This window comes from Rattus norvegicus, chromosome 7 (assembly GCF_036323735.1).
Source record: "Rattus norvegicus strain BN/NHsdMcwi chromosome 7, GRCr8, whole genome shotgun sequence".
Taxonomy (NCBI): Eukaryota; Metazoa; Chordata; class Mammalia; order Rodentia; family Muridae; genus Rattus; species Rattus norvegicus.
Genome location: NC_086025.1, coordinates 21727669 through 21799757, shown reverse-complemented (window position 1 = coordinate 21799757; position 72089 = coordinate 21727669). Strand labels below are relative to the sequence as shown.

Below are 72089 nucleotides of genomic sequence, written 5' to 3'. Positions count from 1 at the left end.
GTTTCTGTCTCAAAAGCTTTAAAAAATGTCTTAACAAAACCTTCTGTTAATGAGCTTATTTCAGGTATCGTACCAAGCATGGTACAAAAGCCTGGGACTTTTCTAGGAGGAGTCTCGGGTCAGAAGAGACTCTAGTAATTATTAGCTAGTTCGGAGACCACCATCAGTCTTTCTTGTGACTGACATCTAAGGGTCTCTGAGCTGCTAGGGCCCAAATAGGTACAACATGACAGTTTTGTGTGTCTGTGTGTGACATAAGTTGTTAAAAAACAACTGCATACTTATTGTATGTTTTGTTTGGAGCCTGAGGCATAAGGACACTGAACCCCTGGCTCATCTACTACCCGCTGCTGAATTATAAGTCTTCTGGACACATTATGAGATTTTTGTTTGTTTGTATTGCTTAGTTTTGTTTTTATCTCTGATCTTGCATGCAAACTTTCTAGATGATAATGTCATTTTACAAAGCACTGGGGGTCGTTTTAAACAGTTAGCTTTGGTCGATAATTACCTTTTCATGAGGTATACATGATGTCTGATAGATGTTTACACAGCTGAATGAGCGAATCAATCTCATTAGTGAATTTATCTGCTTTCGTACCTATTACTACTTTTCTATTGTGAAAACATCCATGGATCACAATTGTCTGTGCAGATCACCGCAGTGTACTTCTCCTGTCTGACAGAATGTCTCCTCATTCATCAGACTTTCTCAGCCTCTGATAACTACTTTGAGAAGCTCAACTTTTTTGCGTGTGTGTGGGTGGACAGCATCATAGTCCTGTATTGTCTGAAACTTACTCTGTAGATGAGGTTCTCCTTGAACTCACGTAGCTCGCCTTGTGTAGTGGTCTTCTGAGTGCTGGGATTAAAAGTGTGGGCCACCACGCCCCGTCTTCTACTCCTTTGATAGCACAAATAAGTGATGTCGGGTGGCCTTTGTCTCTCTGTGCAGGCTTGTTTCATTTAGCACAGTGTCTTCCAGGTTCACCCATGTCGCTGCAATGTAGGACTTTCTACTGTGTATTCTACTGTGTATGAACCCTATGCTTCCTCTGTTTTCTAATCCCTCTGTTCATGGAAACAGTCTGGTTCCATATCTCGGCTCTTGTAATTGATACTTCAGTGAACACAGGGTCACACACATCTCTCCTGTGTGCTGATTTCAACTCTTTGAACTTGAAATACACATATAGGTGGGATTGCTGGATCATTGGGTGATTCATACTTTTCCAAGTAATAACTTATTATTCCCAGTTTAGATCAGGAACCTTAAGGCAGGGAGAGAGGGAAAAAGAGAGAGAGAGAGAGAGAGAGAGAGAGAGAGAGAGAAGGAAGAGGAGAAAGAGGAGAAGGAGGAGGAGGAGGAGGAGCAGGAGGAGCAGGAGGAGGAGGAGGAGGAGGAGGGACTGTAGTTAGGTCTTGAGGCCAGTGCAGTTAGTAAGTAAGAAGAACAAGCATCAGCAAGTTCCTCCTAGTGACAGGCCCAAGTCTAAGAGTTTGAGCGCATCACCTCCATTTCTTTTTCTTTTTTCTTTTTTATTAGATATCTTTTATTTACATTTTATTTTTTTTTTATTAACTTGAGTATTTCTTAATTACATTTCAAATGTTGTTCCCTTTCCCGGTTTCCGGGCAAACATCCCCCTAATCCCCCCTCCCCTTCTTTATGGGTGTTCCCCTCTCCACCCTCCCCCCATTGCCACCCTCCCCCCAACAATCACATTCACTGGGGGTTCAGTCTTAGCAGGACCAAGGGCTTCCCCTTCCACTGGTGATCTTACTAGAATATTCCTTGCTACCTATGAGGTCAGAGTCCAGGGTCAGTCCATGTATAGTCTTTAGGTAGTGGCTTAGTCCCTGGAAACTCTAGTTGCTTGGCATTGTTGTACGTATGGGGTCTCGAGCCCCTTCAAGCTCTTCCAGTTCTTTCTCTGATTCCTTCAACGGGGGTCCTATTCTCAGTTCAGTGGTTTACTGCTGGCATTCGCCTCTGTATTTGCTGTATTCTGGCTGTGTCTCTCAGGAGCGATCTACATCCGGCTCCTGTCGGTCTGCACTTCTTTGCTTCATCCATCTTGTCTAATTGGGTGGCTGTATATGTATGGGCCACATGTGGGGCAGGCTCTGAATGGGTGTTCCTTCTGTCTCTGTTTTAATCTTTGCCTCTCTATTCCCTGCCAAGGGTATTCTTGTTCCCCCTTTTAAAGAAGGAGTGAAGCATTCACGTTTTGATCATCCATCTTGAGTTTCATGTGTTCTAGGCATCTAGGGTAATTCAAGCATTTGGGCTAATAGCCACTTATCAATGAGTGCATACCATGTGTGTTTTTCTGTGATTGGGTTACCTCACTCAGGATGATATTTTCCAGTTCCAACCATTTGTCTATGAATTTCATAAAGTCATTGTTTTTGATAGCTGAGTAATATTCCATTGTGTAGATGTACCACATTTTCTGTATCCATTCCTCTGTTGAAGGGCATCTGGGTTCTTTCCAGCTTCTGGCTATTATAAATAAGGCTGCTATGAACATAGTGGAGTCTTTTTTATATGTTGGGGCATCTTGTGGGTATATGCCCAAGAGAGGTATAGCTGGATCCTCAGGTAGTTCAATGTCCAATTTTTTGAGGAACCTCCAGACTGATTTCCAGAATGCTTTTACCAGTCTGCAATCCCACCAACAATGGAGGAGTGTTCCTCTTTCTCCACATCCTCGCCAGCATTTGTTGTCACCTGAGTTTTTGATCTTAGCCATTCTCACTGGTGTGAGGTGAAATCTCAGGGTTGTTTTGATTTGCATTTCCCTTATGACTAAAGATGTTGAACATTTCTTTAGGTGTTTTCAGCCATTTGGCATTCCTCAGCTGTGAATTCTTTGTTTAGTTCTGAACCCCATTTGGAGAGAAACTTGAAGCAATCCCACTAAAATCAGGGACTAAACAAAGCTGCCCACTCTCTCCCTATTTATTCAATATAGTTCTTGAAGTTCTAGCCAGAGCAATCAGACAACAAAAGGAAATCAAGGGGATACAGATTGGTAAAGAAGAAGTCAAAATATCACTATTTGCAGATGATATGATAGTATATTTAAGTGATCCCAAAAGTTCCACCAGAGAACTACTAAAGCTCATAAACAACTTCAGCAAAGTGACTGGGTATAAAATTAACTCAAATAAATCAGTAGCCTTCCTCTACACAAAAGAGAAACAAGCCGAGAAAGAAATTAGGGAAATGACAGCCTTCATAATAGACCCAAACAATATAAAGTACCTCGGTGTGACTTTAACCAAGCAAGTAAAAGATCTGTACAATAAGAACTTCAAGACTCTGAAGAAAGAAATTGAAGAAGACCTCAGAAGATGGAAAGATCTCCCATGCTCATGGATTGGCAGGATTAATATAGTAAAAATGGCCATTTTACCAAAAGCGATCTACAGATTCAATGCAATCCCCATCAAAATACCAATCCAATTCTTCAAAGAGTTAGACAGAACAATTCGCAAATTCATCTAGAATAACAAAAAACCCAGGATAGCTAAAACTATTCTCAACAATAAAAGGACTTCAGGGGGAATCACTATCCCTGAACTCAAGCAGTATTACAGAGCAATAGTGATAAAAACTGCATGGTATTGGTACAGAGACAGACAGATAGACCAATGGAGCAGGATTGAAGACCCAGAAATGAACCCACACACCTATGGGTACTTGATTTTTGACAGAGGAGCCAAAACCATTCAATGGAAAAAAGATAACATTTTCAGCAAATGGTGCTGGTTCAACTGGAGGTCAACATGTAGAAGAATGCAGATCGATCCATGCTTATCACCCTGTACAAAGCTTAAGTCCAAGTGGATCAAGGACCTCCACATCAAACCAGATACACTCAAACTAATAGAAGAAAAACTAGGGCAGCATCTCGAACACATGGGCACTGGAAAAAATTTCCTGAACAAAACACCAATGGCTTATGCTCTAAGATCAAGAATCGACGAATGGGATCTCATAAAACTGTAAAGCTTCTGTAAGGCAAAGGACACTGTGGTTAGAACAAAACGGCAACCAACAGATTGGGAAAAGATCTTTACCAATCCTACAACAGATAGAGGGCTTATATCCAAAATATACAAAGAACTCAAGAAGTTAGACCGCAGGGAGACAAATAACCCTATTAAAAAATGGAGATCACCTTCATTTCTGAGAACAGTCCTATAAGTGGCCTTGCCAGGGATCTCCTCTGGACAGATGGGAAAAGGAAACCTGAAGAGATTAGAACAAGTGAACAAAGACAACAGGGACTGGATGGAGTTGAACCCTAAGAGTCATTTTATAGGATTTGTCTGTGTTGCACTGTTGTGTGTGTGTGTGTGTGTGTGTGTGTGTGTGTGTGTGTGTGTGCGTGTGTGTGATGTATGAGGTTGCATGTGAGGTGTATATGTGTGACATGTATGTGTTTGTGTGTCTGGTGTTTATATGCTGTATATGTGGTTGTGTGTGTGGTTTTGTGTATGTGTGGTGTGTATGTGGTTTTGTGTGTGTGTGTGTGTGTGTGCACGCGCGCACGCGCGTGTGTGGAGGGCAGAGGTTTTGTTGGTGTCTCTTCTATCCTATTTTTGGAGACAGGTCTCTTACTGAGCCTGGGGCTCACTGATTAAGGAGTCTAGACCAGCCAGCTAGCTCAGGGATCTGCATGTCTTTGCCTCCCAGCACTGAGATTGGGAGCAGGCACCATGCTTGGCTTCTGGGTATTGAGAATCTGAAATCAGACTCTCCTTCTTGCCCGGCAGGCTCTTTCTCTGACTGAGCCATCTCCTGAGTCCAGGATTTATTATAACCAGTACCTAAGCAGTGTGACTCAGCACAGGAACCTTGTTCATAGAATTGCATTGCTCCCCTAACTGCCTCTGATCACCTTGATGTGCAAACTGTTAGCACCCCCTAGGAGACCTTAGCGACTCTGGAGCAGTTTGTGGACTATCCCATCCCCTGATATGCCTGCTTCTTGAAGGTGAGAAAAAACACCACTCTACCCAAACCACAGGCTCTTTCTCAGCCTCAGTTTCCCCTAGTGTTAGGGTAGCATTATCTTTTCCCCTTCTTCCCTGGCCTACTGTAGAGGTCAAAAGCAGACTGCCAATGGAAAGGAATTATAAATTGAATAGTGTACCCCAAAGATCAACACCAAGCAGTGAACAGAGCTAAAACTTGAAAGGCAGTTTGACAAACAGATGATGTCTCTTATCTGCAGGCCTGGCTGAGTGGGGACTCAGGGTGCGATGTGCTGTGTAGAAAAACCAGACAGAAGAACTGCCTTTTTTTTTTTCTTGCAAGCAGTTCCTGGAAATCTCGAGCTTTATCAAGGAATTTGGTTGCTCCAGTTCTCTGCCTATTGAAAATAGCCGCGCCTTAATGAGGCCCAGACGTTGACACAGTCACCCACCTTCCCCCACTGCGTGGATGCATTTCATACCAAATTTCACCTAAGGAATTTTAGACTTTAAAGATAATAATCAAAACCACCACTTGCTTCCCTTTGGGATTCTTGCTGATCTGGGAGATCAAAGATGCTCCACTCACACGGTGAACACAGACAGAAAGTTGGGTTTCTTGCCTAGAAGGTGTGAATGAAGGGGACAGCGGCCACGCCACACGAGTGCATTTCCCTCAGGTAGATCTGCTCAAAGCTTGCCCATTGATCGCTTTCTGACGCCTTTCTAGCCTCACGCTATCAGCGAAGTCGGCTGGCCTGCTGATACTATTAGCTTCTGTTTCACGTACAATTAGACGGCCGCCTTCGCTGGTTAATTCTTGGCATACCTAAAAAATAGTTCTCTGTGTCTAGGTGAAGTCGGGATGTTTAAATTCCAAACAACGAGCCATTCCCAAGAGCCTCTCTCATGGAGGTTCGTAAGGATGGGAATCTGGCCCAAAGGAAGGGCGCCTGCCATGGTGGCCCCTCATTTCATCTGGGCGAGGCAGCCTGACTTGATTCCGCGAGGAGCTGAGAAATAACACAACTCTCGACTTTCGAGAGAGCCAGCCGCTCCGTTCTTTTCCAGTCACTTGGGGAGACCAGGCTGTTTTCATTACACGCTCCTGGAATGCATGGGATCTGCTACAGGTCACCAGGGATTTCACAAACCCCCAAAGCAGGAATGGCAGAAATTTGACTTTTAGAACCTCGACCATTCTGCTATTTGCTCTGTGCTTGTCCAGCCTTCCTTAAAGAAACGGCTGATCGAAGCCTGCGAATTCTTTAAGAAGGCCAGGGAGGACATTGTCTTACGCATGCGCTCCCTGACTCCCTTGGCAAAAGTATCTTGTCAGGGAGGGCATTCACTCTGAGATGGGGGAGGGGGTGTGTCAAGCTTGGCACCCTGACTTTTCCATGTACTAGCAGAGAAGACTCAGAAAGTGACTGAATTCCTTGAGTTCTGTTTTCTGGCTCTGAAAAAAAATGGCAGTTGACGTCTGTGAGGTGCTGGTGGTGAACTTGCAGGCCTAGGAGATGCTGTGGAAAAATCTGTGGATTTCTCTAGAAAGGCGTCTCCTCTGCATAGGAAGATGACACTGTCAGACTTCATCTGGGATCCCCTGGAACTGGAGTCACAAGTGAATGTGAACTGCCTGATGTGTGTGCTTGGAACTGAAGGGTGCTCTGTGAGCTTGATGTAGGTAGAAGATTTGAACCACCCGAATCAGTTTAAGCGGCTTGTAGTGTAGGGAGCTCTTGGCTGTCTGCAGCTACCGTGTGTGTCAGGGGCTTTGCTGACAAGTGTGGACCGGGATAACCCAACTCTGAATCAAGGCTTGGAAGGCTAGTGGGGAAAAATGATTACAGTTAATTACCAAGCAGCACCTCATCCTGTGGGTCAGGTAAGCCCTGAACTTTCAAGGTTTGGAGCGTGAGTTATCTCATCCTGCAATAAACATGTTTTGAGTGAATACTACTACTACTACTACTACTACTACTACTACTGCCACCAGAACATTAAATACTTTGGAAAGAAGTAAGCTTAAGTCTGAGCTCTTACCTATTAGGAGCTCACCAAGTCTTTACACTGGTTCCGTGAAGTATCGAGCTTTATCTCCTCTGTGTATAGACAAGGAAGCCAAGGCCCGGAGAAGTCAATTTATTTGCTTGAGACGCTATAGCTTGTACATAGATTAGCTTAGCTTAGACCTCAGGGTCTCTTCCCTTGAGGAAATGAACTCAACTGGTGGCTAGTTGCTTAAACAGCGGATCTCCATGAGAAGGTCCAACACCAAATTCATATGTTGAAGTCTTCATCCCCATAACTGGAAGAAGGGTCTCTAAGTGAATGGGCCTTGAGTGCAGAGCTCTCAGGGATGAGGTCATACCTTTGTAAATAGTACATTCGTGTGCTTCTGGGGGCTGAAGGTCACTGAAGTGTGGTGAGCTGAGGGTTTCCTTGCTCCCTTAGAAACTAGGATATGAAAAGGGGGACTCTTTGGTGGTGAGACTGAGTTCCAGACTAGACAAGTCTCACCTTGGCAAGATGAAAAAAATTGCTTTTCTGGAAAATACTTTAAGATCAAAAGAAATTGTATCCAGGTAGACTCCCGCCACAAATAATAACTCAAGTTGTACAGCTCTATAGACCAGGCTGAGTTTATTACTAAAATCTTCACTCTGGCCAGCCAACCCACTCAGAGAATCCAGGATAGTGTACACAAGAGCTCTCTATTTTAACTGCAAGTCCTGTGCCTTAACACCAGCTCTACAATTATTTAACCCATTCTCTAGCTTCCCCTGGCCACAGATCCCTTTCTATCACCTGCCCAGATGGGATGTCTTCTGGTGACATTCTCTTCTCTTCAGCTCCTCTCTCCTCTCTCCCTGGCTTTAGATGTTCTTAAAGAACATTTGCAGGACATTCATATAATCTATACTGATGTCATGCAGCACTGATTCTTCATACTGATTCTTCTGCTTCACCCACATTCCTCCTTCCACTTTATTTGCCCTCAGAACTACAGCTGGCCTTCACAATCATGTATTTAACTGGGGATCGGGGAGCCACAGTGATGGTAGTGATGCTCATGGTCTTCATCGTCAGTAGTGGTGATGATGGTAGTAGAACAATGGTAGAGGTGATGGTTGGTGTGGGTTCTAATCATGGCAGTGATAATGATGCTGGTGGTAGTGGTAGTGGTGGTGGTGGTGGTGGTGATGGTGGTGGTGGTGGTGGTGATGGTGAGGGTGATGGTGATGGTGGTGGTGGTGATGGTGGTGGTGATGGTGATGGTGGTGATGGTGGTGGTGGTGATGGTGGTGGTGATGGTGGTGGTTGTGGTGATGATGGTGGTGGTGGTGATGGTGGTGGTGGTAGTGATGGTGGTGGTGGTGGTGGTGATGGTGGTGGTGGTGGTGGTGGTAATGGTGTTGGTAATGGTGTGATGGTTGTGGTGATGATGGTGGTGGTAATGATGGTGATGATGATGATGGTAAAGACGGTGATGGTGATGGTGGTAATTGTTGATGCCACCATAGTTGGTTTATGCAGCACTGGGAATTGAACCCGAGGCTCTGTGCATGCTAGGCCAGCATTCTGCTAACTGAGCTACATCCCCAGCCACTAGCAGCCATTTTGAAAAAGCCATTTAATGCTTGGTCTTCCCTTACCACCTCATTCTGGTCTTTTGCATTTACAGACAAAAGCCAAGTAGAATTGATTAAAGCATCCTTTCTCATGGCCCAAACACATACACTTTACAAGCGGTATGTGAGACGTGTAAGTGGTGACCAGTGCTTAAAGCTTTGTCTTCAGGTCCTATGAGAGACATATGACCATCTATTTTCGTTGCCTTGGAATTGCACTGCCATTTATTGACTCTTTTCCCTCTGAATTCCCTTTCTACGGACTGGCTACCTGAGAATTCAAGGAAATATAAGACTTCAAGGGCCAGGCCCGGTGAGAGGGAAAAGAGAAGTCCAGCTGGGAACTGAAGGCACCTAAGCATCTCCCCACATCTGGGGATTCGGATACTTTATTAACCTACTAGCAAACTCCACTAATGGCTGCCATCCTGACAGCCACAGAATGGGCGATTTCTCACTTAGAAGAAGAACAAAATCTCAGTCTTAGCCTCCTGGTTTATGCGTGCACATGCTGAAGGGTGCTGTGTTGGCAAATATGAGTGGGGGCAGGGCAGTGAGAGATGCCAGGGCTCAGCACTGTGTCTCCTTGTTTAGAATTCTTTCTCCAAGATGCGATACGATCTCCTGGTTCTATTAATCTCTGTCATCCTGAGATAGGGAGTGACGCTTTCCTCAGCCGAGCTAATTGTGTGACTCCTCTCCTGTTCCCTGTTTTTGCTTGTTGAGGATGTATTGGTGGAAAGGTGAGCTGCTGTGCTGGGTTGATAACAGCAGGCTGATCACTAGTTACTGAGCACCAGGCGTCATCCTGGTTGCTTCATGTGTCACCTCCTCTACACGTCCTCCTCTAACAGGTACTCTGGTTACATCCACGTGTGTGCAAAGGAAAGCAAGGCAGAGGAGCCTAAAGAAACTGGTGATGTCACGGGGCACACTTGTAGCATGGGTGAGGGTTAAAGCTAAGAAAGAGACTCTAGGGTTTATGCAGTTGCCTTTCAAACAGTCCCAGCAAGTTGTTGTATAGTTCAGGGGCCAGAGCCTTGGCTTTAATGGTGGCTCTGTTATAGACAGCAGTAGGAGCATGTCATCTCCTTGGGACTTGGACTCTTGAACTGTCAGGTGACAGTGTTGGACCAGAATTCCAGAGATCCTCCAAGGCACCATCTAGGGACAAGTGGTAGTGATTCTAGGATGATGTCTATGATCAGAGCTGGGAGACACTCTTATTTTTTCTTTATGGTCCTCATGCCTTAGAAGGGGCAATTGACTTTGAGACTAGGACCCTACATTCTTTGGTGGCTAAGGTTGAACGAACATGGAGTTGGGAGTTCTGGAGCCTCTGTGGCAGGGCTCTGATTTTGGGCCCATCATTTGTTTTCTTCAAATTGCTTTGTGTCTCTGAGTCTTGTTCCTGATCCATGGGATGCAGATGACAAGGCCTTCCATCTAGTGTACCCACAAGTCTCTTAGCTGCAGGGCTGAGTACACCGAGGTCTGTCTTCCTGGGAGGAGTACCATGCTTTACTTATCTCTGCCTGGCATGGATTTGGGGTTGAATTCCTTTTAAGAGGACAGAAAAGCAAGAGCCCAGATTTCCCTGCTGTTAAGTGAGTGGCCCAGACTATAGCAGGCAGCCTGGGTGCAATTAAAATAATCTGGGACCCCAGAGAGAGCCCTAGCAAGAGAGGATCTGAGGCCAGCATTAATCAGGGGAGGATTTGGACCTGTTTGTCTCTGAGGTTTGATAAGGGCACAAGAGAGAGAAGTGTTTAATAGAGAGAAAGATAAAGGGAGGGAGGGAAAGGAATAGAGAAATAGAAAGAGGAGGGAGGGAGAGAGGAAGGCAGGAAGAGAGAGAGAGAGAAAGAGAGAGAGAGAGAGAGAGAGAGAGAGAGAGAGAGAGAGAGAGAGAGAGAGAGAGAGAAGCATTATATTACTAGCAGGCGGATGTGAGACACAGATTTGAAAGTCTGGCAAGCCCTGGTACAGCTTAATCTCACAACCCAGGCCCCATAAAACAAAGGAGGTGTAGGGACATGAGAGCCAGTGGGATTCCACCTCCTCCTTTTCTTCTGTGAAAGGGTATAACCTGCACCAACTTCTCCCTATCCTAGCTGCATCTCTGGATTCTTGAGGTCCTCAGGGAAACACAGGAATTGTCGTACCAATGTCATTGGTGTGCTTTGGTCCAGAAGCCCAGTGGCCTTCACTGGCCATGTGTTTTCAGCATGTATCTACCCGAGAATGCACCTGTCAGCCTTAGCAGGGAGAACAAAAGCTTGAGTTTGACAGGAGAAGGATAGCTAAGGAGCAGCCCTGGCCCATCTGCCAAGTGGCATTCCTGAGCAAGCAGAGGTGCAGCCTGGAAGACACGCGCACACACACAATACTTGAAAGAAGTCTTTCATCCAGGCAAGAGGGGATCAACACATCTGTATGGCATTGATCTCTCCTTTCTGGATGGGGTTCCAGCCTGGGGTTGGGCGGGGAGAGTTGAGCCTCAAACATCTGATGTAGGCTGAGCTGCAGACAGGCAGCTTGGGATGGGAGGAATGCAAGGTGAAATACTGAACTTAGTTTGGCTTTTCTTTCACTTTTCGAACATTTAATTTTGGTTATGAATTGAGGTATTTATTATTTGTGTGGCATATGCATGTGCTTGTGTGTGCGCAAGTACATGTTTGTGTGTGTGTATGTGTGTGTGTGTGTGTGTTCATGTATGTGAAGGTCAAAGGTTGATGTGGCTGTCTCCCTCCATTGCGCCCCACTTAATTTTTTGAGACGAAGTCTCTTACTAACCTGGAGCTCACTGTTTCAGCTAGACAGACTGGCCAGTGAGCTCTAATCATCCTCCTATCTTGGCTTCTCTCAATGCTGGCATAATATGCATATGCAAATGGTGTCTTTTGTATTTTGTTTCTATTTTATTGGGACCAATCTCAGACCCTTTTGCTTATGTGGTAAGTACTTTAGTGACTGAACCCTCTCCCCAGTCTCCAGTTCTTCTCTCTTTCCAAAACCACTTTTTAATCCTATATTTACCACTGGTGGGGGTGGATCATGTAACATTCCTACTTTACATATACATCGCTAGTCTTTTCTTGAAAGGGAAAACACACGCTGACATGGATAGCTCGTGACCTCCCAAGTGTGCGACAACCTCAGGATGCTGGCTCCTGGGATGTTTATTTTGGTTACTGGTTAGTGTACTGAACGTGGACTAGGGTCCCTTGACTCACAGCTGAAATGCATCAAAATTTTAAGGCACGGCATCTCTCCTGGGAACACAAAGCTTGTAGCTATTAAAGAACAAAAATTGCTTTATGAAAGAAGAAATAATCACCTCACACAAGGGCAGAGCCAAGGATATCCATGTCCTCAGAAGAAACGGTTTAGTCAATATGTTCTGGAATTCGTTGGGCCGTTTTAACTGAGGGCTACCGCAGAACTTACCTATGGAGTTGGGTGGCCTGTTATGGTCTACCAGATGTCCTGACTAAAATCCCAGTGTAACAAGTCAGTTCTTTGGTGAAGGCCAAAATCAGATAAGACAAAGCATGGGTTTCCTCACCCAAGATTCACAAGATCTGACCCTGGCTACCCTGGGATAAAGTGAGTTTAGGGATGGTCCTCAGTTCCTTGGAGTATTTTTTAAAAAATAACAATGGTTGAACTATAATCGACACACTACGAACTTCACCCCTGTGAATGTCCATTCCATTGGTTTTTCAGTATATGTTTAGAGTCAAGTATTCATTACCACTGATTCCAGGTAAGTTTTGCTAATCCAAATAAACCCTCGATTCCCATTAGCATCCATTCTCCATTGAGGAAACCACTACTGGGGTTTATGTCTCCGTCAATTTTCTTATTGTAGATGTGTCCTATAAATGACAATATACCATATCTTGTGGCTGAATTATCTCACTTATTAGCATGGTGATTTGAAGGTTTATCCATATTATATCGTTCTATAGCTTGGATCCTAGATTTTCCCTAAATGTTTGTGCATTGAAGGCTTTGCTTCCAATTCCATCTATTCTGTTCTCTTGAGAGACGCTTAAATCTTAAGAGGTGGGGTCTTGGGGTAAGTCTTCTGGCCATTGAGGATGTGCCGTTGGAACAGGTATTAGGGCCTTACTCCCTTGCCCTTCTTGTCTCATTCATCCCCAGACCTAGTCATTGAATGCTTTTAAATTCCTAAATTTCACTTCAGCACTCATTTCCACAAACTAGATATTGTCTCGCTGAGTTTCATATTCATGTTTGTATATTGGAGATCTATTATTATGCCCTTCATTAGGTCCTTTCTTAATGTTTGTCAAGTTTAGAGATTAAAAATTTAAGTAAATATTATAATTTTCTGTAGGGACATGACTCAGGGAAAGATGGAAACTGTTTCTGATAGGATGTGTATTGGCTCTCTTTTGTATAAAAATCGTTTAGCACCCATGCCTTATCATGGTGGGGAAATTCAGGCAGTTGTGAGTGTATTACTGGCATGCATCAGGCATCCAGGCTCAGGGAGAAGCTGGGACAGAAAGCAGATTCCTGGTTGTGTCTAATCCAAGAAGGCAGGGACACATGGGGTAAGGACCACACCACAGTGCTCTTCCAGAGTCGTGATGCTGCCTCCTCAGACATGTAGAGCAGAGGATGTTGGGACCCACTAGGGTCAGTAGCTTCTTTTCTCAAGTGATTATTGCATGAGTGGGAAAAACTTTTGGAGAAAAAAATAAACCCACCTTATACTAACTGTATATAACCATTTGGGGGAATGGAACAGAAGTTCCCTCTCATTTACTGAACTCTTGTCTGCAAGCCCCCAAACTCAGCTTGACTTGACTTAATCAGATTTATTAATCCAAGCAACTGGAAAGCCCAGGACTACCCTTGGAACTTTGCTGATGCCATGAGAACTGAATTTCTCTCCATCTTTCTCTACCTTCCAACATGATGACTTCATTCCCAGTTTCTTCATCAAGACATCTGGCATTTCAGGCCTTCTTCTCATACAAGTCCTAAAGACTCAGTTTCTCCTCCATCCAAACAAAGGAGTGGCTCTCACTGGATCCTATGACTCACTCTGGACAACTGGTTGTATCCAGAATTATAGAATGGTCTGAATCTGCAATGGCCTCAACACCACTGAAGATGCATATAAATTAGGATGGGTCTCTCTGGGGAGGAGATTCAGGGTACCACTTAAGGACAGAGGGACAGAGAGCAGGCATCTAAGAAGACAGATGTTCACTTTTCCTCCCCTGCCCATAGGACTGTATGAGCATTAAGAACCGAATTTGCCACTAACACCTTTGATGTCTTTGCCATCCAATACCATGGTTACTCCTCACCGCATGTGTCTGGACCACATGGAGCAACTGAAATATAAATGGAGAAGTAAATTACCCTTGGGTTTTGAAGACCTGTTGAGAAAAATGCAGAATATCTCATTGGGAATTTCGTTCTAGTGATTACACGTTCAATAATAATTTGAATGTATTTAGTTAAATTAAAATAGCATTAAAATTAAGCTCACCTACTCTTTTTTAAATTTTTGTGGCATATATATGAAAAAACTTGAAAGTTTGTGGCTCTCATTGTGTTTCCATTGTTTATAATTGGCTGAGATACCATTAACTTTGTTTTGAGCGGCCATTTTGGATGGCAATTCTCTTGATATGAAGAGCAGTGTGTTCTTTATTGTTTCTTTAGTAGCAGGCCTTGTACACCCTGCACCTAAGAGGTATTGTTGATGAATCAGTACTGTCTGGTTTAATGCGTTCTTGTTTTCAATAGGATGAACGCAAAGTTCCTCAACTTGGCTTGCTTCTGGGGAAAACTAGAGAGACATTTCTAAAGCCAGAGGGACTGGATATCAGGTAGGGAGAATTGCTTAGCTTGTGCCAAGACCCCGAGTTTGATTCCTTACATATAAGTTTTTTTTTAATGACGGACCTTCAAATATTAAACACAAACAAAATTCTTCACCACACACACGTATTTTGGGAATTCAGCATTACTGAATTTGGTGGTGTGAAGTCAGGCTATGAGGAGGAGAGAACCATTGGAATAGATGATCCTAAAGAATGTAAACTGAGGGGATGAAGGCCGCCATCCCTTCTCAGAGGACCCCAGATTTCTCAGAATAATCCAGGTGGGAGCTTCCTATTTCAGTGACCCTGGAGCCTGCAAATCTGCCTGCCAAGTAAGACTGGGACACTTTGGCCACTTCCTCCCAAGCCCTGATCTGAATTCTGATCCTCTTACAAACAAAAATATACCATAAAAGGCAATTCAGCTACATAGTAGAGTAAATTTACAGTGAGAAGAATCTTGTGAAGCAGTGGTTTTCAGGGAGAAACCACTTTGAATTCTACATCCATATTCTTCATGCTGGAGAACCAGGAAGGCCAGTGATGTCATTCCCTCTGAGCTGGCAGTCCTGAGAACTGGGGGCGTGGTTTAGAGGAAAGGGAATGCCAATGAAAACCTTCAGTTTAAAGGCCCAAGGCCCTAACCTTTGAGTACAGATGATTGATTTCTGAGCTGGTGAACACACACACACACACACACACACACACACACACACACACACACACTCAGGAGATCAGAGTGATACCACAAATATCTATACATACATATGTAGGCACACAGAAGCAAACACACACGCACACGCACACACACTCAGAGAGAGAGAGAGAGAGAGAGAAAGAGAGAGAGAGAGAGAGAGAGAGAGAGAGAGAGAGAGAGAGAGAGAGAGACATATGCATACACCCAGGCATGTACACAAACATGATGTGGCAGGGTACTGGATGTTGGGTTTTGGCTATCCACTCTGGTGAAAGCAATCTTTACCTAGTCCACACACACATGGGAATGCTCATGAACACATGGGGACCATAGTTCAACCTCAGATGTTGTTCCTCAGGTGCCCCTCATCTTTGAGAAAGGTTCTTCCACTGGCCCGGAATTTACTAAGTAACCGAGGTCGAATCTACCTGCTTTCTTCCTGCCCTGCCCCCAGCCCCAAGTACTGGGATTATAAATGTATGTCACCAACTGCTCTGCCCAGGACCAAAGTCAGGTCCCGTGATTTATCAACTAAGCCTTCTTCCCAGCCCTGTATCCTGGTTTTCTTTTTGGGTTTTCGTTTTGTTATTTTTTTGTTTTTGTTTTTCAACTCAGTCTTTTAGAGAGGGAAGAACTTTGACCAGAACCACATTGATTTCTCCATTGAAGGGACGGGGAAGGTTGTGCGCCATGGGCTCTGATAGGCTCACAGGATCAGAAGAAAGACAACCTAAGAAACAAGAGTCACTTGGTTCTGTTGTAGTGAAGAGATGCTATGACTGAGGCACCTTATACGAGAAAACATTTAATTAGGGTCCTGCTTAGTTTCAGAGGCTGAATTCATGACCGTTATGGTGGGGAGTTGGGTGGGAAGGTAGGCAGGCATGGCACTGCAGCAGCAGGATCCACAGTGTGTGGAGGAGAGAGAGAGAGAGAGAGAGAGAGAGAGAGAGAGAGAGAGAGAGAGAGAGAGAGACTGTGAGACTGTGTCTGTTGTGGGCTTCTGAAGCCTCAAAGCCCAGCCCCAGTTACATACCTTCTCCAATAAAGCCATACCTTCTAATCCTCCCTAAACTGTCCAGCAACTGGGAACCAAACATTCAAACCTCGGAGCCAGTGGGGACCATTCTCATTCAGACCTCCACACACTGTAACCTTCAGCCGTGAGCCAAGCTAAGCCCCTCCTTCCCCGAATTGCTTTTGTGAGGTATTTTGTCACAGCAGTGAGACAAGTCAGGGATATGGGAAGAAGGAGGCAGAAGAGATTGATAGTTCAAGATTGCCAAATGGCAAACAGAATGCAGGGTATCGTACGCATAAATCTACAGGGTATTCAGCCCCGACTGTTCATGCGGTGCTCTGGGTAAGGTCTCTTCATTGCACTGCTCAGCCATGTTCAACAATACCAGAAACTGGGGCATATGGCAGTCACATACGTAACAGCCAGCTCTTAGGAGCATCCCTTCAGGGATGGAAACTAGGGATCTGAGGAACGTCAACCACTCACGTTTCCATAGCTAACACGGCTGAGATGGAGCATTTCCTCCTGGTCCTTCACTACCACCACCCATCCTCTCTATTTTAAATATTTGGAGATGAGATACATAGAGGTGAAGAGCGAGAAGGTCTGCTTTCATAAACAATGGGCCACGAAAGAGGAGTCAGAGGAGGATGGAAAGATTGCACACTCCGTCTCTTCCCGGAGTGTTTCTCGAGGGAGGTGTACTGACAGCTTTGGGCTGGGCCAGCCTTTTCTCTGTGAGAGTCTTTTGTGCCTTGCAAGGCACTTTGCAGTCTCCTTAAAATCCAGGAGTTCCCCCTTCTGTTTATGATTCAGCCAATGCTGTCAAGTGTACCCTGATGTCTCAGGGGAGTAGTCCCATCTGTCCTTCCCAAGACTCACCACAGATCAAGATGCCTTCCTGAGACCTCCTAGCTCTCGGGTTATAGTCAGTAATTCTGGTCAGACGCGACCGAGTGAGAGAATGAATGAGTGAAAAACAGAAGTCAAGACAATGGCAGGGGAGTTCATCTGCATAGACTATTCCTGTGGCCTTGGGGTACTTATTTATACGGCTGGGACCACTCCAGATGATATTCAGCGGGGACTGTGATGGATGGCTCAGAGGTGAGATGAAAGGGCCCAAACCCAGTCTGCTCTGCAGTTTACCAGTCTGCTCTAACCAGACTCCTTCCTGGCACTTCCAAGACTGTAAATGAGGACTGTGCACTCAATGGCAGTCTCCAATGGGAGCACAGGGAGGGAGGGAGGGAGGGAGGGGCACACGCCTCGCTGTAGTAAAGTGGGGTACTATCATCCTCCGCGCTGCTAATGCAAACCAGCTGCTGGCTGGCCCCGACTTTCGATAGAGCAGGCAGAATTCTTGGACACTGAGTTATTCTTAGAAACATGTGCTTGGTCCCCTGGCAGGGCTTACTATGAACTGGCTATTGCCAGCCCCCTGTCAGGATGCTGTGCCAGCAGACTGGGGGAGTGATTGTTCTTACTTATAAAAAAAAATAACTTTGGGATTTTAATTTCAAATTACCCACAGAGATGGAGCCTGGATATGGGGAAGGGTAGGAAGAGCAGAGAAATTGGGATGACGGAAGGAGGTGGGGCAGAGGAACAGTGGCTGTTCAGACTTTCATTCTACTCCTGTGTTTGGAGTCTCTCCTTCCCAGGGGTGGGTTCTCATCATAGCACAGTTGTGCGGTACCTGAAAGGACACAGGTGACCTCATGCCGATCTTGGTGTGGGCACTTCTGCGTGTTCCTAGCTTCCCTTTAGGGAGCACTTTGTGTACCAGACTCCTTTCTCTTGGGGACTTTGTTCAACGAGCACAGGACACCATGTGGTGGGTATTAGAGTAAATCTCGGAAGGGTAATCTGATAGGACTCCAGCAATATCAAACAGCACAGGCAAAGTAGACCAGCTCAGTCCTACCTTCATATCTGTGTCAAATACCAACTATGTGCCAAGGCTAAGCTAGACGTTAAGACTATGACGCTAAATAAAATGACTGGATCCCGGACCCGTGTCTTGCTCTTGTGCCGTCTGCAGGAGAGCCAAGTGGATAACGAGGAAGGGCGGTAACAGGATTTGTCAGGCAGAAGATAAGACCCTCTGTGACCTCTGTCGTGATAGGACAAGCGCAGCTTTGATCTCAAGGAAATACTTGGGTCTAACATGGGCATCTATATGGAAGGCCATGGAAAAAGAGTACTCAGGCAATGGGGCCAGGATGTCCAATGACATGTTCAGCAATCTCAAGTGGCTTGGGATGCGCTGAGGGTGTGGAAGATGAAGTCACTGAAAGACAAGGAGGCTCTGAGCAGGGTGGGTCTTATAGGACAAAATATGGAAGCTTGAGTTTTGCTCGGGGGACCAAAACCCTCCGTGCACCCACTAGTCACTTGTTTACTGACCATGCGTTTATTGAGCATCTGCTCTGCCCGGTATTTGTACTATAGTGGAACAGAGATTCCTCTGTGAAAAAAGTCATTAAAGGAGTCACCATAGCAGATGAGCTGAAAGATGACCCCAGGAAGATCAAGGGTTAATGTCTAGGAGTTCAGGGGCATAGATAATCTCAAGAGGGGTCTTCTCCACTTGGCAAATGTGAAAATGAATTAACGGTCATTTCCTCTGCAAAGAGAGTGAATGAACTCACAATTGTATCAAGGCAGTTGCTTCTGTGCAGCTTGGCTTCCAAGACTCTTACCCAGGTCCTTGCTCCAGTCAATGGAGAGTGTGTGGGTCTAGTGAGGTCCGTTTGCATATGGATGCAGACTTGTTTATGTCAATTTCACCTGTTGGTTATCTGGTGAGATATTTTTGAAATAGAACATGGTGTCTTTCAGAAGGGACTAGGGGAGAGAGAGAGAGAGAGAGAAAGAGAGAGAGAGAGAGAGAGAGAGCAGGGTGGGGTGTGGGGGTGAGGGGTGGGGAACAGTTTCTGGGAACACCAGGTTGAAGAGATCAAAGAGAACTGAGACAGAACTTACTTTGGAATTAGGTGTGGATGGGACAATGAAAGACTGCGGAAAATCATAAAATCCTAGCAGCATTCTGCACTTAGGTAGCTTTATGGGGCCTTTGAAGGTCTCGCTCGACTTCCAAGAACGTCCTGCTGGAAACTGTGGATGAGGTATTCTAGGTGTGGTTTACATAAAACGATGACAAGGAGCTGCAGTCAGCTGACCCTCTCTCAGAGGAAGGCCTTGGCGCCACATCAAACAATGGAGGGATGTATGTGCAGTGATATGCTTTAGGTCAAAAATTAAACAGGTCTGAAGTGTGTGTGTGTGTGTGTGTGTGTGTGTGTGTGTGTGTGTGTGTGTGTGTGTGGTTTCTCAGCTTCCAGAAATTTTTTTTTTTGGCTGAAGTAGAACATACATCAAGGACTGTGGTCAAGGGTAGAAAGGCTTGTGTTTTTTGTGACATGAACACCTAGTGTCACCAGGAACCCCCCATCAGGGAGGAGGACTTTGCCAGCTCCCCAAACCTTTTCCAAGGTTCACTCTAACCATTACACTTTCCCTTCACATGCAGCTCCTGCTTTGGCTTCTGTGGCATTGATTGCTTTTGCCATGAGTTGAATACAGTTAAGTATTACACACACACACACACACACACACACACACACACACACACATACACACACAAACACATTCACACACACATACACACATACACACACATACACACATACACACACAAATATATATACACACACACATACACACACATACACACACACAAACACATTCACACACACACACACACACACACACACACACGGATACTTTGGATTTGACTAATTTTTTTAAAACTTACCTCTTTGCTTGTCATCACGTTTGTAGAATCCATCTGCACTGCTTTGAGTTGCAATCATTTTCTCAATCTCACTGTGGTTCAGAACTCGATGAGCTGTGTAGTGCCGTACAACACATACTCAACAAATGGCAGAAAGAGAAAAGAAGGGAGCGGTTGTCTTAGGACGGTTCTCTAGAGGAACGGAACTCGAAGCACGAGTGTGTCTTACAAAAGGGCATGTGCTAGACTGACTGTCTTACAAGATGCAGCTGGGTAGCGAGTTCACAATGGCCATCTTCCTGCAGGAGAGTCTGAGACCCCAGTGATGCTCAGTCACTAGGGTTGGATGACTCAGTGTCCTGTCACGAAAGGGCTGGAGGGTTCCTGGGGTCACCAGCCTTCAGTCTGCACTGGAGAACCAGAGAAGTTGGGTTCTGACGACAGTGAAACTTCTTCAGACCAATATCTATTTATGTGGCCAGAAGACACTACATGCTCTGGTGGAGGGTTCTGCACCCGTTAATTCTTCCTGGAAATTCACCCCATAGACTCAATCAGAGGCATGTCTCTCTTAGCTGGGGCCAGAGTCAATCAAGATATCCAAAAACATCTATAACCTGTGCTGTGATATGCATGCATCCATGTTTACTAGACATAGATGAAGAATTTTCTGAAGTATTGTGCCATGCTTCGATTTGTAGAGGACGAGGTTCCAGGGGCTCTAACGTCCTTCTCAGCACATGATACACTGCAGACGCTAATCTATTGTTTCTAGTTTTAGCCTTTATCATACAGGTGAGGCAGAATTTAGGTTTTCAAATAAAACTCTTGTGAAGGAGTAATTTGATCTACAGAGAATGGCATTACAGATCCTACACTTAGTCTCTCCTACTTGTTGGCACCCCACATTATCCTATTAGCTTTGGGGAGCTAAGGAGTAGATAGCTGTTTCTTTATTAACTAAACTCCAGCCTTTATTTAGACTTGACCTGTTCTGCCATTGTGGTCCTCTCTCTGGTCTCCTCAGGCCTAGGGAAATGTTTCGGCTTCCACTGTTTGATGGCCTTGAGAAACATCGGTGAACTTATCCAGTGAATTTATCCCGTAGTCTGCATCTGTCTCATGGTTTTCTCATGAGTAGAAGGGAGTTAGAGGTTGGGGAAAGAGTATCTCAGAGGTGAGGTATTTATCTTACTACACTGCAATCAAGGAAACCACAATGACATCACCGGATTAGGAAGCCCTCACGTGGCTTTCCCGATTGAATTTCCTTCACTACTTAAGCTCACATTTCCCCATTGCTTCATCTAAAGTCATGACTTCTCTTGTGCTATTCTGGAGTAGAAAGAAATCATGAAGTCTAGCTCATTCTTAAGTGGAAGGGAAGGGAAATGTTTTGATCCCACTTCTTGGAGCTGGAGAATGTATATTTATTTATAATTATTCCGAGGGAAGATGAGTTTAATCTCATTCATTCATTCATTCATTCATTCATCTCAGTATTTTATACTTTGGCTGATAACAAAACCAAGGTTATTTATTAGTTATTTTCGCCACCATTGACCATTGGTACTCTTCCAGGGTGGCTTTCTTCTGTCCCTTTAAGGTGCCATGGTCCACCCTCCTTTTAAAGCACTTTCTCACTTTCTGGAATCAAATAATCATCTAGGCTAGTGCTGTGTTGCTTCTGTCCAGTCTTATACTCAGCTTTTTCTCTAAGGGGCTGGGATTTCATTTATTGGAGAACAATGTTACAAATTCAGGAACTCTCTGTCGGGTGTCTCATTGTGTCTTCAATCTGCCATTTGGACACTCTTTTTAGTGAAATCATTATTGGAGTCATTTGCATATTATTTGTCTGTCTTTATCTTCTATCTATCTATCATCTATCTACCTATCTATCATATATCTATCTAGACATTCATTTATCTATCTATCTACCTACCTATCAATCTATCTATCTTCTATCTATCTATCTATCTATCTATCCATCTATCTATCTATCTATCTATCATCTATCTACCTATCTATCATTTACCTACCTACCTATCATCTATCTATCTATCTATCTATCTATCTATCTATCTATCTATCTATCTATCTATCTATCTTTCTATCTATTTATCTATCATGTGTGGTGACTGTGTGTGTGTGTGTGTGTGTGTGTGTGTGTGTGTGTGTGTGTGTGTGTAAATCACTGGGCACTTGTGGAGGTCAGAAGACAATTTGCATGAGTGGATTTTCTTACACTGCCCACATCCTTAGGATTGAACTTCATAAGGCTTGATGGCAAGCAGTTAGTACCAGCAGAGTCGTCTCCCTGTCAGTCTGTCTTTTTTTCCCACTGGAATATCTACTGTTCCCTCCACTGTGGGTTTTCCCAGGCTATATATTCTGAATTTGAGTCCTTTACTGGGAGTATGTGTGGCAAATGTCCCCCACTCCACCCCAGCTCTGTAGCTCCCCCCTCCCTACTGCCAAAGTGTTTGACAAGCAGGGTCTCTTCCACTTGGTCATTTCCCCCTTCTGTATGTTTTTAGGATCTTAGGTTACTTGTGAAACGTTGCACGCCTTCACCTTACATATTCAAGGTATAGTGCACCCAGAGTTGATTTCTGATATAGTGCAAACTGGAGTTTAATGATGTTTTTGGTGTTAGCTTCGAATTTTCATTCTCTGTCTCTCTGTCTCTCTTTGTCTATGTCTCTGTCTGTCTCTCTGTCTCTGTCTGTCTATCTTTGTCTGTCTGTCTGTCTGTCTGTCTCTCTCTCTCTCTGGGTTTGTGTGTGTGTGTGTGTGTGTGTGTGTGTGTGTGTGTGTGTGTATGAATACCACCTTTATATTAATGCAAGCCTTTTCTTGACTGGTGAGCTGGCTCAGTGATAAGGTTGATTGCTGCCAAGCCTGACGATTCGAGTTTGATCCTTGGAACCCACTGGTGGAGGGAGAGGCCTCACTCCTGAACACTGTCCTCTGACTTCTATGTCCATAGACATGAAGTAAAATAAAACCATCCCCATCAGCACCTGCTGTCTTTATACTTTCTCTCCTCTATTGAGTTATTGAGGTGAATTATATTGAGTTATAGTGATTGATTCTAAATGTAAAATAAAGTTTGTTGCTATGATAACCCCCCACCATATGTCATCCTTTTTATATGTGATTAGGTGATTCCTAACAGTTTTCATGTATGTTTATGAAAGCCCTAACTGCTATCACACTCTGTTCTTACCCAGGTCCAGTTTCACGGTCACTGCTGGCAGTAAAACATAAATTTAGACTATGTTTTTAAGTTTTGCTTCCCTCATCCCTGGCTTTTAAAAAATCCTTTTAGAATCTCTCCACTCATTCTGTTTTCAGTGGAAACTCCAGGATTCTCTGATATCCCCAGGAAAATGCGGTGGATTGGATCACCTGAGGATTGCAGCTCTGTCACCAAGCTCACAATCACCTGACGTGCAAACCTGTGGGCTCCAATCCCTATCTGAGTTTTACTCCTTTTAGAATTTTAACTGGAGACGACTCAAACATTCCTGAATTACTGTGTTGGTTATTTCAATTTATTTCTTTACTCATTTAGTCAGCTTGACACAAGCTCAGGCCATCTGGGAAGAGCCAATCTTTTTTTTTTCTTTTCTTTTCTTTTTTCTTTTTTTCGGAGCTGGGGACCGAACTCAGGGCCTTGCTCTTGCTAGGCAAGCACTCTACCACTGAGCTAAATCTCCAACTCCGGGAAGAGCCAATCTTAATTTTGAAAATGTCCCATCAGATTGGCCCCCAGGCAAGCCCTCGGGATATTTTCTTGACTGATGACTGATAGGGAAGTCAGTGGGCTCACTTTGAATGGCACCACCCCTGAGATGCTATTTGGACAGATAAAAATGCAAGCTGGGCTTCCACAGGAGGCCCACGCGCGGTCGCTTGTGCCTCTGCCGCGTCTCTAGTGATCCCTGAGAAGTTCCAGGATATTTTGTGAATTCTCAACACTAACTTCGATGGGCGGTGGAAAACAGCCTTTGCCCTCACTGCCGTTAAGGGTGTGGGGCAGAGAGACGCTCAAGGCGTGCGTTGAGAAAGGCAGACATTGACCTCACCAAGAGAGCTGGAGAACGCACAGGGGAGGTAGAGCGTGTGATCGTCACACAGAATCTACGACAGCACAAGATCCCAGGCTGGGTCTTGAACAGACAGATGGATGAGAAGGACAGGAAGTACAGCCAGGTTCTGGCCAACGGTCTAGACAGTAAGTCGCGTGAGTACCTGGAGTGGCTGGAGAACATTAGAGCCCATAGAGCTCTGCGCCACTTTTAGGGCCTTTGTGTCCGAGGCCAGCACACGAAAACTACTGGCTGCAGGGATTGTAGTGTGGGTGTATCCGAGAAGAAATGAGTCTCTGGGCCTTTGCTGTTAATAAATAGTTTGCCTGTGGAGGGGGGAAGCAAACTGGGGAAACCATGGGGAACAAGCTATTAAGCAGTGTTGCTCAGTGGTCTGTGCTTCGTTTCCTGACTGCAGATTCCTGCCTTGATTTCACTTGCTGATGGCCTCTGTTCTGTAAGCCAAATAAACCCTTTCCTCCCCAGGTTGGCTTTGGTTAGCAATAGATGGTCGTTTTATCACAGCAAGGGATGGTTTTCCCTCACCATCTAAACAGTGCATCACAGGAAATCCAAGGTGAAAGTCTTGTATGTTTCTGTTTGGTTCTCAGCCTTCGGTTTTGGGCGGCTTGCTTTAAGGTGCTGGGTCTCTTCTCTTTGGGACTGAGGTTCCTCCATAACTGGCTGTCTTGGAAGACAAAAGAGTATCCTTTTCTTCTCCTAGCTGTGTGTGAGAGAGACTGTGCTGGCTTAGGATTTGGGTTCCGGGAGAGGTGGAGGCCCCTCTGTTCAAGAATGTCTTCTTTGTTCTAAGAGTAACAAACTCTGCGGAGCCCTTTTTCCCTTTCAAGGTTCTTTCTTAGACACAGGGCTACTTCATAGCCAACCCAGCTTGCAAATGCATTCCTGGAGTCTGAGCTTGGGGAATCTTTAGTTGGGACACACTCAAGCCAGCAGTGGCTTTAGTTAATTCCCTTGCTCAAAGCGTCCTTGAGTTTCTCCTGTCTCTGTCCCTCCATTCCCACAGTGCTTGGGAGAGAACCCTTGGAGTCCACTCTCTCAGGAAGCTCCAGTGCATGCTGCTCATCCATCTGTTATTGAGCTCTGTTTGGCTCAGAGCTGGACACAGACTCATCCCATGTAACTGTAACTTTGTATAGCTTGACTGACGCCCTCCCCCAGCATCCGCCCCGGGCAAGCAGCACCGCCCTCTTCACTCTTACAGGATTCTCTTTTGCTAGATTCCCGTGTGAAAGGCATCATGGAGTGTTTGTCTCTCTGGGTCTAACTCATTCACTTAGGATAATGTCCCCAGGTTCAGCAACAACCTTTTCCTTTTAAGGCTGAGTAATACTTTATCATTTATACCACAGCCGAATGATCAGTTTATCTGCTGATGGATATCTAAGTTATTTCCCATTTTTTTTCCCAAGGCTAGCCTAGAACTTGAACTGTTCCTTCTTTTGTGTCCCAAGTGCAGCTCACGCCCTGGCTACAGTGAAAAGCCCAGTTATATATAAGGAAGAATGGGTATCATAGAATATGCTGACTATTTCCCCTTTGGCTATATCCCCGGAAGTAGGAGTTCTGGGTCATAGAGTACTATTTTTTAATTTTTCAAGAAAACATTACCCCTTTCTCTTCATGGCTGCATTAATTTACATTCTCACCAACAGTAACCAAGTTCTCCCTTTCTTCCAAACAGTCCCCAATGCTTCTCACGTTTCATCATTTTGGTAAGAGACCCTAACAGACGTGGGTGATGTCTCTGAGTGGTTTTCATTGGTGTCTCCTGATGAATGATTTTGAGCATTTTTTCCTAGCCCTGTTGCCTGGTTCTATGTCTTCTTTGGAAAAAAGATTGTCTCCTTACCACGTTTGATCATTCATTAATCAGATTTTATTTTCACTCAGTTGTCCAGTTTCTTGTTTATTTGAGATATTAACCCCGATCAGATACATAGTTTGCAAATCTTTTCTCCCGACTGCTAAGCTTTTTTAAATTGTCGATTATTTCCTTTGCTGGGCAGAGGACTTCTATTGTGATTTAAAGCTATTTTAAATCTTAACAATCTTTTTGAGGCAGTGTCTTATGACTCCTTCCTCCCCTTCTTCCTCTTCCTCCTCCTCTCCTTTCTCTCTCTCCCCTCATCCCCTCTCTCTCCAATCTGCTGAAATAGAGCCTTAAATAAGGCAAGTGTGTCAGTCAGTTTTCCCCATGAGACAAAACACCTGAGACAATTGGTCACAGAGAAGAAGATCACGTTGTGGTTTCAGAAGTTTCAATCCATGGTCACCTGGACCTGTTACTTTGGGCCTCTGACAGCTCAGTCTATTATGATGGCTGGGAGAGAGAGGGGAAGAGAGGGGGGGGGTTCAATTTCACCTTCAAAGGCATCTTTCCCGATGCTCTAATTTCCTTCCACTAAAACCTGCCTCTTAAGGGTCTGTCACCCAACACAGGCTGTTGGTCACATCATTCCCACGCGGGCCACCGAGGGAACACTCTATATCCAAATTGCAGCATCAACTTCACCGAGGGCACGGAATCAAGTCACTTTTGGCACAGTGTACTGCTCAGAAGCACGCCACGGGTTCTCCCACCTTTCAGGGCATTGATCAGGGGAGGCCACCTTAGGGTGTGTCTGCTGCGTAAGATCTGTTGCAACAATTCCACTCTGCCCTTACAGTACAAAGACAGCTGTAGACAATACATAGGAAGAAACAGCTGAGCGCAATTAAGTCTGAAACTCCACTTACAATAACAGGCTGAGGGCCATCGCTGGCTAATGGACGTCAGTTTGCCAATCCTAGTTTTTACAACTCAGCAAACTGTCGACCCGAACCTGAGACTTTCGCAAGGAATTGGTCACAACCTTATAGCATCCACTTAATAACGAATCTTACTAGTAGTTTCCCCCCCAGGAGCTGTATTTATTTTACTCTGCAACTGACTGGCTTTATCTCGCCAACACTGTAATTTTACGTTACTGATGAGGGCTGAGGTGGTTCAGTGGGTAAAGGCATCTGTTGCCAGTTCTGATGACTGACATTCAATCCCTGGGACCCACACAACGGAAGGAGAGAGTGGACTCCCTCAAGCCGTCCTCCGACATTCACACACGCACTATGGCATACACACATGTGCGCATGCCCAGTGTTTGTTTTAAAAGTTATTGAGGTATAAAGCTCCCTGGTGGAAACCAGGCTGATGTTTACTTTTCAATTTGTTTGGGTTTTCTTCTTCGCTTTGGCCAACAGGAAGCTCAGTGTAGAGCCATCCAAAGTTAAAGACTCTGTGGGGCAGTCTTCATTTTCTGTATATGATTTCATTTAACTTTCTCCATATGATTTCATTTCTTTTTTTGGTCTATATTTCTTTTTTCTTTATTAACTTGAGTATTTCTTATTTACATTTCGATTGTTATTCCCTTTCCCAGTTTCCAGGCCAACATCCCCCTAGCCCCTCCCCCTCCCCTTCTATATGGGTGTTCCCCTCCCCACCCTCCCCCCATTACCACCCTCCCCCCAACAATCACGTTCACTGGGGGTTCAGTCTTGGCAGGACCAAGGGCTTCCCCTTCCACTGATGCTCTTACTAGGCTATTCATTGCTACCTATGAGGTTGGAGCCCACAGTCAGTCCATGTATAGTCTTTGGGTAGTGGCTTAGTCCCTGGAAGCTCTGGTTGCTTGGCATTGTTGTTCATATGGGGTCTCAAGCCCCTTCAAGCTCTTCCAGTCCTTTCTCTGATTCCTTCAACGGGGGTCCCGTTCTCAGTTCAGTGGTTTGCTGCTGGCATTCGTCTATGTATTTGCTGTATTCTGGCTGTGTCTTTCAGGAGAGATCTACATCCGGTTCCTGTCAGCCTGCACTTCTTTGCTTCATCCCTCTTGTCTAATTCGGTGGCTGTATATATATGGGCCACATGTGGGGTAGGCTCTGAATGGGTGTTCCTTCTGCCTCTGTTCTAAACTTTGCCTCCCTATTCCCTGCCAATGGTATTCTTGTTCCCCTTTTAAAGAAGGAGTGAAGCAGACGCATTTTGATCATCTGTCTTGAGTTTCATGTGTTCTGTGCATCTAGGGTAATTCAAGCATTTGGGCTAATGTCCACTTATCAATGAGTGCATACCATGTGTGTTTTTCTGTGATTGGGTTCAGTCTTTATTTCTCTTATTTACCCAGAACTCAGTTTATGGGCCCTTGCCACATCATAGGTGTCTGTCTTAAGTTCTCTCTGAATAAGACTGGGAAATATTTCTGTTTAATAATATTATGTGTATGGGCGTTTTGTCTGCATGCCTATCTGTGTACCACATGCATGCGTGGTGCCCCCGAAGGCCAGAAAAGGACATTGGGTTTCCTGGACCTGGAATTACAGGCAACTGTGAGTTGCTAATGTGAGTGCTAGGAATTGAACCTAGGACCCCTGCAAGGGCAGACATTGATTCCAGTACTGATCCATCTCCTAGTCTGAGGAAAATGTTTTGAACAATATTAAAGGACTGTCTCTTGGCATACGTGAGGTAACAGAATGTGAATAACCCTTATATTGTAATCGGAACAAATAATAATTCAGTAGGAAAGCCTTCAAGTTCTGTCGTGATGATTTTCAACCCCAGGGAGATATTGAAAAGTTCAACCTTGGGGAACACTGCTGGCTTCTTCTTGTTGGCTCTGAGCTCATTCGAAGGAGAGGATCCGTGTGATCTCATGGTCACTGCACATTGCGCCGGGCTGGCTGCACCTGGGTAGGGCTGCGCTGGGCAGGGACCACGGCTCAGTGCCTCCGGACTCATGAGATCACAGGCTGTGTCTCACAAGGGTGCTATTGTGCCTGGTGCCTCTGTGGTGACTTCATTGCTGGGCTGTCTCCCTCCGAGCTCTCTTGTAGTCCAGGGAAGGCAGCTGTACAATGGTTCTTTGGTGAAATCACGCTACCCGGCCACAGCTGTCAATCAGCCTTACTTGGAACGCTCTGGTCCTTTTTCGTCTCACTGGGGCAGGTGCCTGCAATGAACAGGGATGGTAGACCTTGGGTACCTGAGGCTCTTCTCCTGGTCACGAGATGATCATTCCGAGGCCAAAATGTCTTTGGCTGCCCTCCCCTGGTTAACGGCGTGGGTGCCGCAGAGTGCTGAGATTGTTTTTGAGGTCTGTGTGAACGCTAGATGTATGGGGGACTGACTGATGCTTGGCAAGTCTATTAGTCTTCGGCGTGCACCAGAAATAAGCTAACTGAGGAAAACCTATGCTGCTCTTAGGAAGCAACTATTTCGTTTGTGTCCAAACTATCTTAAATCGAGTCAATGCAACATGCCAATGTTATTCTTAGAGCCAGACTGCGTCACTCAAAGCCTCTTATACCACGCTCGAACCTGTCTGCGTGACCTGACTTCTCTACTTTCTAATGTATAAACTAAGGACTAGAAGAGCTAGCGAATGTTCCTCAAGTTCCTGCTTTCTTTCTTGGTTTGCTTTCCCTTTGCAGAAGCTGGCTGCTGTGACACAAACCATTCAGGGAACTGAAGCCTCGGCCCTGTGAACATGAGCTCTCTGATCTCAGTTTTCTGGGAGCTACAACCCTAGCTTGCCTCAAGCCTGCAATCCCTCCAGAGACTCAGATTTAGAATCACAGGTCGCTTCTGATCTCTTGATTTGTGGAGACTATTTGCAAACGCTTCTTGCTCGAAGCTACCAAGTGCTGGGACAACTCGTTACACAGCAAACGGTAGCTAACACAATACAGGAGTGTGCAAAATGAACTTGGCTCCTCCCGGAGGAAGCATAAACCCTAGCAGAGCTGAGGGATGAATCAGTTCTATGTGTGCTAGTGAGTCGTATAGAGTTTACAAGTGTGTGCCTGTGTGTGTGTGTGTGTGTGTGTGTGTGTATGTGTGTGGTGTGTGTGGTGTGTGTGTGTGTGTGTGTGTGTGTGTGTGTGTCCATTATGACTCTGGTCATAAGACACTTCCTGCAGTCAGGGAAAGTTGAAGAGATGCAAAAGTAACACAGATGAGTGGGGACGACGGGAAAGGTATTTTATAAGTAGCAAATACATGCAAAGGCCTGGGTAGGGTGAGAGATCTTGGTGATGGGAAAGAGGCCAATAGATACTGAAGTTTGGGCTGGTAAAGGAGTTGGGACTTTCTAGAGGTTTAGGCAGAAGTTCAAAACTATCAGCCTTATGATCACATAAAGAGGAGGGCCAGATAAACAGTTCTCTGCACCCAAATCCCGTGGGAGGGAGAGCTGAACCTTCAGAGAGGCAGACAAGCCTGGGAAACCAGAAGAGACTGCTCTCTGTACATACATCTCGGACGCCAGAGGAAAACACCAAAGGCCATCTGGAACCCTGGTGCACTGAAGCTCCCGGAAGGGGCGGCAAAGTCTTCCTGGTTGCTGCCGCCGCAGAGAGCCCTTGGGCAGCACCCCGCGAGCAAACTTGAGCCTCGGGACCACAGGTAAGACCAACTTGTCTGCTGCAAGAGAGCTGCCTGGTGAGATCGGGACACACAGAGGCAGAGTTCATCTAGGACCGGGCACGTCCTGTGTTTGCCGGAGGTCCCAGGCCCGCGGATCCCGGGCCCGCAGCAGCTCTCTGCTCCCAGACCCTGTGGGAAAGAGACCTCACCGCCTGATCAGGTGGGCACTCCTGAGGCTGCAGAGCGGAAGAGACCACCAACACTGCCCACCCCTGCCCACATCCCTGGCCCAAGAGGAAACTGTATAAGGCCTCTGGGCTCCCGTGGGGGAGGGCCCAGGAGCGGCAGGACTCCTGCCTGAGACACCGCCGGAACCTGAGGGAAACAGACCGGATAAACAGTTCTCTGCACCCAAATCCCGTGGGAGGGAGAGCTGAACCTTCAGAGAGGCAGACAAGCCTGGGAAACCAGAAGAGACTGCTCTCTGTACATACATCTCGGACGCCAGAGGAAAACACCAAAGGCCATCTGGAACCCTGGTGCACTGAAGCTCCCGGAAGGGGCGGCACAGGTCTTCCTGGTTGCTGCCGCCACAGAGAGCCCTTGGGCAGCACCCCGCGAGCAAACTTGAGCCTCGGGACCACAGGTAAGACCAACTTGTCTGCTGCAAGAAAGCTGCCTGGTGAACTCAAGACACAGGCCCACAGGAACAGCTGAAGACCTGTAGAGAGGAAAAACTACACGCCCGAAAGCAGAACACTCTGTCCCCATAACTGACTGAAAGAGAGGAAAACAGGTCTACAGCACTCCTGACACACAGGCTTATAGGACAGTCTAGCCACTGTCAGAAATAGCAGAACAAAGTAACACTAGAGATAATCTGATGGCGAGAGGCAAGCGCAGGAACCCAAGCAACAGAAACCAAGACTACATGCCATCATCGGAGCCCAATTCTCCCACCAAAACAAACATGGAATATCCAAACACACCAGAAAAGCAAGATCTAGTTTCAAAATCATATTTGATCATGATGCTGGAGGACTTCAAGAAAGACATGAACACACTTAGGGAAACACAGGAAAACATTAATAAACAAGTAGAAGCCTACAGAGAGGAATCGCAAAAATCCCTGAAAGAATTCCAGGAAAACACAATCAAACAGTTGAAGGAATTAAAAATGGAAATAGAAGCAATCAAGAAAGAACACATGGAAACAACCCTGGATATAGAAAACCAAAAGAAGAGACAAGGAGCTGTAGATACAAGCCTCACCAACAGAATTCAAGAGATGGAAGAGAGAATATCAGGAGCAGAAGATTCCATAGAAATCATTGACTCAACTGTCAAAGATAATGTAAAGCAGAAAAAGCTACTGGTCCAAAACATACAGGAAATCCAGGACTCAATGAGAAGATCAAACCTAAAGATAATAGGTATAGAAGAGAGTGAAGACTCCCAGCTCAAAGGACCAGTAAATATCTTCAACAAAATCATAGAAGAAAACTTCCCTAACCTAAAAAAAGAGATACCCATAGGCATACAAGATGCCTACAGAACTCCAAATAGATTGGACCAGAAAAGAAACACCTCCCGTCACATAATAGTCAAAACACCAAATGCACAAAATAAAGAAAGAATATTAAAAGCAGTAAGGGAAAAAGGTCAAGTAACATATAAAGGCAGACCTATCAGAATCACACCAGACTTCTCGCCAGAAACTATGAAGGCCAGAAGATCCTGGACTGATGTCATACAGACCCTAAGAGAACACAAATGCCAGCCCAGGTTACTGTATCCTGCAAAACTCTCAATTAACATAGATGGAGAAACCAAGATATTCCATGACAAAACCAAATTTACACAATATCTTTCTACAAATCCAGCACTACAAAGGATAATAAATGGTAAAGCCCAACATAAGGAGGCAAGCCATACCCTAGAAGAAGCAAGAAACTAATCGTCTTGGCAACAAAACAAAGAGAATGAAAGCACACAAACATAACCTCACATCCAAATATGAATATAACGGGAAGCAATAACCACTATTCCTGAATATCTCTCAACATCAATGGCCTCAACTCCCCAATAAAAAGAAATAGATTAACAAACTGGATACGCAACGAGGACCCTGCATTCTGCTGCCTACAGGAAACACACCTCAGAGACAAAGACAGACACTACCTCAGAGTAAAAGGCTGGAAAACAACTTTCCAAGCAAATGGTCAGAAGAAGCAAGCTGGAGTAGCCATTCTAATATCAAATAAAATCAATTTTCAACTAAAAGTCATCAAAAAAGATAAGGAAGGACACTTCATATTCTTCAAAGGAAAAATCCACCAAGATGAACTCTCAATCCTAAATATCTATGCCCCAAATACAAGGGCACCTACATATGTAAAAGAAACCTTACTAAAGCTCAAAACACACATTGGACCTCACACAATAATAGTGGGAGATTTCAACACCCCACTCTCATCAATGGACAGATCATGGAAACAGAAATTAAACAGAGATGTAGACAGACTAAGAGAAGTCATGAGCCAAATGGACCTAACGGATATTTATAGAACATTCTATCCTAAAGCAAAAGGATATACCTTCTTCTCAGCTCCTCATGGTACTTTCTCCAAAATTGACCATATAATTGGTCAAAAAACGGGCCTCAACAGGTACAGAAAGATAGAAATAATCCCATGCGTGCTATCGGACCACCACGGCCTAAAACTGGTCTTCAATAACAATCAAGGAAGAATGCCCACATATACTTGGAAATTGAACAATGCTCTACTCAATGATAACCTGGTCAAGGAAGAAATAAAGAAAGAAATTAAAAACTTTTTAGAATTTAATGAAAATGAAGGTACAACATACCCAAACTTATGGGACACAATGAAAGCTGTGCTAAGAGGAAAACTCATAGCGCTGAGTGCCTGCAGAAAGAAACAGGAAAGAGCATATGTCAGCAGCTTGACAGCACACCTAAAAGATCTAGAACAAAAAGAAGCAAATACACCCAGGAGGAGTAGAAGGCAGGAAATAATCAAACTCAGAGCTGAAATCAACCAAGTAGAAACGAAAAGGACCATAGAAAGAATCAACAGAACCAAAAGTTGGTTCTTTGAGAAAATCAACAAGATAGATAAACCCTTAGCCAGACTAACGAGAGGACACAGAGAGTGCGTCCAAATTAACAAAATCAGAAATGAAAAGGGAGACATAACAACAGATTCAGAGGAAATTCAAAAAATCATCAGATCTTACTACAAAAACCTATATTCAACAAAACTTGAAAATCTTCAGGAAATGGACAATTTCCTAGACAGATACCAGGTACCGAAGTTAAATCAGGAACAGATAAACCAGTTAAACAACCCCATAACTCCTAAGGAAATAGAAGCAGTCATTAAAGGTCTCCCAACCAAAAAGAGCCCAGGTCCAGACGGGTTTAGTGCAGAATTCTATCAAACCTTCATAGAAGACCTCAAACCAATATTATCCAAACTATTCCACAAAATTGAAACAAATGGAGCACTACCGAATTCCTTCTACGAAGCCACAATTACTCTTATACCTAAACCACACAAAGACACAACAAAGAAAGAGAACTTCAGACCAATTTCCCTTATGAATATCGACGCAAAAATACTCAACAAAATTCTGGCAAACCGAATCCAAGAGCACATCAAAACAATCATCCACCATGATCAAGTAGGCTTCATCCCAGGCATGCAGGGATGGTTTAATATACGGAAAACCATCAACATGATCCATTATATAAACAAACTGAAAGAACAAAACCACATGATCATTTCATTAGATGCTGAGAAAGCATTTGACAAAATTCAACACCCCTTCATGATAAAAGTCCTGGAAAGAATAGGAATTCAAGGCCCATACCTGAACATGGTAAAAGCCATATACAGCAAACCAGTTGCTAACATTAAACTAAATGGAGAGAAACTTGAAGCAATCCCACTAAAATCAGGGACTAGACAAGGCTGCCCACTCTCTCCCTACTTATTCAATATAGTTCTTGAAGTTCTAGCCAGAGCAATCAGACAATAAAAGGATGTCAAGGGGATACAGATCGGAAAAGAAGAAGTCAAAATATCACTATTTGCAGATGATATGATAGTATATTTAAGTGATCCCAAAAGTTCCACCAGAGAACTACTAAAGCTGATAAACAACTTCAGCAAAGTGGCTGGATATAAAATTAACTCAAATAAATCAGTTGCCTTCCTCTATACAAAAGAGAAACAAGCCGAGAAAGAAATTAGGGAAACGACACCCTTCATAATAGACCCAAATAATATAAAGTACCTCGGAGTGACTTTAACAAAGCAAGTAAAAGATCTGTACAATAAGAACTTCAAGACACTGAAGAAGGAAATTGAAGAAGACCTCAGAAGATGGAAAGATCTCCCATGCTCATGGATTGGCAGGATTAATATAGTAAAAATGGCCATTTTACCAAAAGCAATCTACAGATTCAATGCAATCCCCATCAAAATACCAATCCAATTCTTCAAAGAGTTAGACAGAACAATTTGCAAATTCATCTGGAATAACAAAAAACCCAGGATAGCTAAAGCTATCCTCAACAATGAAAGGACTTCAGGGGGAATCACTATCCCTGAACTCAAGCAGTATTACAGAGCAATAGTGATAAAAACTGCATGGTATTGGTACAGAGACAGACAGATAGACCAATGGAATAGAATTGAAGACCCAGAAATGAACCCACACACATATGGTCACTTGATTTTTGACAAAGGAGCCAAAACCATCCAATGGAAAAAAGATAGCATTTTCAGCAAATGGTGCTGGTTCAACTGGAGGTCAACATGTAGAAGAATGCAGATCGATCCATGCTTATCACCCTGTACAAAGCTTAAGTCCAAGTGGATCAAGGACCTCCACATCAAAGCAGACACACTCAAACTAATAGAAGAAAAACTAGGGAAGCATCTGGAACACATGGGCACTGGAAAAAATTTCCTGAACAAAACACCAATGGCTTATGCTCTAAGATCAAGAATTGACAAATGGGATCTCATAAAACTGCAAAGCTTCTGTAAGGCAAAGGACACTGTGGTTAGGACAAAACGGCAACCAACAGATTGGGAAAAGATCTTTACCAATCCTACAACAGATAGAGGCCTTATATCCAAAATATACAAAGAACTCAAGAAGTTAGACCACAGGGAAACAAATAACCCTATTAAAAAATGGGGTTCAGAGGTAAACAAAGAATTCACAGCTGAGGAATGCCGAATGGCGGAGAAACACCTAAAGAAATGTTCAACATCTTTAGTCATAAGGGAAATGCAAATCAAAACAACCCTGAGATTTCACCTCACACCAGTGAGAATGGCTAAGATCAAAAACTCAGGGGACAACAGATGCTGGCGAGGATGTGGAGAAAGAGGAACACTCCTCCATTGTTGGTGGGATTGCAAACTGGTACAACCATTCTGGAAATCAGTCTGGAGGATCCTCAGAAAATTGGACATTGAACTGCCTGAGGATCCAGCTATACCTCTCTTGGGCATATACCCAAAAGATGCCCCAACATATAAAAAAGACACATGCTCCACTATGTTCATTGCAGCCTTATTTATAATAGCCAGAAGCTGGAAAGAACCCAGATGCCCTTCAACAGAGGAATGGATACAGAAAATGTGGTACATCTACACAATGGAATATTACTCAGCTATCAAAAACAACGACTTTATGAAATTCGTAGGCAAATGGCTGGAACTGGAAAATATCATCCTGAGTGAGCTAACCCAAACACAGAAAGACATACATGGTATGCACTCACTGATAAATGGCTATTAGCCCAAATGCTTGAATTACCCTAAATGCCTAGAACAAATGAAACTCAAGACAGATGATCAAAATGTGAATGGTTCACTCCTTCTTTAAAAGGGGAACAAGAATACCCTTGGCAGGGAATAGAGAGGCAAAGATTAAAACAGAGACTGAAGGAACACCCATTCAGAGTCTGCCCCACATGTGGCCCATGCATATACAGCCACCCAATTAGACAAGATGGATGAAGCAAAGAAGTGCAGACCGACAGGAGCCGGATGTAGATCGCTCCTGAGAGACACAGCCAGAATACAGCAAATACAGAGGCGAATACCAGCAGCAAACCACTTAACTGAGAATAGGACCCCCGTTGAAGGAATCAGAGAAAGAACTGGAAGAGCTTGAAGGGGCTTGAGACCCCTTATGAACAACAATGCCAAGCAACCAGAGCTTCCAGGGACTAAGCCACTACCTAAAGACTATACATGGACTGACCCTGGACTCTGACCTCATAGGTAGCAATGAATATCCTAGTAAGAGCACCAGTGGAAGGGGAAGCCCTGAGTCCTGCTAAGACTGAACCCCCAGTGAACTAGTCTATGGGGGGAGGGCGGCAATGGGGGGAGGGTTGGGAGGGGAACACTGATAAGAAAGGGGAGGGGGGAGGGGGATGTTTGCCCGGAAACTGGGAAAGGGAATAACACTCGAAATGTATATAAGAAATACTCAAGTTAATAATAATAAAAAAAAAAAAAAAAGATGAGGGCCAGAAAAGTGAGAACCCAACCATTTGTGTGCTGTTCCACGACTGTTCTATGATGAGACTATATTACTATCACACTATTGAATACATGTTACTTTGTTTTTGTTTTTTTTGTTTTTTTTTTTTTTTTTGGTTCTTTTTTTCGGAGCTGGGGACCGAACCCAGGGCTTTGCGCTTCCTAGGCAAGCGCTCTGCCACTGAGCCAAATCCCCAGCCCCATTACTTTGTTTTTAAACATAGAAGTAACTCTGCATACATGAACTTGCTTCATTGAGAATACTTTTAAGTTGTGATGATTTTCTTACGATATTGTTGCTAAGAGAACCCGAATATCTTGGTGACTGATGGCAGATTGCACCGCCATCCCTCCTGTCTGAGGGTTCCGGACTGGGTGAGTTCATAAATCAGAATGCATTACATCTGTATGAACATACACCACACACACTTCCTCTGGTCACAATTCCTAGACAATGGAGTATCATGAGCGTTTGCCTAGCAGTTACATTGTGTTTGTTGAAGTCATCTTTTCAAGAGGCGATTTAAAGTGTATGGGATGGTGTGCCTGGGTCGCATGGAGGTCTTAGGTCATTTTGTACAAGGGACTTTAAGCATCCTCGGTGTTGTTTCTACAGGGGTCCTGAAACCAGCCCTGCCCGCCACCATCCATGGATACTGAGAGCAGACTGTGTTTAAATGTGCCTCCGTTGATTTGCCCAATCTCTTAGTGACGCACAGCGAGGGTGGAATTTTTCCTTCTGTTACAAGTAACACGGGGCTGATATGAGGAAGGTCTGGCTTAGTGAGTTGCACTTTCTGGTGTATTTTAGCAGGGAGTTGAAGGGCGGACAGGGGAGAAAGAGATAGACAGCCCTAATTCCCCAGTATGTTGTGGCATCACCTCTGGTATTTCCTGTCACATTGGTTTGGAACATCTCACATCACAGGGCCCATCTATCCTGAGGTTTTGTCTGGGAAATGCTCTCAGGTTCTATCCAGTGGGCTTCCTGCCTCAGCAGACTTGCGGTGCAGCCTACACTGGCTCTGCCTGCCTCTAAGCCCCGCCCTTCCTTGTGCTGACCACTGCCCTGTAATACGTCTCCCCTGTCCTGGGTTTACTTGCTTGTTATTGTTTTCCTTAGGCTCATCTGAGAAACATCATCCATGCAGGTGAACCTTAGTCTCCCCCATCCCAACCCACTTAGGGTCTCATGTAGCCCAGGCTGGCCTGGAGCTTTAGATAAGACTGAGAATGACTTGAACTTCTGATCCTCTTGTTTCTGTCTCCTGAGTGCTGGGATTATAGGTGTGTGCCAGGATGGTCAGATGTCCTCATCTTGTTCTATCCTACTTGTTCTCCCACACATGTGTAGTGTCCTGTGATCCCTTCCAGCTCTGAATTTAGAATAATATATTAGTATAATAATTTTATGCTTTTCTCCTACTCAGTTATGAACTTAATCAGGGGGAGATGTTCATAATTTATCTCCTCTCTCTCTCTCTCTCTCTCTCTCTCTCTCTCTCTCTCTCTCTCTCTCTCTCCCCCCCACTGGCTGGGCAAATGAGTCAGTGAGCCCTAATGGGAAGGCAAGCAGGGGGCTCTACCCATGGCTGGGTTTCTGCTGGGGGAAGATAGTCCAGTGGTGAAAGGGAACTGAATTGCTAAGAAGGCTGAAATGGTGGAGTATGAGGGTCTATCCTGGACTGGAAGGAAATGCACACCCAAGGGGCTGGTATCGAGGAATCAGAGGCTTCATGGACTTCAAACTCAGGACTCTGTGGGTTTGAAGGACAGGTGTGGTGAGAACGGTGCCAAGGTTGGACTCCTAGGTAGTAATTCAACCAAGCATAAATGCCACCCAGGGGAGTGCTAAACAGGAAGTTAAAATGTTATCTCTCTTAGAGTCCCTTAATCAGTAGTCTCAGGTGGAGTTAGGAGCTATACATTGGACTGACAGCCCAGGTAATTCTTGAAATGGGATCCTTTGGAAGAAAGCAAATTGTTTAAGATTTCTGAGGTGGGGGTTGCTTCTCCTGCAGTCAAGTCTGGATGTGGTCACAGCAATGGATGCTTGGGAGGAGATCAGAAGGGAGAGAGAGTGAGGGTCCCAACATGCACTGGACCGTCCCTGTGTATATGGTAGTCACTCACAATTGGGCCGTGCTGGGGGAAGAGGGGCTCAATCCCATCAAAATCTTCTAGATGGAAGGGAGTGTCGGAAGGGGGCATCAGGCTATCTTGATGCTGCAGTGGAGACTTTGTAACTAACGTCTAAGGTCCTTGGGTATTCTGGTTTGGGTATAAAATGTCATACCTAGGCTCAAGTGTTTGCAAACTTGGTGGGGACTGTTTGGAGAAGTCGTGGAACCTTTAGGAGGTAAAGTGTAGCTGGAGGGAGCAGATTGCGAGGCGGACCAGATCTTGAGGTTTATAAACTGGCTCTGCTCCAGTTCCCGATCTTCCTGGGTGCAAGCGAGCAGCCTCAGGCTCCCAGGCTGTAACAGAGAGCCACCTTCATCTGCTACATGAAATACTTTACCCAAGGCAAGTTATAGAAATAATGGTTGGGGGGAGGGGTGATGGTTGCATAGGGCTGAAGTCCGAAGTGGCAGGGAAAGCCTGGCTGTAAGGAGCAGACATGGTGGCTGTGAACAGAAGCTGAGGGTTCAGATCTCAAACTACAAGCAGAAAGCGGAGAGAGTGAACTCCAAATGCTGCCTGTAAACGCTCGGTGGCAGGCTTCCTCCAACAAGGCCACAGCCCATTCAAATGGCATTGCTAACTGGGACCAACGACTTACATGTCTGAGCCCATGAGGGACATCCTCATCCAAACCACCACAGACCGTATCTTCAAACTGGGAACCCGATTGCTGGACCGACTCGGACCCCACCAGTGGTTTAAATAACGACACGGAGACTTCCACTGTAGTTTAAAACTTAGACCTTTTGCTGGGGTGGTCTTCCGTCTACTGTTTATACTTAACCCAAGTAGCCTGCAACCCACTACGTGACTAGCTCTGTAGCTCCCTGCTCCGCTCCGCTCTGTGTACATTCCCTTTCACGTCTGCTTCTAAACCTCCTGCTTCTCTGGCCTCCCCTGCATCGTGCTCCCTGACTGAAGTTCCGCCCTCATACTTCCTGAGCAAGATATTGGCTGTCGGATCTTTGTTACAACGAATTAGCAGTGAGACAGCACCTGCTACTTCTCTTAGATTGCCATTAGGCAAGCGAGGAAGGGTGAGCATTTACAAAATAGAACACTTGGGCCACAGCACCAAAATCCTGCCAGCACTCAGCTCTCTGTGGGTACAGAACCAACGATTGAAAATACAGAGATACGCCTTAATACAATGTAAGGAATTTCACCCCAACAGAGCCCAAATAATCCCTCTTCCCTTAAATGCTTATCGTGTTTTGTCACAGCAACAGAAAAGTAAATGCATTGGGTGGATCTACTTAGAGCCTGTTTGGGAAAGAGAAGCAGAGGGACTCTGTTGGAACCTTTTTCTTACTAGACCTTCTGGGGCTCCAGGGCTAGAAGGGGATGGATAGGATAGGGCGAATGCCCTGCAGAGAGATCACAGGAGCTTTGTAAATTGTGGGGACCCATGTAAAGACCCTCTCTGGAAGGCCATATGGGGCTTGAGATTAGAGAAGGGGCTCTGTTGGCTTCTCAGAATCATTACTAAAATAGAGTAATAATTCTCTTAAGGATGTGAAATTCAAAGCAAGGCACCTGTGGTAATGATAGCAGACACCAATGGCTAACACTGAATTGTTTGCTATATTCTGGGTGCCTGTCCTAGTTATCTGTAACTATTAACTGGAGCCTACAATATCTGAGAAGGGGGGGTCTTAGGACTTACGCAGATCGTATTGGCTGTGGGCATGTCTGTAGGGGACTGTGTTAAGTATTAATTCATGTGAAAGGGTTGAGTCCTCTGTGGGCAGCACCATTCCCTGGGCTATGTAAGAAAGCTAGCTAAGCATGAGACTGGGATGGAGAAAATAAAAAGTGTTCCTCTATGGTTTCTACTTCAGGTTCCTGCTTCAGTCCCTGCCCTGATACCCTCAGTGATAGACTATGACCCAGGAACTGAAACTGAAGAGGGGACCCTTTCCCCTCTCTGCTGGCTAGTCTTGTGACAACTTGGCGCACAAGCTAGAGTCATCTGAAAGAAGGGACTCTCAATCGAGGAAATGCCTCCATAGGTTCAGTTGAAGGACTTTTTCTTAATTAGTGATTGATGGGGGAGGGCTCAGTCCACTGTGGGTGGTGCCATCCCTATGCTGGTGCTTTCTGTCAGAAAGCAGGCTGAGCAAGCCACGGGGAGCAATCCAGCAGGCAGCACCCCTCCATGGCGTCTACATCAGCTCCTGCCTCCAGGTTCCAGCCCCGCTGGGTTCCTGTCTTGACTTCTTTTAGAGGATGAAGAGCGATCTATGGAAGCGTGAGTTAAATAAACCCTTTCTTCCCCAACTTGCTCTTTGGTCATGGTGTTTTATCACAGCAATAGCAACACTGACAAAGACATCTCTAAGTTGCTTTGGTTCAGAGCGTTTTGTTACAGCAACAGTAACATTTGAAATCCTGACCCGCATTGGCTCAGGTCTAAACAGCAGCTCTCAGAAGCAGGATGCCTGTCCCCATCCTTTCGAAGAGGAGGGAACTGGTATCAAGTACACGTCGGGGCTGCCACAGAGGCTCACTGTAAGTTCAATGCTGAAGTCCTGGGGGTGAAAAAAATGTATTGCCAGAGCCCAGTGTGCTATAGGTATGTGATGCAGTTTTATCGTCAGGTCGATGCTGTACAGCCCAGGTTAGAGCTGAGCTGTGCCAGCTACAGAGCACGCAAGGCTCATGAAATAATGGTGAGAAGTAGACGTACTGAAATAACAAGGTGAGGTCTGTGAAGACACAGAGCCCTGTGGGAAAAGGCAATGTTAAAGACCACCCAGGTGAAACAAAAGTTAATTTTAGATCATTGGAACTCAAAGTCTGGTCTGTGCATGGGCAGCCTTTGGGAGTTGGTTAAGAGATGTAGGTTGCGGGATGGCTTGATTGGTGAAGCAAGATGGTTTGAGATCCCGAGTCTGATCCTCAGATCCACGTAAAACAGCTGGTTTGGTGGTGATGCTTGTAATTCCAACCCTGGAGAGGGAGGCAGACAGGTGGACCTCTGGCATTTTCTAGCCAGCCTGCTGAATCAGCAAGTTCCCTGAGAGACTGCTGTCCCCAGAGAAGGCGAACGGTGCCAGAGACGCCCAGTGCCACATTTCAGAACGTTAGAGATGGCGCCTCTCCAGAATCCTTGAATTGGGATCTCCATTTCCACAGGGTTCCAGTGAGCCCTGCGAATTAAAGCCAGGCTAAGATGCGAATAGAAGCTCTGAAACATTCCCTTCAGATTCAACACTGTTCGCTACCTGGGAGTCAGTTAGTGTGTGTGAGTAGCACAGTGGGTGTCCGCCTGCTGCCACCAGAGTGCACATGCCTGCTGCAGGACAGGTAGGGACGCCGACGGGGAAGGGAAGTGAAACCTTTTATGATCTAATGACTCTGGGAGTCACCACCACCAACAAAAACAATAGCAAAAGCCAGCAATTTACTTGCTCGTCCCCTTAAAAAGCATTAAAATATGCAAAGCGAGTGTGGCCATCAGTCTCTCCCAGAGCATCCAGGATCTGGCTGTTTACAGAGGTGAATTCCCAGGTGGTACTCACAGAAGCTCCAAATTGGACATCAGCATATTTATGACCCCTTTGGTATCTTCCTCGGGACTGGGAAGGACCTGGGGGCCCCCTCTCCAGCTGTCCTGGTAGTTGCTTAATCTAGTTGGCAATCAGCACACAAAGCAGACAGGGGAATCACTCTGCTAGCAAGCCCCCTGCCCTCCCGTCTGGAGAAGAATGCGGGCTGACAGGGACACAATTAAAAGGGGATTGATTTATTGAGCTGGAATGCCCTGACAGCCCCCAACCCTCCTAATCTCAGCATCTCTCTGCCTCGTGCAATCACCATTTCCAAACAAGAGTCAGCCTACAGGATCGTCAGGCAGCCAAAGACATTCCTCCTTCACTGAAGGTAGCTTCGCCCCAGGAGCCCATAAAGCAAAAACCACATAAAAGAAGTCCTGTCCTGCATGAGGGCCTGGATAAGGATCTGGAATTCAGCAGGGAGGGACATCTAAACCCAGAGAGCAGGCAGCGGTAATGGAAACCTGCTAACCTTGGCTTAGAGGAGTTGGGGGTGGGAGACGAAGGGGTTAAGAAGAAGTCGTGGGCAGAGAGCCCTCCTTCTGTCTTTTATGTGATGAAACTGTAAATTTCTGTTCGAAATCAAGGCTTTGGAATGTTGGTGAGGGGGTGTGGGTGGTGATGGGGGAGGGGGGCTGGTGGAATTCCAGGGGAGAAAGAAGTCCCTGGATTTGAAATTAGTTCTCCCTTTGAACTGTTTCATCAAACCCAGGAGCTAGAGGTCTCACGCCCGAACACAAGTGGAATCATTTCTAATTGTTGGGCTTTGAGGGGGCTGGCCACTTCTCTTCCTATCAGAAACCCTAGCCTTTGCTACTGGGATGCTGGGAATCTCAGTGATGCTGGGAATAATGGCTGCCCTTTGTGGCTGCTGGATTTCTTGGTCCATAGCTCCCAACCTTGTAAGATGACTGAGCTCACTTTCAGCCAGGAGAGGTCCAGGGAGAGTTGCTGTGAGGAAGGGCAAAGACAAAGGCCTTGTGGGCAAACTGGCTGCACCCAAGGGAAACAGAAAGACACTGAGATGCGGGTACATTTCCTCTCCAAACTTACCAGAATAAAGTGGTCACTTCCTGTCCAGGGGTACACTGGACTGAGTGAGGGGCATAGAAAAAGTGGAAATGAACTGGGACCTCTCCCACACAGAAAGAGCCATGATTTAGGACGAAGGACTGTTCTTGAAATTAGGGACAACTAAAACTTAGTAGTAATGATACAGAATGAGAAAAAAATTAAAAAAAAAATGAGATGAGTGCTCTTAGGTATGATGGAGAAGGCTTATTGAAGGTGTGAGGAAAGCAAAGGCAGGGGAAACACAGAGGCAGAGACAGGGGCAGAGACATCTAGAAGAGTCCAGAGTGAGCTGGGATGAGTGAGTGGTGGGGGATTGGAGAAATCAGACAGTCACAGCCAAGTGGCTGGGTTACATAGGGAGAGCCACAGGGGAAGGAGCAGCCCAGTTCCTAGGCTGAATGTTTAGGGGAGAGGGGAGGGTAAGGATGGGTACTGAGGGATGCTGGGAGAACCTGGTGGCTAGGTCCACTTTGATATGTTAAAGAGGCATCTCATTTAGCCATTTGTCTGGGATTTGAGACCTAGCAGAGACTAATAATGAGGTCAGAGGTCACAATTCCCTCAGTATTACTCTGTTTTTATTCTGGGACAGGATTCCATACCTCATTATTCTTTACAACTCAGGAAGATCATTTTTGTTGTTATATCTTTGCAGCAAATGAGAAAACTGAGACAGAGAGGTTGTGTTACTTACCCAAGCACACACAGCTAGGAAGTGGTAGAGCAACTGTGCAAACTGAGCCTTGATTCACCCTGAGGCCTGAATTCTGCAGCAGACCCTTGAACCTATGCAGTATGGAAATGAATGAATGAGGTAAGGGGGAAGTTAGTGTCTAGCATGGCGAAACATGGCTTTGATAGTCACCTCATCTGACTTTCCCTTTGAGGGCTGACCCTGAAAACTGCGTGTGTGTGTGTGTGTGTGTGTGTGTGTGTGTGTGTGTGTGTGTGTGTGGTGTGTGGTGTGTGTGGTGTGTATATTATGTGTGTGTGTGGTATGTGTATATTTGTGGTATATGTGTGTGGTGTGTATGCTATATGTGTGAGTATGGTGTGTGTGTGGGGTATGTGTGTGTATATGGTGTGTGAGTGTGGTATGTGTGTGTATATGGTGTGTGTGTGTGGTATGTGTGTGTATATGGTGTGTGTGTATATGGTGTGTGTGTGGTATATGTGTGTGTATATGGTGTGTGTGTTGTGTGTGTGTATGTGTGTGTGTGGTATCTGTGTATGTGTGGTGTATATATGGTGTGTATGGTGTGTGTGTGTGTGTGTGTGTGTGTGTGTGTGTGTGTGTGTGTGTGTATGCAAACAGGTATGGAGGCCAGAGGTCAATCTGGGGTGCTGTTCATCAAAAACCATCTGTCTTGTTTGCTGAGACGGGGTAATCTGGCTGTTCGTAAGCCTCAGTGGGGTTGTAACTGTGTTTTGTATGTGCTTCTGGGGATCAGTCTCAGTTTGCATGATACACACTTTGTCAATTGACATGTTTCCTGGTCCTGAGGTCTTGTCGCTAGAATGTTCTACCTTGCTGGGCTAGGTCGTGACCCTGGGCTGATCTCACCATTGCACATCAGGATGTGTCAGAACAAGAAAGAGTGTCAGGCACCTGCTTGTCCAAGGAGCCACAGCTGATTTTTTTTATGGTCTGAGCCTGCAGTCTAGGTTTCTCCTAGGCCTAGAGGTTCTGGCTTGTCTAAGTCAAGAGACTGGGGGGTTCTGACCCCTCCCTTCCCCCATCCAGGAAGAGCTGGACTCACTGTTGAAGAAGACAGTGACTGCCTATGGGATCTCCCGTTTCTGGTGGGAGAGTGTTTGTGCAGAGTCCTGGCCTCTTGGGCATCTGAGTACCTCGTGCCTCACCAACCCTTCATAGCATTGAAAGTGTCATGAGACACAACCCTGAGACCTCCCTTGTTCTCTATGTCGTGTCCGTTGTTTGAAGCAACCTGAATATGGTGATGGGGGTGGACCCTGCAGGAGACCTCCCTTCTCTAACCTCCTGCTTCACAGTGGTCCCCAGACCTCCGTGCCTCCCTCATCCGGCCCCATCTGTACACACCCCAATCCCAATCTGATTTACCGCTCCTGATTTCTGCTACTCCTGCCCCTCCCCCGTTTCCTTTCTCTTCCTCGGGCCCCCTTCCTTCACATGTGGGCCTTCCTTCACCCCAGCTTTCTTCACAAAGCTGCATTTATTTTTCCTCTTTATTTGACCCCACGTGACCTGGTTGGATGCCGGAAGCAGCATCTGGGGAAGGGGAACACAGGCTGCTTTTCTACAGATATTTTTTCTTTTTCCTTTGGCTGAGGCAGTTTCAACCAGTTTATAAAGTTTAGTTGAAAGGTTATACATTTCCCACTTTAAACATTTCTCAATCCCCGTGAATGAAAATTTCCTGTCACCCACTCCCTTCGTTGGGTCCACAGCCCATAGAAGGCTTCCAGAGAGATGCCTGATGAGGAGCGCCGCCTGCCCCAGAGCCTTCATAGAGAATGGAGAGTATGCCCTGCTGTCCTTTTGTTGGCTTCTCTTTCGGAGAAGTGAAGTCAGGATGCTTCTCATGGTGCTTCATGTGAGGATGAGACCAAGGCAGTATCTGTGAACGGGCTACATGGACGAAATCCTATCAGGGTGAGGTCTGGATGGAGTGAACACTACGGAATAAAGGGGGGAGGGCAGAGTGAACTTGAGCTATTAGCTGAGACCCGAAATTTAAACTGGGCTGGGAATCTCAGTAGATCTTGGCTTGGTCACATGGAGAGGCCCCTGTTTTGTTTTTGTTTCTTTATCTGTTTATATACGTACGTGTGTGTGTGTGTGTGTTTGTGTGTGTGTACATGTGTGTGTACGTGTGTCTGTGCTCTGTGTGTGTGTGCTGTGTGTGTGTGCTGTGTGTGTATGTGTATGTATATGTGTGTATGTGTGTGTGTGGTGTGTGTATGTGTGCTGTGTGTGTGCTCTGTGTGTGTGTATGTGTTTATGTGTGCTGTGTGTGTGTGTGGTGTGTGTGTGTGTACGTGTATGTGTGCTCTGTGTGTGTGTGCTGTGTGTGTATGTGTGTGTGTATATGTGTGTGTGTATGTGTGTGTGTGTGCTCTGTGTGTGTGTATGTGTGTATGTGTGCTGTGTGCTCTGTGTGTGTGTGTGCTGTGTGTGTATGTGTGTGTATATGTGTGTGTATGTGTGTGTGTGTGCTCTGTGTGTGTGTATGTGTGTATGTGTGCTGTGTGCTCTGTGTGTGTGTGCTGTGTGTGTATGTGTGTGTATGTGTGTGTGTGGTGTGTGTGTGTGGTGTGTGTGTGTATGTGTGTGTGTGGTGTGTGTATGTGTGCTGTGTGCTGTGTGTGTGTGCTCTGTGTGTGTGTATGTGTGCTGTGTGTGTGTGTGTGGTGTGTGTGTGTGGTGTGTGTATGTGTGCTGTGTGCTGTGTGGTGTGTATGTGTGCTGTGTGCTCTGTGTGTGTGTGCTGTGTGTGTGGTGTGTGTATACTTCATGCCTGTGTACTTAGTATACCTTTAGTGGTTCCTCAGGTACCATCCACCTTGCTGGATTTTGAGACAGCGTCTCTCCCTGGCCTAGAGTCATTAAGTAGCCTGGACTGCCTGTCCAGCAAGCTCCCGGGTCTCCCCTTCTCTACTTTCCTACTTTCCTAGTGCTTACAAATGTATGCTATCATGTTTGGCTTATATCTTTATTTTTTTATTTTCAGAGTGGGTTCTGGGGATTCAAATCAGCTCCTCGCACTTGTAAAGCAAATACTTAACAGGTTGAGTCATCTCCCCACGTCTCCACACCAAGATCCATTTTTTAAGCCTGTCTAAGGCTGTCTGGAGTGGAGCCCCACACAGACCCCATACTCCAGCCATGCTCAGACTGCCTGCTTAGGACTCACAGTGGCTGCTTCTCTGGCTGTTTGATTCTGCGCATTACAGTCCTTTGGCTTTGAAGACTGTATGCCACGCCAACCTCTTCAGCTGACCCCTGCAATCTGAGTCCATCCTGTTTCAAAGTGGGCTCCAACACAGTGCCTGGTACATGGGTCCCCGTGGGAGTCATGTTTCAGTGTGACGCCAGCTGAACCCACATCTTGGGCTAGTTTTGCCTTCTTTCCTTCCGTTGATTGCTGTCCTTGATTCTGTTGTAATGCACACCCACTCAAATCCCTGTCTCGGGCTCTGCCTCCAGGAAACCGGATCTAAAGTAGACTTCCCTGTCACACTGGTCAAAGGATTTGCCCCAGCAGTGCCCCAACCCGTATCTCTGCTCTCATCCCTTCAATGTGAGGTAAGATCACACACACTGAGAAAAGCAAGAGAGATGGTCCTGCCACCAGCTGGATACTGGGCTGGGATGGATAGATGACCTGCTGAGGTATGCTGGGGAAGTTGAGAGGCATGGGCTTGTGTCTATTGACAGCACCAAGATGGGAAGAATACAGAAATGGGATGGGCGGGTGAAGAAGGAAGACAGACAACTTTGTCTGAATGGAGTTGGTCTCAAGGTTCCGGAAAGACACAGGGGCTAGAGGTAGTGTTATAGAGCTTGTACGTAAAGAAAGTAGGGGAAGGCAGAGAAGACTGCTGCTGTTCTTCCTGACCTGCTATGGTTTTGGCTGTGAAATCCTTCCCTCCCCCCAGTATGTGTTCCCCAGCCACAGATTCTGTTTTGGTAGGGGTTATTGACCCGTCGTGTCATGAAGACCATAACCCAGCTCTGCTTCTGGTCTGGGCTTTGCTGCTTCCTGATCCTTCCAAGCAACTACAAACGCCCGCTGTCATGGAGCCCTGCTAGGATGAACTGAATCCTCCGAGCTGTGAACCAATCGAAGACCTTCCTCCCTTAAGTAGCTTCTGTCAGATACCTGGTCATTGTGATAGAAATAGTCCAGATGCTTAGTGGCAGACCTATGTCACCCATCATGTATATCTCTCCTGCCTGGGTTGGAGACCAGTAGTTGAGAAGGGATTCAAAGCAGATGTACTAGGGGGAGGGGAGTTAAAAAGGAAGAGATACAGTCTTCCCAAATATGTAGGCTTCCCCTAGCAGCCTCACTACTTCATCTTGCCTTTTGGATATCAAATCCTTTAGTCCCTTTCTCATTATAAAGTATTGACCTTTGTTTCCTCAGTTTCTCTCCTACCTTCCTACACAACCCAACTTCTTTTGGGATTCACTTAACCAATGTTTAAGAGCCAAGAGCCTGTCTAGACATTTCAGAATGATTCCCTTTGTTGGTTGTTAGTAGGGTGAGACACACAGTAAAACGTGAACGCATTAGTGGGACAGATTCAGCGAGTCCCGCCTACCCTGACAAGGGCTGGCAGACATCCTACACTACACTCTGCTAGCTCTGTGGATCCTGGTTCAGTAGCTCACCCTTTACCGATATCCACACACCTTTCGACTCCTGGACAGAGTGATTGTGCTTGAGATTTTTGGCTTGGCACCAAACACAGATTTCAAGTCTTTTGACTTTGGACTTTGCCTGGTACAGGTTTCCACATGCAGTCAACCAGAGGCGTTGCTTGTTGGTGTGTGAGACCCAGTGAATCTTGACCTGATAGCCTTGTTTCCCTTCTGTGCAGATAAGAAGGTATGAGGACTACATAAATGGAGATGTGAGGCTAGGACGACACACCCTGTCCTCCACAGCAGGAGAGAGATGGGTAGAAAATTCATTTAGTGTGAAGGAATGATGGGTTTGAGGGGACCCCCCCAAAATAAAACAAGACCCAAAGCAATCTGTCTCTTCTACATATCCTTGATTTTTGAAATATATATATATGTGTGTGTGTGTGTGTGTGTGTGTGTGTAATTTTTGAGATTATATTTTAATTGCAACATTTCTCTGTTCCCTTTCCTTTCCCCAAAATGTCCCATATACCCCTCTCTATTCTTCTCAAATTCATGGCCTATTTTTACAAGTTTGGGTATGTACTTGTATATACATATATATCCCCAAATATAACCTGCTGAATCCACACAATGCTCCTTGTACATGTGTTTTGAGGCATTTGACACTGGACAACCAGTGTGCCCCTCCCTGGAGAGGGCTATCTCTCCTGCTTCCAGCTTTCCTCAGTTGCCCGTAGTTCCTGGTATAGAGTTGACGCCTCATGGGCTTTTCCCCATCCCAACTGTCATGTTCACTGGGGTTCTCCTTGACCATTACTTCTGGGTTTGACTGAAGTCTTGTGTGCAAATCTTTAGGCACCAGCAAAGTAAATGACAAATGTTCTTGCCACCCATGCACTAGACTCATCATTTCCCTTCCTAGACTGATGTCTTCCTTTCTATTTCTTGCCATACTCAAGTTTGAAAACTTCACTTCCCCTTCCTCTCATCCTAATTTTGTACTCGGGAGCCGAGCTAATGCTTAGTTTGATTTGTCAGCTTGACACAATCTAGAGTCATCCAGGAGAAGAGCCCCTGATAGTATTTGTGGGATGTTATCTCAACTATCTTCATTGTTGTGGGAGGACTTGCCCACCGTGGGTGGGACTATTCCCTTGGCTTCAGAGTATTGGACTGCTTACAAATGGAGAAAGCCAACTAGTCAGTAGCATGCATGTATTGATTTATTACTCTCTGGACTTGACTGTGGATATGACCAGTTGCTTCAAGGTCCTGATGCCTTGACTTCCCCAAAATTGTGAGCTAAATTCACCCTTTCTCCCCTAATTGCTTATATCAGAGTATTTTATCACAGCAAAAGGAAATAAAACTAAGATACCAGGTCTCCCTTGTTTTGGGTTTAATTTTCTCCAACCCCCATCGTTTCCAGTCTTGGCCTTTGTTCTGCTAGTGGTAACATATCCTCCCAACTGTGGTTCTGGTGCTGGGTGTAACACGTACATTGTTATCTCTGGCAGGGGTTTCTTCTCCTTTCAGACACACTCAGATCCGGATTCCCGAAAGAAATTTCCCATGCTGCATTTTGCAGGAATGAGGCTTAGATAATAAGCCTTAGTTCTTGCAGCTAGTCCTGGGGAGATATGGAATTCAAACCCATATTGTTTCCTAATCAAACATTACAGTCATAGCTACTGTGGTACCATGCCTCCAAGTAGACATTTGTGACTGAATAACAATGTGGTAGCAAATATGGTCAGGAGTCAAGTGTCTAGGACAGATAGGGGAGCCTTTGGCATTGGAAAGACTGTGGCTTATCCCTGAGGAAGTATGGTACTGCCATGGAACAGTCAGCTGACTTTGCCAAGGCGCCACAGGAAGGATAAGACCTCATAGGAAAATGGACTTCTGATGAACCCCCCCCCCCAAAGCACCCACTCTGTCACCAATCCCTTCTTAGGTCATATTTTAAATGCTGGCTGGGACACAGGGTTGTGGGATCATAGCTGAACCATCTGACTTTAAAATATATAGGGGTCAACTTGGGAATTTTATCACATTTCTGCCGCCCAAGCATGAGGTCAGCTGGCCTGTGAGTGACAGGGAGTGTTTCACTTGTAATTAGCTGAGTGTTTTGATTTTTTTTTTTACCTTATTAATTTTCTGAAAAACTGTTCTGCCTAGACTTTGGTGTGAGGCAAGTTCAGAGCCACCCCAGAGCAGCAGAGAGGTGAGTCATAGCCATGCAATCTGGAGGCTCGAGGGGGGATGGCGGGAGCTGGAGGAACATAAATTATTGTGATTGTCTTGCAGGCACACTCTGAGTTAATTACTGTGTGCTTGCCAGCTGCCTGCCTGGTGCCTTTATCAACACCAAGGCAGGAGTGATGGTTCTTTAGAGGGAAAAGAGACCTGGAGGCCCCGTGGTCTCCTGAGCGAGCTTGGGACAGAATTCCCAGCACCAGCTGGAACCTGTGTGGATTCACCCTGCGATATTCGAGTTTGAGCGGTCTCACCTCTTCTTTATTTTCCCAAGGCAAATAAATCTGGCTTTGTTCTCCACCTGCCATGTCTGGCAGGAAATCCATATGTAGTGAGAGCTGTCTTCTTACAGGGGCATTTCTCTATTTTGTGGGAATGTAAGGAATCCTTGAGATTGAGGTGGTTCAGTGAAATCTAAGGGCTTGGCCTGACAGTGGAAAACGCTCGCTCCTGGTCAGCATGCACCGACTTGAAGAAGGCGTCTCATCTCTCACCGACCAGTGCAACCAGGGCCTCAGCGAAGTCACCCCCACCTGCTGGCTGCCTGTTTATGATCCTGACTACTTTCAGCCTGTGCTCAAGGTCTCCGTGCTTGGAGAGTTTTATACCACAGTCCCCAGTCTCAGGGAATCCATAGTACATGACCTTAGTCTTGTCAAGCTTAGAGTGAGTCTCCTCTCAGGCCACACAGCTCACTCATCTCTTTAAGCCATGGGAGGCAGGCAGGGAGGGAGGGAGGGAGGGAGGGAGGGGAGGAAGGAAGGAAGGAAGGAAGGGAGGAAGGAAGGAAGGGAAATAAACCTAACCAAAACTAAAACCAAGTCAAACCAAACCAAACAACTACCACCACCACCACTACCACCAGTACCAGTACCACCCCAGAAAACAAACAACACCCTCCAAACCCCCCAATACCTAGATATCCAATTTTCTCTTTGACTGTCTTTTTTTTTTCCAGAAAAGGAACAAATGGTTCTTCCTAATTTTCTGGGCTTCTTCTAGCTTCTTCTAGAAAAAGACAGAAGTTTCTCTCTCTGAGTCCCCAGTGCCTTGGCTGTGTGACCTTGAGTAGGCTACCTCAGCTCTCTGAAGCTCAGAGTCTCAAGCAGGATATTCTCCATATATTAGAATGCCGGAAGGATTCAGTGATATGACACGTGTCAGTCAGTTAGCACAAAGCCAGACCTGGACTTTGCCCTCAGAACTTAAGCACGGGTAGAAGACTGAGCTTTGCGAAGGTGTCTTTAGCTTCTCCAGTAATATTTTATTTATCCCAGTATCCTTAGCAGGTACCTTTGTATGTAGCTAAAAGCACATGCTTACTTGAACAGTTGTGAAAGATGATGTTTTGAGAGTAGCTAAGAGCCGAGCTTCCCTTCTCTGCCAAGGCCGAATGATCTTCATGGTGAAATGTCTACAGTGCTCATGCGAGCATTGGGGCATGTCCCAGAGTCTGGGACAGTGGTGCCAAATGGGATGTTGAGCCAGGTGTATTTCAAGTTCCAGGCTAGCCTGGGCTACATAGTGAGTACAGTACCAATCTGGGTTACATAAGTAGACCTCCTCTCAACTCTCTCTTTCAAAGAAATCCTGTAGCTAGAAGAGGGCAGCCGTGCACAGTGTATTGTTGGCCTGCTTGCTGATGCTACAGCAGAATGCCAAAGAATGGGACATTTGCGAAGAGAACACGGTTGTTTCTTAGAGGTCTGAAAGTTAGAGAGACCAAGATTAAGGCACCAGAATCTGGCAAGCTTCTTCACACCTATGCATGCTGTAACATGGTGTAGGGGTCATGCGGGAAGAGAGTCTATGGAAGAGAACAGGCAAGGAAGGGGACTGAAGAAAACTGAAGAAGTCAAAGTAGCTTCCGGAGCAAGGCTGCTGCGTTTGGTTTGTAGATATTGCTTTCTCATCGAAACCTTAACATGATGGAGAGAGACAGAGTTCACCTCTTCTTGTATGTATCTCTCCCCACGGAAGGGCAATAATGTCATTGGCGAGGATCCACCATCATGATCTAGCTGTCCCTTAAAGGCCACACTCCCAAATATCATCAAACTACGGGGCAAGGATTCACCCTAAGAATCCCCTTGATAGTTGTGAGTTATAATTCAGTCCATGGAACAGAGAAACAGGGAGGGCTAATTAAAGATGCTGAGACCAATGTGCAAACATCTCTGCTTTCCCCTGCCAAGGCCACTGGAAAGAAACCCAACTTTTTAATGATGTCTCTTTTTTGGTTCAAGATTTATTACAAATACACTTCCTTTGTTTCTTCTATAATCATGTCATCGAGTGGCCCAGAGATACATGTCAACAGAGAAGCCTCTGGCTGGAAAGGGACCCAGAATGTTTGGGCTTGTCATTAAGGACTCAAAGTGGTGAGGAGAAGGGGAGGAAGAAAGGGGGTGCTGGCAGGCTTGCCAGAGGATCCTCATTAAACTCCAGGAGGGGTGGGTGGGTGAGCCATCCAAACCTTGGGTCTGGCAGAGTTTATGGCTGTGTGTGTGTGTGTGTGTCTCTCTCTGGAAACCTTAGCTATTGAGCTAGTTTTCTCTGGCTCCTTTGTCAAGCCTGGACTCCTTAGTTTTGACATTTACTTTTTTTTCCTTTTGGATTTCTCCTCTTATGACAAATATGTGGTGTGAGTTCAGTCCCTGAGAAACACTGTAGGCCAGAGACTGGAATGCTGGTGGTATATGGTACTGGATACTGGTACTGGATCCAAAGACGCGAGTATCCACTGTGTGTGTTTGCAGAGTGACTGGAAGAGCTCCAGTAAGGTAAGGTCTCGAGCCCCTAGCTGGTTTCTATCACCCACAATCCCACAGGGCTCTACTCACATAGGCCCTGTATAGAAAGTGCCTCTAGGATTGTATAGCCCAGTGTTCAGTGTTCACACTTCTCCTCTCCCAGGCCTTCTTTAAGTACCTTGATGAAGTGCCAGTTTTTTCTAAGAGCTTGGAATGGATCCAAGAGGTATACTTCTGGAGGGGGACACTGGCAGACATTCTACTGTGGAGAGAGGCAGAGAGATGTGGAGAGCTGCCGGGTTGGGGGCTGGGTCTACAGACAGAACTGCCAGGCCCCAGAAGGGACTTCGGTTGGCATTCCTTCTAATCTCCGCCCAACAGTGGCCTGGCAACAGCCAGGTGGGCCTGGCTTGTTTTAAAAGAGGCTGTTCGGCCGTCCTCTCTCCCTCAGCCCCTTCTCTATCTCTTTGACTCTTTTCTCCCCCTGACCCCTTTTTCCCTCTTTCTCTTTCCCCCTCCTCCCTCTTTCTCCATGTGTTTCTGACTGGCCTCCTCTTTCTCTGTCTGTCTGTCTGTCTGTCTGTCTGTCTGTCTGTCTGTCTCTCTTTCTCTCTCTCTGTCCTTCTCTGTCCCCTATTTTTCTTTGCCTCCATTCCCTTCTCAACTCCTCTCCTCTTTCCATTCCCCAGAATAAACTCTGTTCTATAGTACACCATCATATGGCTGGTACCTCAGTGTGTGTGTATGTTGCGGGGGGGTGGGGGGGGGAGGATGCCTCAGCACGGGCCTTCCAAGACACCCCTCTCACCTCACCACACCACACTCTATAAAACATATCCTTGGCTTTTTATAAAACAACACTTGGTGCCGTGACTTGGATTTAAAAACTCGCAGGTTCACATTTCCCACGGCTCAGATTTAGAAACTCGTAGGTTCATATTTCCTGCCACCACATGGGCTTTCCACCCGTTGGGTCGCTAGAACTCTCCATCCAAACCCTGGCAAATTGGTAAGCTTCCCATATTCACAGTCTTGTTTTAAGACCTCTACCCTTGAGAGAGCTTGCTTTCTCCCTTTGAGATGGTTTCGAAGACGGTTTCTCTCTTGTGCTGCTGGAATATCCTAGGCCTAGATAAACTGTTTTCCCTCTGGCCCTGAGCCCACAGCTTGGGCACTGGGCCTGCAGCTCAACCACTAGGTTACTTCGTGATGACCTGGTAAATGTAGCCTGGCTGCTCGTTATTAACTAGTAACTTATCCTTGGTGTTGGGGTTTAAATCTTAGCCCGTGTACAGACAGAGCACACCAAACCAACATGGTTCCACGTAGAAAGGCTTAAAGAGAGAAGAGTAGAATAGGGGAGGAACAAAAGCCGGCCTTGAGCACATGGAGGGAAGTGGGGGAGGGGATGGGGAGAGAAGGGACAAAGGAGGAGAGCAGGGAAGAGAAGAGATCAAAGAGCCATAGAGAGGGGAGGGGCCAAGCAGCCCCTTATACAGTGTCAGGCACAGCTCGCCGTTGCCAGGCAACTGTGGGGTGGAGCATACCTGGCTGTTGCCAGGTAGCTGTGGGGGTGGAGCTTAGACAGAATACCAACACTTGGGACTCTGAAAGCAAAAGTATTAATAGCCTGTATCTTGCTTTCGTCTGTACCTCTAGGCTCCCCATTGGGATACGTCCATTCTCACTCAAAGGGAATGTCTTCACTTACAGGCTCCCAGCTGGGATGCCTCCTGGTCTTCAAGGCTTCCAAATTCACAGGCTAAATTTGGCCCCAATGCCCACTAGATAACAACTCTAAACGGCCACTTAGCAGAGCTTAAAAAAAAAAGAAAAAAGAAACAAACAAAAACCTTCTAGAACTCTCTCAAGCGATCGAGAAATTAGAACAATTTCGATGTAGGCTTTCCCCCACCTTCGCTCCCAACTGCTTTAATACTCTGCTCTCTGCTTTTCACCCCTCCTGGCCGCTCTCTTGCTCCCTACGCGACTTGACCCCATAGCACACACGACATGCTGCACTTGAACAGAGTTGCTGGGAAGTAGGCAGTCCTGAGCATAGCTGCAGGCACCCACATTCTCAGGCTTCCGCAACCCCGAGCCGCCATGACTGCTGCCTGCTGTTGGCTCCGGTGGGCAGTCTTAAATCCCTGTGCACAGCTCAGACCTGCCACCGTGACAGAGGCTGCCTGTGGTGATAGGGAGAGACCTACTGTCCACCAGACAAGACGTGTCTATTTGTCTCTTTATATGTCTCTGCTGACACATAGCAACACTTCTGCGGTTCCATGCTTAGGAATAGCACGTGACTTTCCTACACAGGTGGAACTATCATTTCAGCATCATCTTAGCTAAGGCTGGTCACATGACTGGCTATAGCTTCAGTGCCACCTTGATTAAAGTCAGTCTCATGACTATCTGCCATTTTTGTTATGGGCAGTTCCCACTTAACTGCCTTCTTTAGAACAGTCTGACTTAAGGTCTCCAAAGACATTTTTAAATTAAGATATGATTTCTATCTTGCCTTGATAAAAAAATAATGATTTTAATATTAATTTAAAGATTTACAACAGTAAAAAAGGTTAAAGATCACGGTCTTAAAGGTGTGTTTAGCCTTGTTTCTGCTACTGTCATTAAGTTATAATGTAACCTCTTCGTTTAACAGATACATGCAGAACAAATAAGTAAAAACAAACACAGATTGTTTAACTCAGATATGCATAATAGATACTAGTTCTCAATCCTGTCAGAAATCTGCTAAATATAATGTTAAATGTTTAAACTTACTATGACAGAGGCTCCCAAAGCCTAACAGTGACTCCCTCACCACCCCCACCCCCCCCATACCAAGTCTCTGAGAAGATGTGGGCACAATGACAAGATTGCCTGGATTGTGGTATGATAACCAATGGGAAACACTGCCTCATTGTCTTGTCTGCTAAACTGTGCTAACTTGTCCTTGGCCTAAACTGTGGACAAACAGAGGACACCCAGAGAGTTAAATGTCTCATGTTTCCTAAGACAAGGTGGGCCATTTCTCCTATGTTCTTATCCCACAGGAAAAAGCTCATCTTCTGGCCCTGATGGTCAGACTGACTCTGCTCAAGTTGCCATGGAGACCACAGGGGAACTGTTTAGGTACTGGATAATAGACTAACTTCTGTCATTTTAATTAACATACAGCATCTAGAATATAATTTATTTCTTCCCAGATTTCTGATTACATTGACAGCTTGACAGTTAGAAAACAGACCTCTAGCTCCTTACCCCGAGGTAACCCACCACTGTATGGGCTAATTAGTCAACTTGTTAACTAGCTAAGACTGCCAGCTCTCTTGTCAAACAGACAGACTTGCCTTGCTCACCGGCTTCACAATAAAGGATCCATGAGTTCCTATGTAAGCTTTCACAGATGCAAGCTGCTACTTCCTTATCTAAACTCAGTTTCCAGTGACTAAATGTTTCACATTTCCTGCCTTTATCAGGCCACTGTCCCAACATTAACCAATAGAGTTCTTAGAAATTAGCCTATCTCTAATAAAACATTCCACTATACAACCCACCTTTTATAATCGCAAGTCCAAATCATAAGTTTCCTTTGATTGTCCCCTAACCACAGACTTAAAGTGTTTCTCATGCTATCTATGCTATCAGCTGTCACAATCAGAAACATAAGTTCCCTTTGGTTGCCTTTTAACTATAGACTTCAGGTTGTTCTCATTGCTAAACTACATGATCAACCATTATCTTCACAAGGTCAGCAAATTTTCGAGTTTCCTCTAGTTGTCGTATAATTTTAAACTTAAAATGTTTCTCATTATGCTAAATTTATATATGTCCAGTCTCCTAGACAAAGGAAAAAGCCCTTCTTGCTCCATCTGCTCCATAGAAGGATTTTTATCGTCCCTGAGCTCACCTTAATGGTTGTTCACGCTGTTAACAACTTACCTCTTTTATAAACTTATAAGCTCCAGGAAACCCACTCAGCTCCACCTTTCACAGACCAAACAGACTCCATCTGGAAAAGTACACCTGCCACTCAATAGCCTGTTTCTACCTGTTACCTGATGTGAGGGCGAGACTCCTCTCTTGTTCCCCGGGATTGGGGCTCCTCTCATCACGACCACAAAGACCTGAGGGGGTTTCAAATGTACACCTAAGAAAAAATTTTTCTCCCAAACCTACTAAACTTTATTGTCACACACACACACACACACACACACACACACACACACACATACACACACACACACAGAGGTGGGGAGGAGAGGGAGAGAGGGAGAGAGGGAGAGAGAGGGAGACAGGGAGAGAGAGGGAGAGAGGAAGAGAGAGGGAGAGAGGAGAGGGAGAGAGGGAGAGAGAGAGAAAGGGAGACAGGGAGAGAGGGAGAGAGAGGGAGACAGGGAGAGAGGGAGAGAGAGGGAGAGAGAGGGAGAGAGGGAGAGAGGGAGAGAGGGAGAGAGAGAGAGAGGGAGAGAGGGAGAGAGGGAGAGAGGGAGAGAGGGAGAGAGGGAGAGAGGGAGAGAGAGGACAGTTCCAAAGAAGCAACCCACAGAAGCTCCAGTCTACTCTCACCGACATTCACTTCTACTGGACCTGCTCCTTCCTATGCACAGATGGTTCCATAGACCATGGACAGCAAGAAAACAGCCCGCTCTCCTAAGATTGGATCAACATCCCCATCCCCATTTCCTTAGGTTTTCTATCGCCCCCAAAGTCAGCAGGAAGCAGCTAAAGACCACAGTGACCCTATGCCTGCTTCACCATAACCTCTTTCTAATTTCTCCTTTTTTAATTAAACCAAAATGGAGGAATGCTGGCATTCTTTCTAGGCTCCGCTCAACGGTTACCTGGCAACAGCCAGGTAGGCCTGGTTTGCTATAAAAGAGGCTGTTTGGCCCCTCCTCGCTGTTTCTGATCCTTTCCTCTTTCTCTCTTCTCTCCCTAACCCTTTTTTCTCCCCTTCCTCCCCACCCCCCCGACTCCATGTGTTCCTGGCTGGTCTCTCTTTTCCTCTCTTACTCTCTCTTTCCCCTCAGTCTCCTTTTTTTTTGCCTCTGCCTCTACTCCCCTCTAACCCCTTCCCATGCCCCCAAATAAACTCTAATCTATACTCTACCCATTGTATGACTGGTACCTTAGAGGAAAGTGATGCGTCAGTATGGGCCCACTGAGGCACCCCTCCCACCTCATCATACTGTGTTCTATAAAACATAGTCTTGGCTCTTTATAAAACACAACAACTCCCATCAGCATAGCCCTGCAGAGGAACCTTAGGGGAAAATAGGGAAACATGGTATCATGGTGGCTTTGCTTTCTATCGCTTCTTCTGTGTGTCAGAGCTGATCCCACACCACTGTTAGGATCCCAAAAATAAATAAAGGTGGATGTTTGGAGTAAGAGGCTGGCACATGACTGTTCTCTCTCACTAGAGAGATCTCAGTTCTGGGGATAAACGCTCACACCGTAGTTGGGCAGACAACATACCTTTTTCCTTCTCTATACTTTCCCCAGATATCTACTGCCATGGTAGGTCTTTTGGGGTATAGCCATGGTGGGTCTTTTGCGGTACAGCCCGAATCTGAATGCACTACCAGGCATTCTATCACCTTTCGCGGAAGCCAGGGTAGGTGTGTTAAGCAATCTATTATTTATCCACCCATAGCTACTTCTATGGGAGCCATAACAGCAGGTTCATGGACTCAGTGTGAGGATGCCCTTCATAATGTCTGTCCTGGAGCATGCCCAGATCCCCTGACCAGAGTAAACCAGAGCCCATCCATGCCATGTTCCTAGTCTCTCCAGCTAGCATTTGGTTTTGACTTTCCTCTGCCAACCCTACATCCCTCCATTCACCAAGCCTCTTATCACTCCCCTTTACCCCTCCCCCATCCCCTAGTCATCACCCATCAGCAGCAGTCGTGGTAGACTGCTGTCTTTCGATGTCTAGCTGGTTAAACGTTTCTCCGTTGGAACTCTTCAGTGGTATGTTTTTGCCTTTGGATGAAAACTTGAAGAATATTTATATTTCAACTTTTACCCCTGTTCCATGTGTAGACATGATGACTGCCTTCCCTCATTTCTCAAGTGGGCCATGCTTCCTCTTGTGTGTTCTCATGAGACTGCTCTTCTACCACAGGCCCTGAGCCCACTCTCAGCTAACTCTAGTGCTTCCCTCATAGGCTCACCTCAGTTTCCACTTGCTCCAGGGAGTCTTTTTAGCTCTGAGGTGCTGACCCGCTTACACATTGCCATGACCGCGCAGGTTGCTTACCCTGGCTTCTTGTATGCTGCTAGCCTGAGTGTGGGGGCCCTTCCTTCCATTCTAGACCATGTGGGCTTCACTTCATCTGGTTATGAATTTGCCTGAGGCAAAAAAGAAAGAACCCTGGACACCACTGCCCACACTACACAAACTTTGACTGTGGAGACATTCCATGTATTATTGATTGTCTTACGAGCTCTCGACAAAGTCAGGGGTGAAATAATATGCGCTCGCTCCTTTAAGCGACAGTGTGCTGGGCAGTGGGAGGGGGGTAACTGCTTTTAAAAAGTGTTTGGAATCCCTTATAGGGTTTCTCTTCTCTCATTTGGGATGGAAATGTCAGAGGATTGGTAGATTCCTGTATTTCTCTGGAACATCAGCAACTCAACAGGAAGTATACAGCAGGCTTTCCACAGGAGCTATATATATTAGAGGAGTAACAGTGGAGTCCCAGGGGACAGAGGAACTTTCCACTCTGAACAGAAAAGTGTCTCCATTCTATGGTATCATCTTAGCACCTACCATGAGCCAAGTTCTGAGTTGCAAATGTGACAGCTCCTGTTCTTACCTTGGAAAACTGGAGAACACACACAGAAACACACAGAGCATCAGGCTCACTCAGGCTGATCTCATGAGTGACAGCACACAATGACATTGGGAAGTATCCCCCAGTCATGTTAGTATCGAGGGAAATGCAGCATTGAGGTGTTCTAAGTAACCCCATTATCTCCACAAGGACCCCATGCTCCTTACTCAGTCAGGCTTTCCTCAATGTCTTCCAAAGTCTTATGCAAACATGCATTCAACTCTCCCCTCCCATCTCCAGCCAATCATCTGCACAAGTCTTTATTGACAGACATTGTGTGGCAACCAATCCCTTCCTTTCAGTTCCCTGCTAATTCACAAACCTAGTGGTTTAAGCTTAGTTGGAAACAGTCACACTGCACCATAGAAGGCGTCGAGGGAACAGACACAAGATTCATGTGTTCACGCAGCTATCCATCCTGCTGTGTGCACACAGAGATATATGCTGCCTGCCCTGGATGCCTTCTGTTCTTTTAAAACATTTACACCAATGCCTGGGAATATCTGTAAATACCCCAGAGACCAAGCAGGCTCATGGGTGAGACCCTCTCACTTGCCAAGTACTTGGCAGACCTTTGCCAAGCTGACCTAACAAGACCCTGGCCTGAGACAAGGGGACAATGGGGAGTCCCACATTATTTATGACAGGCTCTCTTTGTACTGGAAGTGACCTCTTTATGCTGCTTCTGAAGGTGGAGCTGATCTGCTAAGAAGTCAGGAAGTCATGCGGGTATGTGACAGGGGATGGGGGTCAAGTGCTAAAGTGTGAGGAAACATCAGGGTGAGTGAGACAGGTGCAGCTCTTGAAGCCACTTGTAGTGGTAAAAGCGACATGTGACCGATTCCCAGGAGATGGAAATCCTGTTGTTTGCTTTCTCACTGAGAGGTTTGTCTCTGAACAAAGGCAGAGTTGATACTAAAAATACTGGCTGTGTGTTTTGCTCCCTGAATTTTCCAAGGACACAAGCAGATCTTTTCCTTCACTCCTGATTCTGAACCGAGACGAAAGAGCTAGGTACACAGTCTGTCATGTGACCAAAGCAAGTAACCCACAGCAAGAGTCTGACGTGGCTATGCTATTGACCTCCCACAGAACCATAGACTGATCCATGGGATCCTCCAGCCTGAGGGGTGCTTGAAACTTGCCAAACCGTATACTTTTTAGGACGAAGACAGAGAGACTGAGATCCAACCCTCTACCTCAGTGGCTCCTTGCTACTAGTCATGTACTTTGCTCTGGCTGTCCAGGGAGTAGTGACATGTGGGACAAGAGGCCAGACTTGCAGAAATCCCATCCTGGCGTAGATCAGCATCACTGGGGGGTGGGGGCGGGGAGAACAAACATATTTTTCTGTGTTTTTGTCCAAGTTAACCACAGTCCAGGTTGGGTATGGCTCTTCCATCAGTGGAGATGACCCACCGGCAGGACGGCTCTGCTGCTCCGTGAAGGTTCTCTTTCTATACAATGTTGGCCCCTTAGGGCATGCTCCTAGGGCTGTGGTGGACAAGGTGGGGGTGGGACCCTCAGAAGACTCCAAAGGAAGCAAATTGCACAAGACCTGACTCATTTTCAAGGATGCTCTCTTCAGGGCGTCAAAGCCCTTCCATCTCCTACTTATACACAGCTGTGCTATCTTGAACAGATCCTCAGAGGTTCCTGCCCAGCAGATGTATATGAATGGTGAAGGGGCTTTGCCACAGCTGGAAGTTGAAGGGAGGCTGACATCTTGAAAGGCTTGTTGCTTCTAGAAAATTCCATTCAGAACAGGAATGAAGATACAAATGAAGGTAAAGCCTTAACTCAACTCTTTCTTCCCTCCTTTATCCTTTCCTTCTCTGTCTTTTTCTAGCCTTCTCTCTCTGCTCTCATTCGCTCTCCTCTTTCCTCCTCCTCCTCCCTCCTCCTGGAATAATGTCTCTACCAGGACTTCCTGAGAAAACATCTCAGTCAGAAATCATTCTGCATCGGCAGCAGCCCAGCCCAGTTCTGACATACCCAAATCTCATGGGCAGCCACCCCTATACATCTACCACTTGCAGTCACCATGGACTTCCTGTCCATTCTACTGTCAGAGGACCTAGCTGTCAGCCCTTCATGGTGAGGGCTCTTGACAACTGCCCTGGAAAGGAAAACAGCCCCTACTTAGTGGAAACAATGTGACGTTTGGGGCCAGGAGGGTCTGGTCTCAGCTCTTTATACCTGCCTGCCTCTTGGAGTTTAAGCTTCCTCATTTTCGAAATAAACAACATGAAGATGATAAACAGTGGCCTTCTTGGGAATTGCTTTGAAAGTAAATGATTTAATGCCCATGTGTGCAACTTAACTACGAGACTCAATGAAGGAGGGAGACAGGGAGGTCGAAGGCTTTGGAAGAGTCTACCAGTAGCCCGATTTTCTGTGCCCCTTTGATCTGATAAGCAGTGGGGCTTCTCCAAGACTCTGAAATTACAGAAGCCACAAGGCATTTGCTACATGTGAGGAAGCTCTGACATAGCCTTCCCTAGAGCCACCTTTGCCCCCAGCTTGCCTCCCTGTCTTCCTGGCACTAGCTGTGTATTAAGGGATTCTGAACACCTCGCAATGCCCTACTAGACTGGCCCTGGTATGCAATGAATTGCTTGTGTGTTCAGGCTGTGTCTATGTGGCCAGAGAGTATATGGTATGTACATAAGTCTGCAGGACTCAAGAACCTGGCTGGCTCCCAGTTCTTAAGATCTCTGTCATGGATCTTCTCCGTAAGCAACTCAAGATACCTTTGTCATTCTAGCCTTTGCAGCTTGCAACGAACTCAAGTCAGGACAGTCTGGGAATTTTATATGGAGCTCTGTGTGCCGTCTTGGTGTTTCCCGAGCTTGCTTCTCTGTGGGTACCACTCAAGGCTGCTGGATGAAAGCAACAGATTTAACGAGAAAAGGCATTCAAAGGTAATGGCCGAGTTTTGAAAACTCGTAGAAAACGGGAGAACATACCCAGGAAGTACACCCTGGAGGCAGTCAGGCCACACACAGCTAAAGGCCCTCTGCAGAAAGTGGTCCATCTCCGTGGCTGATGTCAGGGTCTCAGCAGCAAACCTTGACATTTGTCATAGAGCTTGGATTCTCCATGCCATTGCGTGGCCTGCGTAAGAGTCATAGCCAGAGCTTAAGCACCCTGCTAACTCTTCTCAGGTCAGACAGGAGGGGAAGCTCTCTTTGGTTTCGTAGTTCACATAGTAGGGAGTCCTCCCAAAGAAGGCAGGTGTTCAAAAGGTTAAGGTGTGAATGAATCCCATCCATGTGATGCCAGCTTAAAATGTTAGATGATTAGTAGCCAGAAGACACCAAAGTGGCAGGAGCTATATTCTGGAGGTTGGAGCAGATTAACTCCCAAGTTGGCCTGTAGGAGGACCAGGGAACACAGAATCCATGGGGCATATCTTAACAAGTCGCTCCAGCTCGGTCATTAGTCATAGAACATTAGGTATCTGAGGTGGATGCTCGCCACGGTGAAGCATGCCCTTCATGACAAGGCTAAGAGCATTCTGGGAAATGGAGACAAAGGCCATGGGAACGTCAGGCAGAGACAGGGCGGAGGGTGACAGGGAAGCTTATGGGAGTGCTCTCTGGGGGCTGAGTTCTTTGCCATTCTAAGGAGTAGAGAGAACACACTCTACCAGAGGACATCATGAGCTCTCCTTTCTGAAAGGTACCTCTAGGGAGCCAGACAGAGAGAACAGTGTGGACCCTCCCAGGCCTCCAGCCTGCAGATGGGCCGAGTACCTCTATGATAAAGGACCTTGTATTCAGTGGGGTCACCAACTTGCTGGGCAGCCTGTGACAAGTTCTTTACTCTTGGCGAGGTGAAGGGATGATGACAGCACACACTTGAATGGACGGAGTGAACCTCTGAAGAGTTGTTATTGGGGATGGATTGTGGATCTGGCTTTTTCAGCCTGTCTGATGGGCAGCCCCTGGCAGGTATCGGGTATGCTAGAGATGGGCTCTGATTTGCTATTTAAGAGAGTAGATTTAGTGCCGTATGGAGGGCCAGACATGGGTGGAACAGACAAGGGGCCACCGCACTAGTCCCAGCATCGAGTGATCAGGAAAGGAAGGAGGCAAATAGCAGGTAATGAGGGGGACACTTCTGAATTGTTAGAAAGGTGTTAGGAAGTGATGGCATATGCCTTTAGTCTCCAACACTTGGGAGGCAGAGGCAGGGGAATCTCTGTGAGTCCAAGGGTAGCTGGTCTACTTATTGAGTTCCAGGACACTCATGGCTACACGGAGAAAGCCTGGTTTTGAAAAACCAAAAAGACCAAAGCCAAACCAAACCAAATTCACCAAACAAAAAAGGATTAGTGTTGAGAGGAATTTGACAACTAGCAGCTAATATGTGAACGAGGGAAGAAGAACAAGGGAAGGGAAGGACATGAGCTCTCCTAGGTATGGTGGAGGAGAAAGTTTATTATGGATGTGGGAGAGCACAGGCCTGGGAGAGTCCAGACGGGACCCTGAGTTGTGTGAGAAGACAGGGAGGGAAAGGGAGTGGGGAGAGAGGGAGACGAGGTACAAGAGACAAGAAGGCAGAGGTACAAAAGAAGCAGATGACCAAAGGGGTTGAATTATACTGGGAAGAGCCTCTGGTGGGGGGCAGGTCAGCCCTGGGACTGGAAAGTTAAGTTAGGAGTGGGGTAGGGGGAGTGATGCCAGCCAGGAGGTCTCTGTAAACAGGTAGGGACTGAAGGATGCTTGGAAAATCTAGTGGTCAGGTCCGCTTGGATATATTAAATATGCTCCTCAGCCGTTTCCCAGAATTTGAGACTAAACATCAAGATGATTGTTCTTATCATTATTCCTTCAAGCCTTGGCGTGGGTTAACTATAGAAATATCTGTGATATGGCAAAATGAGAACATTTTAATCATTATTCATGCATGTAACAAACCATTACACAGTGCCTTTCAGAGGCCTGGCACTGGAGTAGGCAGCACGTCTGTCGGAGTTCCTCGGAGAGACAGAACCGATGGGTGGTAAGTACAGGGACTGACTCGTGGGACTACAGAGGCTGTGTTCCATGATCAAACGGATAAGGTAGACATCTGGGCGAGCCAGCAGCATCATTTCAGTGTGAGGCTGAGAGCCAGAGAAACAGGACAGCCAACCGCATAGGTTCTAGCAGGATTCCGTGTCTGGAGGCAGAAGAGGGCTGTGCCAGCTGGGAGGGAGGGAGGGAGGGAGGGAGGGAGGGAGAGAGAGAGAGAGAGAGAGAGAGAGAGAGAGAGAGAGAGAGAGAGAGAGAGAGAGAGCACATTTCTGGGTTTTCAATCTGTTAGACCTTGGGCAGATTACAAATATCCACTGTCATTGGGAAGTGTGGCCTGCTTCCCTCCCTACATTGGACATGAACTTTCCCTATGACCTAGCTAAATTGACACATGCAGTTGGCTACCATGGGACTCTGCCTCCATTAGCTTGTTTCATGCTTCCGACTCTCTTTTTACACCCATTTTATAGAAAAGAAAACTTAGGCTCAGAGGTCTCATGTAACTGGCGAATGGTTGGGCTTGGTTTCAACCTATAAGTCTGGGTGAATAGTAGATTAGGGGGAAAAAGAGGTGATTCTTGAGTCTAGATATGGAGCAACTCAGAGGGGCCTGGCTGGGAATCTTTTGCCTGGGGGTTGAACAGTTTATATGAGGAATTCAGATGTCTTCCAGCGTTTCCGGGCCAGGAGGACACACCCACTTTCACAGCCACTTGGGCACTGTGGCTGGAAATCTCAAGGAAAACTCTTTGTGATTCTTTGGGGTGCCCTCTAGTTTCACCTCTAAGCAAAACTTACCAATGAAGCAAACAAACAAAAAAAATCAAAAAATTAAAAATTGCCCGACTGTCAATTTGCCAAGAGTCCAATTAGTCAAAATCAGACCTTACAGTCCCAAGGCAGGCTATGTGCACACTGGAGGAAGCCTGATAAGAGAGCACAGCCTCAAATGACTTTTAGCTGGCAGGGGAAAGGGGGCCTGGGAACAGTAGCGGGCGGGTTCCAATTCCCTGCAAAGTTGCCACTGGTCAATGTCAGTTCCTCTTCTGAAGTGCCCTGCTCTTCTTGACCCACCCATTCGTATAATTACCTAGGGGACTTGGCTGAAAAGTTATCTCCCGCCAGATGCCTTTCCCACCCAGTATCAGCCTGTTAGATCTGATGTACTGCATGGTGCGTTCATTTCCCATTCAATCAGTGCGGGCCTCGAGGGGTGTCAGCTACTGAGGGTACCCGGGTGAGCTTTGCATGATCCCTGCCCTCCAGTGCTCAGTATTTGTGGCACTGATGGGAACAGTCAGTGCTCCTGCCATCCAATTTGGACATTGAGACCCCCGGCCCCCAACTCAAACATGCAAATGAAAAGCTGACAGTAACTTTTTTTTTTGTTTAATTTCAATTGAAATAGCCACATGGGGCCTGATGGCTGTGTATGAGCGAGCAGTTATAAAACGAACAGACGTTGGTAAAGAAAAGATCATACAGGAGTCTTTGGGGCTGTAGTTAAAGTCTGTGTGAGGCTGGATGAGGTACCCAAAGCAGACCAGTTCACTCCTGTGCTGGGTACAATCAGGGTTGTTGAGGGGGAAACAGAAACTAAGTGGTTCTGGACGCAGCTGGGTTGAAATTCCAGCGTGTCCAGCTTGCTAGGGTCTGGATTTATAATGGGAAGTGTGAGGCTGAGGTTGAACAGAGGTGAGTGGATGTTGACCAGGAGCAAGTTCAAGATCTGGCCAGTCTTATTAGCATGCATGCCAAGGTCCACACATCTCTCTCAATCAGCCATTCCTTGCTAAGGGTAATTCCAGATGCACTTCCTATGTGGGGTGTCCTCTTGTCTTGTTTACTGGTATAGAAGCTTGAGAAGGAAATCACTTTTTCCAAATCAATCAATATCAATCAATCAATCAATATCAATCCATCAATCAATTATATTGCCCTAATCAAAGTTGACCAAGACGTGGAAAACGATAGAGGAAATCACACATCCAACCATGTATAACTTCATCACACAACTCCTTTTACGACCTTATTCTTGGACTTCCAGTTGGTGTCTGGTGTTCACAATTTTTTTTCCAGGGGTGCCTATTGCCGTTTGTCTACCCAACATTGGTTCTGTCCTTGTGCTTACAAACACCAGGTTTCGCTCGGGAATAGGTGTGTTTAGTGAAAAGCTAACTCACCAGCTTGCTTGGAGGGTTGATCTGAGATGCAACAGGAAGTTGTTCAGTGAACCCTGCAGCCCTAGACTGAGGCATGGAGCTTTTGTATTTTGCTCCCTCTTGTGTCTAGAATTTTGGAGGCTCTGACTGGAGTTACTGCAGCATCGATTCTGAGGCTGCAACTCTTTACAAGATACAGGGGAGAAAGATGAAAGAAATCCAGACCCTTGATGACAAGCCAATCTTTTACCAAGTACCTCCAAATCCTTTTACGACACAGAAAACGTCTTTAAACCTTATTTAGCCTCAGTTTGATGTGGGTTTTCCTCACCTGTAACTCCTAGAAACTCTTTCCCAATATGCAACTTATGCTAATGTATATGCACTTAAGCATAGCGTTTCCATAACTCCTCTGCCTGTCTGATTTCCATCTTACTTATCTGTTTTACCAGTATCCTGGATAAATGTGTGTGTGTGTGTGTGTGTGTGTGTGTGTGTGTGTGTGTGTGTGTGTAATGCAATGACTGCATAATGTTAGAAAAACAACAACAAGCACTAAAACGACAGAGCAAAGCAATGTGTCAGGCCTGTGAATTCAGAGAGAACGACTAGTGTCCCAGGAGCCCCTACACTCTGGTTCATGCTTCTATGTGTGACAGTAATGGCTGCAAACTTTCCACAGTCCTCTTCTCACTCATTAGAGGAGACACAGCATGCCTCCTACCTCAGGTCCACTGTCTTCCGTCCTTTGCATCCATAGTCTTCCTGTCCTTGGTGGCGATGCATTTGGTCACTTTGCAGGAGCCTCCTCACTGCCATTGAATTACGTGTGAGTCACTCTCATTTCAGTAGTTACCATGGAAATAAGACCAAGCCAAGCAAAAGTGGTGGTCTCCGACCCTGTGGTCCCTTTAGGTGTTTCTGTACACCTGGCTGTGTCATCATACTTACACATATTCATGAAAAGAAAGAGTAAAAATATGGCTCTGATGTCATACCAAGCACACGGGAGAGATATTAGCCCTAACAAGTAAAATTGAAAACCCTTGCGTTTCAAGTCTCAAAGAAAGCAAGGGTGAGCACCTTGGTAGCCTTGGGGACACAGAAAACTCCAAAGCAATTCAGAATAAAGAAACAAACACCAGTTAAATGAGTTTATTAAATTTAAAACGTATGTATTAAAAGGCATAAGTAGCAAAGCCGAGGTCTGGGGATGTAGCTAAGCAGTAGAAGGTTTGCCTAGGTGTGCATGAGAACCTGAGGTCTCACCACAGGAGGACGCTGCGGCGGCTAAGTGAGTATAGATTGTAAGAAAAACAACCCAAACCAATACCATTAGTAAATGTTATGTGTTGATATTACTTAAAGGACTCTTACATGTCATGGGACAGTTAATCAAAACAAAAGGTGTTCTCCCTGTTTCCTGTCCACTGTGATGTTAATGATTCTCTTCCTCCACATGCTTCTGCTACGTCAATATCCAAAACCCAGGGCCCAGATTCCTGCCTTGAGCTCTCACCTGGAGTGCCTCAGGGATGGACCGTAACCTGTAAGGTGCAATTGTCCCTTTCCTCAAGTTGCTTTGGGGCCAGTATTTCATCACAATAGAAGAAAATACACCTGGAACAGCATCTGTATTACATTCCGGCAAAGAATTTGAGCGCACCCGGTCTGTGCTCTGAAGAACTAAAGTAGAATGAATGTAAACAAACAAACCAACGTACTAATTAACTTGAGAAAGAGAATTGTAACGCAGTATAATGCTTGGGTTGTGGCATGGTTACTGATGGCTGCTTTTGGTAAGGCTTACAGTAAGGCTCAGGAGTGAACTGTGGAGTAGGAAGGTGTGGACACTTGTAAGCAGCCGTAGAAGTTGAGATGCGTTATTACTGAGAACCTGTGTGATTCCCATTGCCAATAGGAAGGTGCCTTGAAGGAATTTCAGGACTTTATGAGACCCTCTTTGCCTGCAACTTTAAGCACAATCCACTTTCTGGTCTCACCTGCTGCTTCAGATCCTCCTTTCAAGCTGGTGACAAGATCCATTTGTTGATAGCTATGGGGTAGAGGTCCTGGAAGCTAGATGCTCACACCAGAGCCCATCTTCAGTACCAGGGGCCACCTTCAAGACACCTTCCAAAACAACTCTTTCTCCCTTCCATGTCACCAGAGGAGAGTCTCCCATCCGATCACGTAAATCTTGCCCTGAATAAGCTCCCTGTCCTTTAAGTCAAAGACTGCCGATTGGTGATCCTAATGTGTTTGCAACTGCCCTACTCAGTGTACTGTGGCCCCAGAATTGGTACTCCATTATGTTTGTAGTCCTGCCCAGTGAAGCCCAGGGGGAAGAATGAACAGCATGGGGGTCTTGTGTATCATTTTCACATTCTGCCAAGTACAAATCTATTTAGTGCGCTTCCTAGATAGCCTCTGCCTCTGGTTCTGGTCTCTTCTTGTTTCTCCACTCTCTACCTGTTTTTCTCTGTTCCTGCCAGTACATCCTGGTGCCTTCACTTTCCCTAGTCTGCACTTTCTTCTGCTTAGGGGCCTTGCATATTCTCTCTCTCTCTCTCTCTCTCTCTCTCTCTCTCTCTCTGATGTTACTCTCCCTCATCCTACCAAGTCCTGTCTGATTTGGAGTCATGTAGAGGCCTTCCTGGAGGGCTTTGTTGACTATATTAGGATGACTGGAGATGTAGTCTCACTACACAGTGCTCTCACTTTGCATGATATCCAGCCACCGGCCCTTCATGTCTCCTACTATATTGCCATCTTCTTAAGCTGAGGGACTGGATCTAATGCCATTCACCATTTCATCTCTTGCACCCAGGACATTGCCTGGTACCCAGCGAGGCACAATAAACACAAGTAGAATACATGGAATGACTTTCTCCCTACTTGGCAATGAGAGAGGGCTGCCCCGGCACGCACCCTATTCCCCAAAATTCTATTATCACACAGTCAAGTCCAAGTACCTCAACTTCCAAACCTTGGAAAACTTAGGGAGCTCCTACCCCAAGCATTCTGTACTGTGACTAGACACTCTGCACCCAGCCAGCCATTGCACAGTCCTCTTTTTCAGCCTGTGTGCATCTCGGTGACAACTACTGTGGGAAGATGGGTTGGATGTGGATTCTCAGGCTCAAAGATTTCCCCCAATTATGCCCTCTGTCTTCAGGCAGTTTCTGTGGCCGAACTGGCTCAGTAAAGACAGACACTTGCACCCCTTGCTTTGCCAGTGAAGACAGTCTCCTGTGTCCCTTGTTTCTGGCAGCATTTGGGGGTTGCTATGGCCAGAAGGCAGGTATACTGGCCACCAAGTGGGGAGTCTGTGCTGCCACTGTTTGCCCTGGGGACTGACTGGTCTCTGCTGGACAGCTACATGGCCAGTGGTTATATTCCTTAGCCAGCAGTGGGCAACAAGCAGCAGACCACCCGGGCTCAGGCCTGTTTCCTATTTTCTGGTTGCCATGTGGACTGTCCACCTCAGCTGCCTGAGGAAGGCCAGATGTCCAGAAGGAGCCTGGAGATGCAGAGAGGCTTTTCTACTCTAGATTGCTCTCCTTGGCAATAACTTTCTGGGAGAGACTGGAAGAAGCAAAGACCAGGCTAACATCCAGTGTCATGTGACCTAGGGGAGGCCAGAAGCTTCAAAGGAGCTGTCACATCCTTAATGGAGGAAAGAGTGCAGAGTTGGAAGAGAATGAAGGATCAGTGTCTCTCTTGGAA

At 46.0% G+C, this 72089-nt stretch overlaps 1 long non-coding RNA gene and 1 pseudogene across 2 annotated transcripts; both read left to right on the top strand.

Annotated features, from left to right (window-relative positions):
* The first annotated feature begins 20280 nt into the window (after positions 1–20280).
* Positions 20281–26372, top strand: Rps18-ps5 (ribosomal protein S18, pseudogene 5; annotated as a pseudogene).
* A 13092-nt stretch (positions 26373–39464) lies between these two features.
* LOC120093544 (uncharacterized) lies at positions 39465–49697 on the top strand. 2 transcript variants are annotated; one of them, XR_005486798.2, is made up of 3 exons: positions 39465–47987; positions 48142–48240; positions 48629–49697. It is a non-coding gene; the product is annotated as an uncharacterized LOC120093544 (long non-coding RNA). The 2 variants fall into 2 exon arrangements; XR_010053651.1 differs by having other exon boundaries at positions 48142–49697.
* The last annotated feature ends 22392 nt before the right edge of the window (positions 49698–72089 follow it).